The 72,089-nt window shown below is 34.2% G+C and overlaps 5 protein-coding genes and 3 pseudogenes across 6 annotated transcripts in view; 4 read left to right on the plus strand and 4 right to left on the minus strand.

Moving 5' to 3' along the window:
- The window catches only part of LOC145640583 (uncharacterized), an 8,797-nt gene extending 5,936 nt beyond the window's left edge, over positions 1 to 2,861 (plus strand). The window contains exons 2-3 of the mRNA XM_081691834.1: positions 1,693 to 1,751; positions 1,903 to 2,861. Coding sequence (XP_081547960.1) covers positions 1,693 to 1,751; positions 1,903 to 2,861 — 1,018 coding nt within the window. The remainder of the gene's footprint in view (positions 1 to 1,692; positions 1,752 to 1,902) is intronic.
- Positions 2,862 to 3,307: 446 nt separating this feature from the next.
- LOC145638231 (aspartyl protease AED3 pseudogene) lies at positions 3,308 to 4,928 on the minus strand (annotated as a pseudogene).
- Positions 4,929 to 7,308: 2,380 nt separating this feature from the next.
- LOC145638232 (pentatricopeptide repeat-containing protein At4g15720 pseudogene) lies at positions 7,309 to 9,212 on the plus strand (annotated as a pseudogene).
- Positions 9,213 to 9,375: 163 nt separating this feature from the next.
- On the minus strand, positions 9,376 to 13,362 carry LOC145639301 (uncharacterized). The gene is made up of 5 exons (XM_081690507.1): positions 12,962 to 13,362; positions 12,759 to 12,859; positions 10,819 to 10,937; positions 10,539 to 10,633; positions 9,376 to 9,720 (listed from the first exon to the last, which is right to left on the minus strand). Exons 1-5 carry the CDS (start codon positions 13,155 to 13,157, stop codon positions 9,704 to 9,706), a joined length of 528 nt encoding a protein of 175 aa, XP_081546633.1. The 5' UTR covers positions 13,158 to 13,362; the 3' UTR covers positions 9,376 to 9,703.
- Positions 13,363 to 18,453: 5,091 nt separating this feature from the next.
- On the plus strand, positions 18,454 to 19,248 carry LOC145640584 (putative mitochondrial protein AtMg00310). The gene has a single exon (XM_081691836.1). It carries the CDS (start codon positions 18,454 to 18,456, stop codon positions 19,246 to 19,248), a length of 795 nt encoding a protein of 264 aa, XP_081547962.1.
- Positions 19,249 to 35,643: 16,395 nt separating this feature from the next.
- On the plus strand, positions 35,644 to 45,110 carry LOC145639302 (ubiquitin carboxyl-terminal hydrolase 17-like). Its single transcript, XM_081690508.1, has 11 exons — positions 35,644 to 36,478; positions 38,242 to 39,535; positions 39,616 to 39,704; positions 41,195 to 41,280; positions 41,404 to 41,566; positions 41,655 to 41,775; positions 41,880 to 42,037; positions 42,501 to 42,585; positions 42,712 to 42,924; positions 43,329 to 43,390; positions 44,193 to 45,110. The coding sequence occupies exons 1-11, from the start codon at positions 36,186 to 36,188 to the stop codon at positions 44,920 to 44,922; spliced, it is 3,294 nt and encodes a 1,097-aa protein (XP_081546634.1). The 5' UTR covers positions 35,644 to 36,185; the 3' UTR covers positions 44,923 to 45,110.
- A 7,742-nt stretch (positions 45,111 to 52,852) lies between these two features.
- On the minus strand, positions 52,853 to 54,492 carry LOC145639303 (AT-hook motif nuclear-localized protein 17 pseudogene; annotated as a pseudogene).
- Positions 54,493 to 62,856: 8,364 nt separating this feature from the next.
- Positions 62,857 to 72,089, minus strand: part of LOC145638233 (AP-4 complex subunit mu-like) — a 12,286-nt gene continuing 3,053 nt past the window's right edge. Inside the window, exons 2-13 of one of the 2 annotated variants that reach the window (XM_081689196.1) lie at positions 70,215 to 70,309; positions 67,121 to 67,324; positions 66,727 to 66,843; positions 66,487 to 66,615; positions 65,869 to 65,995; positions 65,661 to 65,764; positions 65,409 to 65,513; positions 64,457 to 64,551; positions 64,144 to 64,231; positions 63,966 to 64,026; positions 63,773 to 63,846; positions 62,857 to 63,296 (exon numbers count right to left, since the gene is read on the minus strand). In XM_081689196.1, the coding sequence (XP_081545322.1) occupies positions 63,198 to 63,296; positions 63,773 to 63,846; positions 63,966 to 64,026; positions 64,144 to 64,231; positions 64,457 to 64,551; positions 65,409 to 65,513; positions 65,661 to 65,764; positions 65,869 to 65,995; positions 66,487 to 66,615; positions 66,727 to 66,843; positions 67,121 to 67,324; positions 70,215 to 70,309 (1,298 nt within the window). In that variant the 3' untranslated portion in view covers positions 62,857 to 63,197. Of the gene's footprint in view, positions 63,297 to 63,772; positions 63,847 to 63,965; positions 64,027 to 64,143; positions 64,232 to 64,456; positions 64,552 to 65,408; positions 65,514 to 65,660; positions 65,765 to 65,868; positions 65,996 to 66,486; positions 66,616 to 66,726; positions 66,844 to 67,120; positions 67,325 to 70,210; positions 70,310 to 72,089 lie in introns of both variants that reach the window. The other variant, XM_081689197.1, reaches the window with a different exon arrangement.

Below are 72,089 nucleotides of genomic sequence, written 5' to 3' on the forward strand. Positions count from 1 at the left end.
TTATCAATGCTAATTGAATTAGGAATGAAAAGAACCTTCTAGAAGATTCTAGAAGACTAAAACCATTCCTAATTGCATTAGGAATGATAAATCATATTAGGCCCTCCCCTAGATCATTGGGCCGTATATAAGGCTCAAAACGGGCCCAGTTTAGTAAATTGGCCATAACTTCCTCAATATTCATCGGAATTGGGCTTATAGTATATCGTTGGAAAGCTCTTGTCAAGCCCCATCCAACTACACTATTATTGGACCCATATCATGGACCAACTTAATTAATACAGAGAGAAGAGAAAAGAAATTAAAACTTTCCGCAACTCTAGACTTTTCACACTTTCACTTCATTCGATTATGATTCGACGTGAAAGATACTCATCACTGGGTTTGGTTTTGGGGAGACACAAATGGGTGTCTACAGTAACGGAGGTAGCAAGTACGTAACAATGAGTAACGGGCAGATGCGTCTTAAGTTTTAATTGCCAAACGCTCTATTTTTTTATTTTTTTTTTTTTTTTTTTTTGGAAAAAGTTTATAGATATTATGGTAGAATTTTTTTGACTATAGATATTATGGTAGAATAATTAAAAGAAAATTTGAAAAGGGGTGGAAACATATATATATATTTAAAAAAATTATAATTAGAAAAAAAAATAAAAATAGAGCGTTTGGCAATTAAAACTTAAGAATACAACGCACATCATGCATGTCCGAAATTATTGCTTTTGATAGATTTATCTCACCCCAAATTTCGTTTCCAACTATTTTGCCCAAATTTATCCTAAATTAGCCGTTTTACCTTCAAATCCTCTTCACCTAAATTTTGACACCCTAATATATCTCTTAAAACACTAAATCATTACAACAAAAAGAAGAAAAAAAAAAAAAAAGAAAAGAAAAGAATATCATGCATCATCTCAAAGGCTCTTTCTTCATCAATTGCTGACACAAAATCTTCCATTTTTTCATCATTTAATCAAAAACACTTAGAGGGTTGTCTTAGATCGAAAACTAAGAGTTCAATCCCTCAACATATATAATTTTTTTATGTGTAATTAGTCATGTCAATGTGATTTAGAGAAATCTGTCAAACTGGGTCGCCTAAAGAAAGGAGACGTATCAACAAGTTTTAATGGAGGTGGAAAGAATTTTACAATTGTTAATATTGAAACATAAAGGACATAATTCTTGTGCATCTCTCGTGGGTGGAAATCATACAGCAGCCAGGTTTTGTACTCGCTAGGTTTATTTCTCTCTTCTAATCTCTTTATTAAAAAAACATAACATAACATACATACCCTAATATTTTCTTTGCAATTTTAGCTATTTTTTCCCTACATTTTCATAAAAAAAAATAAGCCTTTTTATGCTTAGCTTATTTTATTCTTCATTATTATTCCCTTCTACATCTTAATTTTTGTCTTTTGTATTTGTCTCGTCAGCTATCTTTTTTTCATCGTTGATCAGCAAGCTCCAACTCCCGCCAACCCCCCACCATTATAGCACATTTGTGCTCGAAACAACCATACATACATACATACATACATATCGAAAACACACACAAAAAAAATTAAAAAACAATGCAACTCGAAAACATGAACATGGAGTTACCTTACACGTACAACAAACACAACAATGTACATGTCTTACATGGAGATCATTCGTCTAGATTATTTGTAATCATTCGACATTCAGAATCGAGGGTGCTCATGAAAATCCTAGCTCAAGCTTTGCTACTTGCCCTCCTAATCATGGTATTAGCCGGTGTATGTGGTGGAACCAATGCTAGAGAATATGATAATATTGTCTTACCAAGCAAAAATAATGTTAAGTTGATCACAAATAATATTAATAGTAACAATAATTATAATAATAATAATAATATTAACGCCTTGGTTTTTCAAGATCTTGCTAATGAAGGATTATGGAAATCAACAAAGGATAAATCCATCATTGTTAGTGACACCAAAGAACAAGTAGTGATCGAGGCAACGAATAAGGTTGAATTTAGCCTTATATTATCACCTTTAGACGCGAAATACAAGTCCATACACAATGATACATTCGATTTCTCCTACACCGATTGCTTTGGAAGAGCAATTGAAGGTTTCCTAGACCGAACCCTAAAGATAGGTGGTGTAATGGCGGTCCAACTTAGTCGAGATCCATCGATGTCATTCGAGGTGCCACCAAATTACAAAATTGTTTATTTTAGGAAGTGTAACAATTCAACATTTATCGCGATGAGGAAGGTGGCCTATGCTACTACAATAATGTCATCGAGATCAGCCTCTCAAAGGAAGTTGTTACAATTCTTGTCGGAGGAAAAAAAGGCGGTCCTAGGCAATCTCGAGGATGTTCTCCTAGAGCCACCGCGATCAGCCACAGGAAAGTCTAAGGCATACCTAAGAAAAACAAAGTTTCTTCCGGATCTATTGAATGACTCTTTGGAGGGTTACTCTAGGAGAGTGTACATTGATGTAGGGGGTGGTCATGGATCAACACGTTGGTTCGAGCAAAACTACCCTACTCGAAACAAGGACTTTGACATGTATAGGATCGAGACTGTCCCTGAGACGGAGGTGGAATCGGATGATGCATGGGAAGGACCACCTACACAAATGGGGATCTCGGATTGGTTGTGGAGGAATGTTAAGGCCGAGGAGTACGTGGTGATGAAGGCTGATGCCGAGGTGGTGGAGGAGATGCTAAAGAGTAAGGCTATCGCGCTTGTGGATGAGCTCTTCTTGGAGTGTAAGCCTATTGGAAAAGGCGGTAGTAGCAAAAGGGCTTATTGGGAATGCTTGGCTTTGTATGGAAGGTTAAGGGATTTTGGTGTTGCTGTGCACCAATGGTGGGGGTAAGGTTTAGACAAAGATTATGATTCATTCTTCTCAATGATCAAATCTATGTTATATGTATTGCTTTGTGTTCATTTGGTTTAAATCATATCAATGTAATTAATAATGTGTTTAATTCTTTCATTATATTTGCAAAATTTATAGTGCTAGTATGTAATCGATCAATTGTTCATGAAGGGCACAAGTGTACATCTCACAAGTCTACTCATATTAATCAGAAGTATGTGGTTATATATATGTATCTCGCATAATTAAATCTCATATTCATTTGTTATGTGTACAATAAAGATTATAATTACTTTGTGGATGATCAACTAGTTTAATTAATTAAAGTCTTGAGAAGTGAAACTCAAGACCTGAATCAAATCTCGTTTACATCACTTGTCATTATAGCTCTCTTTACACCGACCAAAAAATAGATTGATTGTTTATACAAAAAAAGAAAAAGGGAAACAAAGAAAAAGAAACTCTTTATTATCAATATCAAATAAAATACAAAAGATAGAATTCTTCCATCTTCAATGCACAACACTTGATTTTACCTAAAATGAAAAGAAAACAAAAAAAAAAAAATATGGAGATTCCTAATTTTACACCCTTTTTTGGGAGTAATATCGCTACATTAGTTGTAGTGTGGTACCACTTAACGTGGTGCAACAATCTTATAGTAGTATATTTGTTTTACTACGAGTAACTAATTGTAATTTTAGTTACAGAGTTCACGAGCAATTCCTAGGCGAGAATTGGCGGTATCATAGAGAATTCTAAGGTTTTGTTGTTGCCAACTTGCTATTATATTGATCACAGAATTCGCGCTATTTGCAGCCATTGCTAGGCAAGCTAGGTTGCCTGCACTACTATGGATCAATGTGTTCTCCATTGGTAATTTTAAGTCCATCCCTTCAAAATGTAGGGTTACGGTTGGGGCCACTTGCTCGTGGGTCACGGGGAAACATGTATCGAACGCCCCGAGTGAGCTATATGGTCCTTGGACTTGTTTTTTGTACTCATCCCGGATTGCATTGTAAGCGGGTGCTACGAACCGGGTTAGGAGGGTACCGGAGTCAATGATGGTCCCAACTCCCAACACCGGTGTTTGGGTCGAATGTGAAGTATTGTTTGGGGATGGGTACTTGGACCCGGCCCACACTGACCGCGATTAGGTTTACATAATAGAGTGAGGGACGGTGTGGGTTTTGGAGGAGTGGGGTGGTTTTGATTGTTCGAGGTTGGCCCGTTGGGCCGAGCTTGAGTGACCCGGAGAAATAGTAGGACTTGAAGCTTGGGAGGCAATAGGAGAATACTCCATTGTAAAGGGATTTTGATTGGGAAATTAGTGATAAGGGCCCACGGCCCAAGCCCAATAAGCCTTGTGGTGGGATTGAGTTGCCTGAGATAGCATTGATGCATCCAAAAGCATAGTTAGTGATGACATCTTTGTCTAGTGACAAAGAGTCATGTGAGAGGGTTGCTAAAAGTGATGAATCTCCACCATAGGATTGGTTAAATTGACATGCCCCGGACCCGGTTGAAGGGCATGAAATAGGCCCGCGGACTTGGCCACATTGAGCCGAAGCACAACCCATGGATTCGAAGGTGGAGGAAGAGTTGGGGGAGAATATATTAGAGGAGCACCCTACACAACCCGAGCAAGGGACCCATGCAGCATCCAAACTTGTGTCCAAGACCATGAACATGAGTTGGCCTGGAGTCCCAATCTTGGTTCGGACCAAGTAATTACCTATATTAAGGACTTGTTGGCCCGAAGCTATAGGGGCAGAAGTCTTTTGGGCTGCTAGACTATCTAAAAATGCAACCCTCTTAGGGTCTTTCGCGGCCATGTCAAGGACCGTGTTGGGCCATAAATTGGGTTTTTGGTCCTTAAAAGGCGAACAACCACCATAAATGTGGAAGATAGAGAGATCAGACGTATCGGGTTTAGAAGAAGAGCATAATGATGGTTTAACACCTTGAGTGTTAGTAATGAGAAAGGCCAAAAAGAGGAATGTAGTAGCCAAGTACTCCATGAGAGACTTGGCAATGGTTTCACTCTTTAGATTTCTTGTGTTTTGGATAAGATGTTTGATAAAGTGTGCATGGGAGAACAACTATATATATTGAGTTTTAGAAATGTGAAATTACTAACAAGCCCTTATTGTTATTATACGGAATTAGTTATAATACGTGGAATGATTGCTTGAGCATTTTTTGGAACACCCAAAGATAAATAAATAAATTGGATGGCCAATAGAAAGGCACAATTTTATGGCTGCAAAGATAGTAACAAAACTATAATTTGGAGGCAAGCATGTAACTAGTACAAGTAGAATAAATAGAGACAAATTGAAGTAATAGTTTACTACTTCAACCAGAACAAAACGCCGTGATCTTTCTATCACATGTGATTATGTGAAGTTTGCATATTAATGTATAAGTAATGTACTGTAACCTTAATTTGTATGAAAATCAGAATAATGTTGACTATGTACTGCTTTGTACTACAAGGGAGAAAATTTTGTCACTCAAAACAATTTACGGACTACTTGTTAATTATTTTCATTGGCTGGAGGAGCATATCTAAAGGGGCGTTTTCTAGGAAATAGAGATCACTTGACTTCTTGCTTGAACGAAACTCGAGTTTTTTTTTTTTTTTAATTTTTTTTTTCTAAAGCCTAAATGAATCATTTATGTTTACCTAATTCAAATAAGAACCCACCTAATTGAAACCAAGTAATTCAACAACGGATTTGATTATGTAACGAAGCGAAATCAATTTAAATGATAGATGTATTTGTCATCTTTACGTAACTATATGTAAATACTTTAGTTTCATGCACATCATACGCTCATCAATTTGTATGTCAGCCATATGTATGCTAAGTTCACACATATTATAGGTTTATCGTACAAAACTAAATATAAAGTAACTAGGATTTCATACGACGTTAATCTAGCTAGTCGCATATACCTAAATGTTTTTGTATTGAATCGTTTAAATTAAAAAACATACTTGGTATAAGGAATAAAATATCAACAAATCAATAATAGATCAATTATTAAAACACATACACCAAAAAGAGCAATTAATTCAAAGGGGGGACATAGATTGAACATAAAAATGAGTAAGGGCAACTCGTGAACAAAATGGACAAGTTGGAGTTTGGTTCGAAAGTGGAATAATGAAGCTGAAATTGTGTTTTGTCCTTAAAGAAGAACCACCCACCAGATTGAGGGGTCAGCTTTTTCACGGACTTGCAGTATTATTCTTGTGATCGATCCACTCATTTTATTTTTTTAATTAACTCCTTAATTTAACACTAAATTTGAACTTGTTTTTAGCCAATTAGTCAAACATAAATATCGCAGAGCATCTATTGAATATCTTGTTGCATAAGATCATATATTAAAAATATCTCTATATAATTGAAATAATACTACTGGTACTTCGTACTTTTATAATTGTCTATAAAAATATGTGAAAATGTAATTTTCGTTTGAAATTTTCTGAAGATAATAGGAGTGCTAATTGTTAAGTAGGGTATTGTCCAACTCAGGACATGTTCTTATTGACTGAACTGAACTGAATTGAAATGAATATTTTATAAGAGAAGAAAATTAGGAACGGAACTGAACTGAGCTGAACTGAACTGAACTGAACTGAACTGAATTTAAACGTATGAGAACAGACCTTTACTCGCATTAAAATGATTTCATATTTACACGAGCCAGCAAAATATTATTGCTTTCTTGATCCTAATTAAAAAAATTAGCAACACAAGAATTTATCCCTATATACTATGTATATGCTCTTTTTAAAGTACATTCAGGTGCATGTAAAAATCTCTTATAAGCACCTTTTAAATTTTAATACTCATGAAAAATCTTCTTGTTCTGATTTATTCACATTTCCAATCTTATTTCAACCTCGTTTTATCGTACATGAAATAATATTTACTGTCACTTCCGATAAAAACCAAGTGCTTGGTTGATTGTTTGGTATTAATAACTTAATGTCTATGATTTGGCATATGGCTCATGATCTGAGGATATTCACTTTTTTCTTTTAATTCAAAAAGTCACTCCAATTCGTTTACCTAAAAATTCATGTACACATGTACTTCATTATCAAACAAGAATACAAGATCATAATCTTATTCTTGTAGTCCATCTAATGATATAAAGTGATGTCTAAAAAAAGATCACTCTAATGCAAGGGCCTTACACCTAAATGCATTGATCTATCAAACACGTTAAAAATGTATCAAACAATTCAAAACTTCTTCTATTATTTGGTCTTCATCTGTTTTACTTTAAAAGAGACATCGTTCCAGCCAATAACTACTTAATTAATTGAAGTACACAATCAATCCAATTGTTTAGTCTTATCGTACCTTATACGAGTACATGTTTGCACGAATTTACCAATCCGAACTTTTTTCGCCTTGTAACAATCCTACACCAAGATAGATGTTGTTAGTGTAGGCTCGATACAAAGTGCATTGCGCAACATTGCGTTAAAAATACCATGAGGAGGCCTCCGAAACAAAACCTCTTCAATATCAACATTTCCCGCCATTTACATCGACAAAAGGTGTCATTTTTTCATACTGAACCCCAAAAAATCATCAAACAATTTCAATACTCTAAAGATTTGAATTTTGTGCAATCAACCCATTCTAAGCTTTTCAAATCTGGGTTCTTAAATCAAACTTTCTACACCAATCATCTCATCAATGCATATATTAGATGTAAGAATGTTAATAATGCACACCAACTGTTCGACGAAATGCTTGACCCAAACACCATTTCTTGGACATCGCTCATGGGGGGTTATACTGCAGCTAAACAGCCTAATATGGCTGTTTGGCTCTTTGCAAAAATGCCCAAAAACATTGTGTTTCCTAACGCCTTTACGCTTTCGACTGTTGTAAATGCTTGTTCTGTTCTTGCTGATGTAAAAGCAGGGAAACTGGTTCATGCTTTTGTTGAAGTTTATGGTTATCAGACAAATCTTATTGTTTGTGCTTCATTGGTTGACATGTATGGGAAATCAAATGATTTGGGTTCTGCTAGACGGGTTTTCGATTCGATGGTTGAGAGAAATGTTGTGCCTTGGACTTCAATCATAGTGGGTTATGCACAAAATGCTCAAGGGTATGAAGCACTAAAGCTTTTCAGGGAATTTAGCCGAGTTGCAGATGATCCACCGAATCAGTATATGCTGTCTAGTGTTGTTAATGCGTGTGCGAGCTTAGGAAGGCTGGTATATGGAAAGGTCACACATGCTGCAGTAGTTAAAAGAGGGCATGAATCAAATGAAGTTGTTGCTACTGCACTCGCCGATATGTATGCTAAATGTGGATGCTTTGAATCCTCTCTTAAGGTGTTTAGGAGAATGCTTAATTCTTGTCTTATATCATATACTTCTATGATCATGTCTGCTGCAAAGCACGGGCTTGGAGAGGTGTCGCTTGAGCTCTTCGAAGAAATGATCCTCAAAGGAATAAAGCCAACTGATGTCACATATCTTGGCATCTTGTATGCTTGCAGCCATTCAGGACTTGTAGACAGAGGCCTTGAGCTCTTGAACTCGATGCAAGCAGAACACGGTGTTGTCCCTGATGTGAAGCACTATACTTGTGTTGTTGACATGCTCGGAAGAAGAGGCCGTTTGGATGAGGCTTACCGATTGGCAAAGACCATAGAGTTAAGACACGATAGTGAAGGTGCTCTCTTGTGGGGCTCCCTTCTCTCGGCTAGTAAGGTTCATGGAAGATTGGATATTGCAGCTGAAGCTAGTAAGTGGTTAATAGAAGCTAAGCAACAAGTAGACACTGCTTATGTCTCAATGTCAAACATTCATGTTTTGACTGGAAACTGGGATGACTCCCAGAGTATTCGTTCAGAAATGAAACGCGTAGGAGTAAGAAAGGAGCCTGGTTGCAGCTGGGTCGAAATCAAAGATTCAGTCTATGTATTCTATGCTCGAGATGTCTCTTCATGTCCGAGAGGCATGGAGGTGTTGGAATTGTTGAAGGACTTGGAGAACAGGATGAAGGAACGAGGTTACGTTGGAGGAAGCAAAGGGTTGGTGTTTGTTGATGTAGAAGACGAATCGAAAGAGGAAATTGTGAACTTACATAGTGAAAGGCTTGCCTTAGGTTTTAGTTTATTAAGCATAACTAAAGGAGAAACTATAAGAATCATGAAAAATTTAAGGATGTGTGGAGATTGCCATGAAGCTTTTAAGCTCATTAGTAGCATAGTTGAGAGAGATTTTGTAGTGCGAGATGTAAATAGATTCCATCATTTTAAAAATGGATCTTGTAGTTGTAAAGATTATTGGTAACATAATGATACTCTTTACAATCTCAAATTTCGTTTCGAAATAAAAACTTCTCGTTTCCTTTTCTAGGTAAGATGAATCTTACTATACGAAAACTTTTTTCTTCGTGTTACTTAAAAGTGCGAAGTTAAAGACAGGACGCAATTGATATAGCAACAACAAATAGAATGATTATGAAGAAACTATTGCAACGGAGCCTCGATTTTATTTCCCACGAGATAACGCTGATGATACTATACAAAGTTACAATATTACAAACTTCATCATTTTCTACAATACAAACACCATTGAATAACAACATAGTATGGAACCTTAGTCCAGTGACAAAGAGCTTAGACCAGGCACGAACAATCAATTTAATCATCGCATTTAATGACAAACTTCACAATCAAAAACATCACTAAAGTCCAAGAGCAGCCATAGAAAGTACATAGTCCAGCAATTCCACCGACTCGTCAAGGGAAGAAGAAAACAAACCCAGTTAGACCATGCAAGTGTGTCATTTCTCACCATATGCTGCAGAAGAGATAAAACCATAAATAAGATAATATCACACAAATATCTGGCATGACCGCATGAGGGCATAGGGCAACCTATGTTACTCGAACTCTTCATTTTACCTGAAGGACCCATGTTGGATTACTCTGACATACTTGAGACCTCACTTCAGACACCAACATATGGAAAGTTTTTCAAGAATACCCAAGTCTTAACACTTACACATGACACTAGAAGGATAAAAACCAACTATAAAAGGTGCCACAAGTTTTTGTTTAGCTTGTTAGTATAACGAGATTTGACATCAAACGCAGAAACAATAATCTTGCCAGAAGGTTCACCAGAAACTTTAAAGCATGTACACAACTGATAGCAACATCAGTTCAACTATAAAACTATTGGTTTATCTTGCTTGTGTAATGCAAGTTGGGAGATTGCATATAACTGATAAACACCTAATCAGAGTACTTGTAAACTCAATGTATGTACTAATGAGACTATAAAAGCGATAATAGCTCAAGGCTGCTCAACTACAAAACCACTGAAAAGTAACAGACTAATAACTAGCCTTTTTCGAAAAAATTACTGCTAGGAGCTAGCTAATACATCTAATGATGCCAATGCATGAAATATACAAGCACCAAATCACAACAAACTAAATAATCAGGTGAAAATTGGCAAAACAAACAGATATGCATGCCCAAGTACATCTTGTTGAGCAGCGATAAGCTACAAGAATAAAAAGAGCTCAAGTACCACAAGAAAAAAAATGGTGTATATGTTAATTAGGGAAGTGCATATGATTTAAAGCCTCTTCTCACTGCCTTGGCAAATACCTGGTAAAGCTTCATCAACTTGGTTATTCTTTACAATGACAACAGGGCATGATGCGTGGTTGCTGCAATACTTACTCACACTTCCCAGAAACATTCTGCCATCATAAAAAGTTTTCAAGATTAGCTGCAGTTTGGATAAGTATAAGCCTAAATTGTCAAATCCCCATGACTTTTTGGGCGAACTTAAAAGTTTAAACAGAAAAAAGTACCCTTTTGAATGCTAACACCCTGATTAGGACCGAAAGCAAGTGAGGATATTATACAATTTTTAAAAAATTACCTTTTGATGGGACCGAAAGCACGGTTACCCATGACCAGCAAATCAGCATGCATTTCATCAACAACTTCACATATCTTTTCCTTTGGATCTCCAATAACTACATGGGTTTTGGCATTCACCTAAGAGAAAGTCGCCAACAAGAGAAAACTTTAGTCCTCGGTAAAAAAGAACGATATAAATTTGAACGGAGTTATTATAAGACATTAGCTAAACTGCAGTGAATTGGCATGAAAAGAGAATCAAACAAGCTGTGTTCAAGACAGGGACACACAGGTGAGCAAGATGAAGGGAATTAAAAGTGAATCAAGTGCGCATTACTCTGTAATGGACTCAAGCTTGCTGGACTCTCTCACACACATTCAACACAGAAAACAGAGAGAAAAGATCGAATCTTTGATTGAAAATAATGAAAACGGGGGTTGGTGAAAGCTAGCAACTTTAGGCGGCCAATCTCTGTATAATGGACTCAAACTTGCTGGACTCTCTCACACACAATTAACACAGAAAACACAGAGAAAAGATCGAATCTTTTATTGAAAATATTGAAAACGGGGGTTTGTACAAGCTCGCAGCTTTAGGCTACCAATCTACATTAGAGACTTTAGGTCACCACTCTCAAAATAGTGACTTGAAGTCGCAACTCTCATAAGAATTCACTCCAAAAATCTGCCTGTCTCTTCCTTTCCCCTATTTCTCTATATATAACAAAACAAAAGACTATCAACCTTATAACACTAGATTACCTATAATGCCCCTCCTTGGTCAGTTTATTACACACTCATATGGCTATCAACAACTTTGCCTTTATTTCTTTCCTTCTGGAGGGAGGAGTAAGAATAAGTTATTAGTAGCTTACCAACCTCAACTCTATACCAGCCAAGGTTCATCTCCACAAAGTAGCTTCACAACTTACTCTTTAATGACGAGAATTAATACCTTGTTATAACCTAGCATTTCCAATAATAAACCACTATAGTGATATCACATACATGGAGTATTGGGAAGTAATGAATTCATCAGGGATATTGGAGAAATTGGACAGAGCTGCACTGTGAATGGGTTGAAATGTCATACTTGAACCAATATCATCAAGACCTCAAAATTGGCGATCAAGTAATGCAAAAAAGCCATTTTGCTTGATCGATCAATTTCCTTACAAAACAAGCGGTGCCTACATTTAGACAAGTCACAGGACAGAATGTCACCAAAAGTCAGAGCAAAACTATGAAGCAAACTACTCCATATGATAATTGCTTCTGTAACTTGGTTATGGTATCTATTGCAATTTACTATTAGCAACTCCTGCAAATGTTGAAAAAAGCAACTCCCCTAATACAAATACAATTCCTAAAACCATAGCACCTCAATTGGTGAATGCAGCAGGATGGCTGCTGGGATTAGGATAGCCAAGCAAAAGCCAAACCACTTACAGCAAAATCGAATTTCAACACCCATTGATCAATCAGCAGTTCAGCACCCTTTCTCTCCAAATCTCCACTAAAGGAGCCTTATTCACTATATGATCAATCATAGCTAGCTCATCATACATAACATACACCCACAAACCTTAAACGAAATGACACTCTAGCATCAAAAATTGATTAAAATCGCAACGATTTCCAACTCGATTAAGTCCACCAAGTAACAGCAATAACTGAAAATCAGCTGCCTACTAAAGTATAAATTGTAGTTTCATAGCTCAAACTAAGTTTTCCAATCTATCAATCCTAACCATAAACCAAATAATCATTGACCCTAATCAAGGTTCGTTCTTTTTCCTCAAAACTCATCAAAATACACAAATTTCAACAATTCAACCTCAATTTTACATTCCACATTCAATTACTCCATCTTTCTCAGAAAATGATCATACTTTGAAGAACCCTAAACCCCAAATCAATTTATATTCCCAAAAAAAATTAAGAAAAAATAAAACTCACATTTTTCTCGGAAACAATTTCCAAAGCATGATTAATAATAGCTTCAGTAATCCGCTTCTGATGTGCTTCAACCGCCGCTGCAAAAGCCGGCACCTCCATACCTATTTCAACCCCAAAAAAATCAAAAATCAAAATCAAAAATTGAAAATCAAAATTCAACAAAAATCAAAAATTGAATTTGTGGGAAATATGAAGAACTTAACTGGGACCACCAAAAGGGATAGAACCAGGATTAATTCCGACAGCAATGGACGGTGGAGATTGAACATGAAGAACGACGAAAGATCCACCATCTTCCGGTGATAAAACGGTGACGTTTTCAAGGGCCCATTTCAGGGCGTTCATACTCTCTTCGCTACCATCTACTGGGACCACCACACATTTCAGAGTTCCAGTCATGGCTGGCGCAACTACACAAAATTGTCAGCAAAAACAAATAAAAATCCAATCTTTATTTTAAATTTTATTTTTTGATAAATTTTGATGAAAGGAAATAAAAAGTTGAATGTGATATTTTTTGAAAGTTTGTGTCTTTATTCTGAGTGGAAAGGTCAGTTGATAGATATGGTCATTCATGTCATCATATTTTAATGTTTTGAATGAGATTAAAAAGGTAAATGTCTTTTGAGTACGCCAACAGCTAGATCATTTATTTAATCAAAGTTTAGGAGATTGTTTTGTTTACTACTTTGTATTAATGGTTTGCCGCCTATTTGTCATCCACTCATGTGGTTTCTTCTTGTTTCAAGATACTACCAAGATCTATGACATCATCGTCTATTCGTCGAGGTGGTTATTGGATTGTTCGGTTTGCGGTCTGATTGGCTTGTATGTGAAGTGAACTCATTAATAATTGGTGCTCTATTTTAAGAAAGAAAGAGTTAAGTTAAACTAAGTCTTGAACTTTTAGGGCTTGTTCTTATTGACTGAACTGAACTGGGCTAAACTGAATTGAAATGAATATTTTATAAGAGAAGGAAATTAGGAGCTAAACTGAAATGAACTGAGCTGAACTGAACTGAGCTGGCTGAGCTTAACTTAACTGAACTGAAATGAATATTTTATAAGAAGGAAATTAGGAGCTGAACTAAACTGAATTTCAACGTAAGAGAACAGGCCCTTAATCTTCAAGATTTAAATTAAGTACCAATCATCGTGACTAATAAATGGGATTCACATCTACCTTATACATCATTACGATGCATTTTTATAATAAAATCTTAGACTTAGACTATGTTTAGTGTATCTTATTTTTACTTATATTTGATATAAACTTATTATTTATGGACGGCAGAACAGATCAAGTTATCTGATTTGACTAAATTTTAAAGTCTTGTTAATTCATAATAATAATATTTATTTTATTAATATTATAAACATAATCACAACTTAATTTTTATATTTTGATGTAATCTAAACTAAATTTTTTTCAAATTTGATCTGAAACTAGTAAAAATAAGGTGAATTATAAACATAATTGATACCGCTTTGGCACATTCATATGCATAATTGATTTATTTCCATTCATGTCGGCTTTTAAGTTTTAACCAAGTTTCTGTTTTGTAATTGTTGTGTTTGTATTCTTGTTAGGTTCATGTAAGGAAACCAAAGACGCCTGGACCTGGCCCACTCATTACAATTGTGATGGGAAATAAAGAAGACCTATTTAGCCCATTCATATGGGCTTAAAAACCACCAAGGAAAAGTGAGCCCAAAATAGACAGCCTCACAAACCCAGGAAAAAAAAAAGGTAGAAGAAAAAAGATGCAAGACAACACAACTTCAACAAGTTTTTGGATTGATTTTGTCAATTATAAATTTAGTAATTAAGTACATTTTATAATTTTAATTTTTTTTATTTTCATTAAAATTATGATATAGTATCTGTTAAACGTCGTCTAATTCATATATTAATGTAGGAGGTCATTTATTAGTGTGTCATTTAAAATTATTAGTGGTAATGTAAAAGCTTCCAATATTTAAATTTTAAAAATGTTTAAATATGATAGCTCTATAAAAAAAAATGACATCATCATTGCATTTAGGCGGGAAATTTTTAATTAAAAGAGCAACACGTGGACAATGGTGACGTCAACATCTTCTGTTTTAGTAATAATTAATACAGTAGATAATACTTCGTATAACATTTGGAGATATTTAAATGTATAGATTCGTATTTGGGACCAATTGAAATAATTATGTGTGGATTAATACAAATAGTCCAAAAATGATGGCATGGAGCATGTGAGATTGATTCCTTATAACATCCAAATTTTGAAGGAACATAATATTCGCAGCTAACCTACAAGGCAAATCCAAACAATCGAGTTATTTTTTCCTTGGCTTATTAGGTAAATAGTGGTGATATTACTATTTATATGTATGTACAGAATACCCATTGGTTTGTTATTTTATTTATTAACGTATTATTTATAAGCCCAAATTTTTAAATTTTTGACCATTTTTTGAAAATCTATGTATATAAGTTTCACATGTATCATTGCAATGTGTATTTTTATTCATCGCAATTTTGAATCATATGTAACTTAAGTCTGTTTTAATTTTTTTTTTGTAATGATGAACCAAAAATATTAACCAATATCAAATCTTATGAATTTAAGCATCTCTCTAATGTTATAAAGTTGATAATAAACAATCTCATAAATTAATAAACAAATTAAAGGCCTGCAGCAAGCAATTTGCAAAATGGATTATCATTGGCATGCATTTCTGTTTATGCTTTTGTGATCTGTAGTACGTACTACATATTATGGGCTTCCTTACATAACCTAATATTAAACTAATATACCAAATCTTATTACTAATAAGAGGTTCTTTTCTTGCCACCTTTTCATATTAATAAAATAAAAAAATATATATATATATATATATAAAAAAAAAAAAAAAAAAAAAAAAAAAAAAAAAAAAAAAACCTTACTTTATAAAATTTTGTTTTCTTTTCACTATTGAATCTATCAATTCAACTTCGAGCAGCTCTGATCTTATAGTGCACCTATTATATTATTACGTTTCTCATGTTCACAATATGATTGTCTATTCAAACCGCAACTGATTTAAATATACTAAGTGAAAAAAAAAAATGGTTTTTTCTTTACTCTTCATATAAGAATATGTCTCTCCCTCATGTCATGTTTCGTGCATAGTATTATATCTTTATACGACTAATATTATTGTGCTAGGGGCGGGATTAGAAAATTATTTAAAGCCTCGGAAAATTATTTTGAAACAGATAGGTAATTTAATAAGGTTAATCTATTTTTTAAAAAAATCATTGATGTATAGTCAATATTAGGGGGGAAATCAGTTGGTATATTATGAATTTATGATAGTACTGTACTATAGTACAGTAGTACTCTATAGTTTGTATATGCCGTTAATTTCACTCAAAAAAAATGCTGAAAGAAATGTCTTGCTCCACTATCTAATCTGTAATGAGATACTCATAATTTAGAAAATTATAATTAGAATTAGTTATTTTGTCAACCTAAATATAAATTGGTGGGAATACACTTTCCTTTTACAAATTCTCCAACAATTTTCCTATGGTCAAATGCTCTCATATGGGGTACTATTTACAAAGTATATCACTTAATGTTCTTAATCCGTGCTTTATTAATTGTACGTATTATTGAGACTTTTACGCTATCTGTATGCCCTTCCTTGACCAAAAAATTCTATTTTTCCACATAAGAAAAAAATATATACGGTATATAATCAGGTAATTAACTATGTAGGATTTTGATAGAATTATTTCGATATATACTTTTAAAATACGGAGTAGTATATTGTGTAGTAATACGGAGTACAGAATAATGCTATACGTAGCTTTTAGAGCTAAGAATAAACATTTATGGGGAAATATCTTTCTTAATTTGGTATTAATAACATAGGAATGCATGACAAAATCAAACGCAAATCATTGTAATTAATGTTAAATTTTATTTATTTTTATTTTTATTTTGAGCTCCTTATATGTAATCCTAAGCGAAATGTATAGAATTTCCTTAAATATACGTATTGATTTGTTTTTTTTTTTTTTTTTTTTTGGTGTTTAGAGAGCCACAAGGGCGGGGGTGAGAATCGATCCCAGGACCTCCTAGAATCGGGAGGGAAGCTCTGACCACTTGAGCTATCCCTCACTCTCATTGATTTGTAATATTGTGTGCATTGAAATTCCATCTAATACCGTATTAACAAAGAACAAAAAATAAAGTATTGTGTACGCAAATATTTTAATTTCTCGCTCTCACATAACATACTTATGTACTAAATGACAAAAAAGACGAAAAGACAAAAATCAAAGAGGTAGCTAGCGAACGAAGGGCCATTTAAACGAAGTTACGAAACTTTTTTTTTTTTTTTTTTTTTTTTAATAGACGAAGTTACGAAACTTGACAGATAAAAAAATACGAAACAATAAACAAGTCCTTCTTTACGACCAAAAATAGAAAGTTTTTCTTCAACAAACCATCATCTTTCCCAAATAGAAGTATAATTAGAAATAAATTAATTAAGTACAACAAATAAAGTGGCGTATTTAAGGGGTTAGGAAACGAATAAGCTTAACATGACAAGTAAAGTAGCCGTAGTCGTTTTCATTCTTTCTCCTAACTATACTATTATGCCTTTCCCACGGACAAAGCTTTTCATTTCCTCTCTTCCAAGAATTTGACAAATTTCTAAGAGGTTGTTCTATTTATATACTACTACTCATAGTATGTTTTATTAGTATTATTATTATTAATAATAATATTATTATTATAGTCATACTCATACAAATTTCTAAGAAGTTTTGTAATAATTTCCTAATATACGTGTGATGGTGTGGGTGGTCCTGCGAGCCAAGTATTTGCTTGCTTTGGTATAAAGCAACAAATTAATTCTATGGACTATTACATAAGTTTAATGAATTGAACTGAACTGATTGGACGTGATTCGGTTCTTTTAATTGGTTGTCCTGGCTCCTCAGCTATTGCGTTGCTAGCTATTATGTTCTCTTCGATCTTCTTGTAATGGTATTTATTAGTGTGTTTAGGTTGTTATGTGTTCTTATGTTTAGTTTGTGTTTAGGTTGTAATACTGTTTTTCTTTAATAGAATCTTTTGTCAAGACTATTATATAAGTTTAAACGATGAAGAGAATCACAATTTTATTGAGCCAAATTAGACAACTAGAGAAGGACAATTGTGCTTGTGATTAATTGTATATATTGACATATAGTCGAGCTGAGGGTTGTCTTAGCTTCTACTCCGTATTAGGATTCACATGTATAGTAAGTTCAAATTAGTTGAAAAGAATACACATTTAGTTTCCTAATTTGAATAGTGGTCCTAAAACTTGTGGTCCTAGTCAACATCTTACAATCATTTATGATATTTAAATAAATTTTATGAGAAATTTGTATTTAATCTAAAAATTGTTTTAGTATATAACAAAATGTTGTTAATCTCGACGGTTTCTTTTAAGACTCTCATTAATGGCCAGGTCTCGGAGATGTTTAAACCACAATGTGGTTTAAGGCAGGGTGACCCCCTTTCTCCATATCTTTTTTTGTTCTGCATGGATATTCTATCTCGGATGTTTACAATGGCAGAAGATATCAATCTGATCAAAGGACTTCGAGTAACGCGAAGATCGCCATCAATCTCACATTTGTTTTTTTGCAGAAGATGCAATGGTTTTCTTTCATGCGACCCAAGACTCGTGTAGGAATGTGGTGGATATCCTTGATAGATTCGGAGGTATCTCGGGACAGCAGCTAAATTTGAGTAAATCTTATGTTAAGTTTAGTAAGTTTGCTCAGGATGAAGAGGAGGAGGGGCTTAAGACAATTTTGAACATAGGTCGGGTCCAGGTGCTAGAAAGACACTTGGGGGCGCCAATTGACTTCACAACACGAAAATTGGATGCTTTTAAATACTTGGTGGATAAGGTTGCTGAAAGGATTCTATCTTGGGCAACTCTCGCTTTATCACAACCGGTGAAACTGATTTTGATTAACACTGTTCTAATTAGTATCTCGTCCCATGTAATGAAATGTTTCAAGCTGCCGTCCTCGATTACAAATAGGATTGACTCCTTGATTGCTAGGTTTTGGTGGGGATCAAAGGGAGAAAAAGGCATGCACTGGGTCAAGAGGGAGATCATCCAGAGACCAAAGGGGATGGGAGGACTAGGTATAAGGTCTATGGTATGTTTAAATGATGCTCTACTGTTTAAACAGGTGACTAGAATGCATTGTAATACCCAGCTTTTAGTGGGTCGTTCCCTCGATCCTGCTCATGAGTGCCCCCTTTGCCTAGGAAGTGCGAACTTTTGTCTTTGTGGTAATGCTTCTTGGGGTAGGCGGGGCTTATTCAATGTGGCGAACAAGATGGTCAAAGGTTATCATTGGAAGATTGGCGATGGCGAAAGAGTTAAGGTTGCAAATATGAGATGGGTACAGGGTGCTTTACCGGTTTTTAAATGAGGCCATCTTCTACGGGGGGTTGGTTCGGGGAGAGTCAAAGATTTGATCTCCGCGGATACAAGGTCTTGGAATGTTGCTATTATAAGGGACAGATTTGAGTGGAGTACTGCGCAAAATATTCTAGAAATGGAGTTGCCATTGAGCGAGGAGAAGGATGTTCTTTACTGGGGAGGGCATCCATCTGGAATCTATACCGTAAAGACGGGCTATGCTTTTCTCATGAGTAACTGCAATTTGCATCAGGAAGCTTTATCTGACAATGTTTTTTACAGGTTAACTAGTTGTTGGCCCGCGCGCTACGCGCGCGGTCCCCCAATGGTGATTTCGCTTCGGTGATTAGTGTGTAATTAGTTGTTGTTTATGTGTTCATGTAATTGGTACATATATATATATATATGTATATATATATATATATATATATATATATATATATACATATATTGTGAACAATTAGTATTGTTTGGAAACATGTTATTTTGGGGCGTGTTTATTAATTTGAATGAATTCAATTTCTTATTATGCAACAAATTTATTGATGTTTCAACTTACATGTTGCAGTTGCACTTCCAGTCAACATTTACTTAATACAATACCAACCTAGGTTAGTTAAGAGTCAATGAAATAGTCATTAAGAATATTAATGGTGATTGTAAGTCTGTGACTAAAACTGATTGATTAATGTTGAATGTTATAAATTGTTTATTTATATAGCAGGTTGAGCTATGTTGAGCATGACTTATTCATCTAAGCATTAGTGATTGATAATTCTGAGTTGCCATATGAAATATATTCAGGAGTCAAATATCTAAGACCTTTCAGCTTTAGGAATCAAATATCAAAAGGGTTTTATTCTTTTGTAACACTATACATACATTCTTCTCATAAATTTTAATTGGTTGTTATGATTAAGGAGATTAGAAGATTCGAAAACTGGATGTTATGATCATAGCGTTTGGAGGATTGGAAAACTGGGTGTGGTGCAATGATGGGGATGTGAGGATTGGCAAACTATGTGGTACAATCAAGGCAATTGGAGGATTTGTAAACTGAGTGTTGAGATCAGGGCCATTATAGGATTGACAAACTGGGTGGTGTAATCAAGGTGATTGGAGGATTGAAAAACTGGTGCGATCAGGGAGATTGGAGAATTAGCAAACTAAGTGGTGCGATCAAGGCAATTAGAGGAATGACTTTAAAAGTTGAGTAGTGCGATTAGGGAGATTGGAGGATTGTAAGTTGAGTGTTGCGATTAGGGAGATTAGAAGATTGGCAACATCCAATTTGCCAAATTAAAATTGAAATTTAATGATTGAAAAATAAACTTCAATTATCGATTAACCTTATAACTTTGAAAGTTTTACCAATTGTTTGTGTTGACTGAATTAAATGAATTCAATTTCTTATTGTGCAACAAATCTATTGGTGTTTCAATTTTCATGTAACAATTACACATTGAGTCAACATTCACTTAATACAATACCAACCTTGGTTAGTAAAGTGTCAATGAAATATATAGTCAATAGGAATATTAATGGAGACTATGAATAAAATTGATTGATTAACATTAAATGCTATAGATTGTTTATTTATATAGAAGGTTGAGCTATGCTGAGGCTTACATGACTTATTCATCTAAGCATTAGTGGTTGATAATTCCGAGTTGCTAAATGAAATATATTCAGGAGTCACGACATTCCAGCTTTAGGAGTCAAATATTACGGCTTATATTCTTTTGTAACACTATACATACATTCACCTCGTAAATTTAAACTGGGTATTGTGATCAGGGTGATTAGAAGATTGACAAATTGGGTGTTAAGATAAGAGCGTTTGGAGGATTGGAAAATTAGGTGGTGCGATAAAAAGGATGTGAGAATTGGCAAATTGGGTGGTACAATCAAGGCAATTGGAGAAATTTGGTAAACTGGGTGTTGAGATCAGGGCGATTGGAGGTTTTCCAAACTGGGTGGTACAATCAAGGTGATTGGAGTATTAACAAACTGGGTGGTGCAATTAGGGCGATTGGAGGATTGACAAGCTAAGTGGTGTGATCAAGGCAATTGGAGGAATGACAAATTGGGTGGTGCGATCAAGGCCATTGGAGGATTAGCGAACTGAGTAGTGCGATCGGGGCGATAAGAAGATTGCAGATCGGGTGTTTCGATTAGGGAGATTGGAAGATTGACAACATCCAATTTGCCAAATTAAAATTGAAATTCAATAATTAAAAAATAAACATCAATTATTGATTAAACTTATAACTTTTAAAGTTTTACCAATTGTTGTTACCTTATGTCACTTTTGTTGTAGTGTACACTTTCTCCCTTTTTTCCCTTTTCTCTCTATTTCCGTTTTTCTTTTGTTCTCTCAATCTCTTTCTCTCTCGGGCCTTCTCTCTATCTCCCTTTTTCTTTTGTTCTCTCAATCTCTTTCTCTCTCGGGCCTTCTCTCTTTCTACCGACCTATCTTTCTTTCTCAACCCTTATCTTCCTGTATTGCTTTAGTTCTTTCTCTTTTGATTTCTCATGGTCGTCACTCTCCTAGTCTCTTAATATTGCTCTCCTTTTCTCCCAACTCCTCAACTTTCTTTGTCTCTTTTTTGTAGCTTTTCACTTTGGGTCTTTTTTCTCACTCCTGATCTCTCTTATGTCCGCTCTCTCGTCTTTCTTGACTCCTCACTTCTCCCAACATGTCTTCTCCTTTCCTCTCCTCTCCTCTCCTGGCCTACCCTTTTTACGTTGGCCCTTTTCTTTTTCCTGACCCCTTTTTTTTCTCTCGGCCCCTCTCTCTTCCACATCCCTTCTCTAACTTGGATTCTTCTCCAACAACACATACCTCTATTCCTCCTCCTCTCTTGCTCTCTCGCATGTCCCTTAATGTTCTCTCCTTCTCCCTCATCACCCCCCCGCCCTCCGCCCCCCCCCCCCCCCCTCTATCTCTCTCCCCCCCTCTATCACAATTTTACATTAAGGTTGATTTTTTTTCCTAATTATAATATTATTGATCAATTTTCTTTCTATACAAAGTATCAAATATTGAGTTTGAGCACATAAAATTGGCAATTAAGTGACCACATCTCTCTTCCTCACTCCTTCCTTCCATTACTCCATCCTTCCGTACTTTATAATTTTACAAAATTCATAAAGTTAATCTTTACTTGCGTTCAATTCAAACCACTTCTCCAACCCTCACTTGTTCTCCTCTCCTTTTCCATATTCCTTAACATTTTTACACTTAACCTGTATGGTTTTTAAAATCTTAGAATCTTTTTAAAAAAGTAATTTTTATCACTTCTTTGATTACAATCTATAAAAATAGTCATTGAACCACCTCCTTGTTTTTCTTTTTTTCATTTTCACATTCCTAATTTCTCTCATTTATCTATCTCCTTTGTGACAGTTGTATCTTAATTTTAAATACTAAAAATGATCTCTTAAAGTGCTTTGTTCTCACCTACTCTTTCTATTGTCCCAAAGCTCTCCTCTCTTTTTTTGTTTCTCTTCCCCTGACCTTGTCTACTTACTCTTTCTTTGAAAATTATTGATATACACTTGCTTACCTCTCACAATTCCTTCCTTTATTTAACCAAACTCCCTCTTTTTTTACTAATTATTCTTCTCGTAGTTCCCTCTCTCCTTTTTTTTTTTATTTTAAAAATTGGATATAAAATAAAATTATAGGTAGTACTTGTTCACCCTTCTCTTGATCCCCCCCCCCCCCTTCACCCCCCAATCTAGCACAAAATCTTTGTTAAAAATGCTTATAATTCTTGTTGTTACGAGCTATTCAATAAGTGTATCATAATTATAAGTTTTAATTGTTGAACAATTATCTTAAAGGTCTTTATGTTATTATAACATAAATAGCTTGTTCTTGTGTTATTTTACGAAAGAGGTCTAAGTGCTGTAATATCAATAGAGTAAAAATCTTCCATTCATCTTACTTACTTACTTGTATCCTATTTATTTTCTCTAGTAATCTATTTCATTTAGGAATCTCTTTTTAAGTGGTTTATATTCCATCCTCTATTCTCTTTTTATTTGTTAACAATTTGGAGAGTTTATAGTTAAGTGCTACTTGCATATGTACTTTCTTCATTGGGTTTCACATTTATAAGAATATTTATCCATTTCAATCTTATTATTAGAGTTTGTACTTTCTTCCCCTCTATCTTCCTCTGTCTCTCTTCTAAAAAGCACATATGTATAAATCCAGCATAATTCTACTATAAACTCTCATTATTATTGGTGTCTTCTAACCCCACCTTACCTCATCGCTATCTTGTTTCTTTGCTTACCTTCTCCTTTAACTTCACCCCGTCTTCTAAGGTTTTACAACAAATACTCTTTTTCAATTTGTTTGTTTTTTTTTTTTTTTCATTCCCCATATTAAGTACTTAAGTACTTTCCTTACTTACTCGTCTCTTATGATTTTGCATATTTCATTGTTGATTTTCTATTTGCTTTGTTTTTCCATAAAATAAAGCATACACTAAACAGTAAACACTAATGATGTTCTTTTTTAAAAAAATGATCAATATACCCAAATTGGAGGTACCGGTCATTTTACCTCCAATTAAGTCATTAGCCACCAGCTATCATAATAGTTTTTTCATTTTACTTGCTAGAAAAATGGACATATGAATGAGTTTAATTAAGATTTAATGAAGATGGATGGGAGTCAAGTGGAAAATCAAGGTTAAATAAATAACCCAATACGAAGTATTTTACAAGAAAAAAATTTATTCTTAATCAGAAAATGAGTGGAATTCTGTTGTAATAGTGTAATAGCAAGTTACACTTAATATATTTATACGAAAAAACTTATTCTTAATCAGAAAATGAGTGGAACTCTGTTGTAATAGTGTAATAGCAAGTTACACTTATTATATTTAACATAACCAACATTAACCAAAAACAAATACATTAAGTTCCAAAATAATTAAAGCTACCTCTGCATGTTAAATACAAACAATTAAGCCCTAAGAAAGTAAAGAGCCACAAGCTGATATTTCACATTTTGAAGATCAAGTATGGGCTCCCTTGTGTGATCCTGCTTTTTTAAATCAACAATACCACATCAATGAGGGCTATAATCCAACAAAATCTAGATTCAATGGAGCTATAAACAATTCATATAAAGAGATAATCAAGAATTTAGCTGCTATTTTCCAAAAATTTAAGATATTAATGACAATATAACAACAATAATTATGAAATCAAATTATACCAAATTCCAATTAATTAAACAAAAATAAAAACAAAATAATCAATTTAATTGCAAAAAATAGAGAAAATCTCACCCATATCCATACCCATACGCCATGATCGCAAGATTTGATAAAGAATCAATACTTTTAAATCAGGTATTAACACTCCACCAATTATTTAACAATGCAGGGGTCGTGAGCACTATGGCTGCTCTTATGTGGGCTGCGTGGAGAGGGAGGAACCTAAAGCTCTTCCAAGGTGAGAACCTAAAGCTCTTCCAAGGTGAGAACCCAAATGCTGTAATGTTGGCTGCTGGCTATGTGCGATTCAGTACTCCACATTCTAATGTCAATATCAAATAACAAAATGTTCCACAATAACTTGATAATTCCTACCTCCCAGCTAGTATATAGGAAACTAATCACACTTTAATCGAAACAAAAGGTAAAGGCGAACTATGTCTATTGCCGCCTTTTTAACCATGAAATAGCAATCATACAAATGTGTGCCTAAGCCATAATATTTCCGAATATCTAATATTCAAACTTCATACTCCGTATAATCACTGATTATGTAGTTAGTCAGATCACTATCAAGAGTTAACATTTAAAGAATTTAGAATGCATTACCTGTGTCTAGCACCCCATTACAACTTCTACTACTATTGTCCTCCTGGAATAGAAACATACATCAATTCAAAGCATTTATTAATGACATCATGAAATCATACTAATAAAGGGTGTACCCTTACTCTTGCTGAACTGTCATAGCTTCTCTCACAAGAACCTTCAGTTCCACAATCCGTGCTATACACCAAACATGATAAAATGAGTATTATTTTCTCTTCAGTAGATAGGATTTATTGGAAGAATCATAAATGAGAAAGGTAATAACAGATTCAAACAGTAGATTGGTGCTTTATCACTCTCATCTCATACCTTAGCTTTATGACTTTTCTGTTATTAGACTAAGAAAAGTACAAAATGCAACCCCTCACCCTCCCTGCAATGCAAACACTTTGGAGTCCTTCCTACATCGCAAATAGCAGGTCTAGAAACATGATAATTTATGTCGAGATCATATGCAGTGATGCAAGATGTACACACAAACAGACCTAAACTATCTACCTGTGCATCAATCATAACGGATCAGGATATCAGCTCAGAACAGCCTGTTTATTTACTTATCCATTAAGTGAGTTAACTAAGCTATAAATCCATTTACAAGAGCTTGATATGATTTAATTTATTTTCATCAAATGAGAAGTAATTAAACATTTTAACAACATTTTGAAAAACCTTACACGTCCACAAATTCACATTAAAATTTAATGACATTTGCTTTTTTTTTTTTTTTTTTTTTTTTTATTATACAAGTCATACAACTACTTAAATTTAGACTTTTGCTTTTAAGAAATCTATTACCTTGGCTCATAACACTGCCTATATCTTGGAAATATTCTCTAGCCACCAGACTAAAGTTTTTGAAGAAATAGCCACTATAAATCAGCATTAAAAGAATGCAAATAGTGCTGGGAATGATAACATTAATCTAATCATTCAGCCCACATCAGTAGGCAGTAACCACTCCATACCATATGAGCATTCATTTGCAATTGGCAGAAACATTCTAAAATGCAAGTCCAAATCCTAGTCACGGATGGGTCAAGGTAAACTCAGATGCACATGTGCTAGGGGGAAGCAAGGTGGGGCTTGGTGTTGTCATTCGCAATGAGGAGGGCCAAATCCTAGCTGCTGCTGCCAGGGTATCACATTATACTTCCTCAGAGGTGGCTGAAGCTATAGCAATAAGGTATGCGCTGCAGGTGGCTAGAAGGTTTGGGTATGATCGAATTGAGGTAGAAAGTGATGCTCTGAATGCCATTCAAGCTGTGAAGTCTGCTGCTGGTGGGATGTCTCCTATTCACTTGGTCTATGAAGATATTAGAAAAGATAGCTTGCTGTTTGTTGGATGTAATTTTGCTCACATTAAAAGATCTTGTAATACGGTTGCTCACCTCGTTGCAAGGTGAGATACCGGCACTAACTCTGAGCTTCTTCGTTTAGGTCCGTTCCCTCAAAGTATTATCACTTTGGCGGAATTGGACCTCGGTTAATCTTTAATACATGGCTATCTTTTCTTTCAAAAAAAAAAAAAAAAAAAAAATTTAACAATGATAACAAAAATTTATCTGATATGCACTTCAAAAGTGAACAGTCAAAATCAAACAGCTAAACAGGGGAAAACCACATAAAGATTACTTTTTATTTAAGAACTCACCTCTCAATATATGTTGGCAATTGCACATCATTGTTTTTCTGAGCAACTTGAAAATAGAGAGTTAGTTGTCAGCCAGACCTATTGGTAATTTTACCACTCAACCCTTTCACACATTATTTAACTGGCTTGAGTTTATTTTACCCAATGACATTCTTTTCATAATCAGAACCAGTGAAGCGAAACCAAAAAAAATAAAATAAAAATCAAAACCGATGACTAATACTTCAAAGATCTCAATTTGATTGTACATTTCCAGTCCAAATTCTAAGGCATTGATTGAAAACCTAATTAACATCAACACATTTTCCCAGCATTAACAACACAAAGTCCAGTAAGTATGATTGCAGATAAAAGCTCAAAATCCCAAAAGTACTACCACCTCATTCCCCTTATAAAAGCTCAAGCTAAACCAACCCACATTCAAAAAGTAAAAAAAATCCATCAAATCACCCAACTAAAACAATAAACAACCACATTTCACAAAAACAACAAGCACCGAAAAACAAAAATCACACAAAATAACGAATTAATACAAAACCATTAATTAATACAAAGTATAAATACTGTATCTAAACAGTGTAGTCTCCAAAGCAAATTTCCTTTCCCACTGTAACCTCCAAAGCCAAATTTTTATTAACATACTTAATGAGGCTAAGTTAATCTCTAATTAATTTATAATAGAAATCTACAGGAAATTAATTTTTGTTCACAATTTTATTAGCTAAAGCTAAAACATAACATACTTAATTAGGCTAATGAACTAATTAACTAACTAAACTAAAACAACATAGCAATGAACTAATTAATTAATTAAATCAACCAAATCACATTACTCATCAAACTCAACAATAATTAAACTAAAATTCGCAAAAAAATGCGAAACAATAACTAACCACACCTCACACATAGCAATAACCAGATCCACAGCTGCGACCAAAGAAGCTCCATCAAACCACTCCATGAAATTAACAGCTGCCAAAACAAAAAAACACTATTATCTATTTACAATTAACAACAAGAAGCGGGAAAAAAATTGTTAAATTTTAAAACAAAGCCACATACCTTACAAAGAACGAAATGAAGAAGATAAAAGCTAAAAATGGTAATAATTCAAGGTCGATCGCCATTTTGGTACAACGGAAGAAGAAATTAACCCAATGCACCTCACATCCGCTACACCCAACACTTCACTGACTACAATACATACACAGCTTCAAGCTTCTTCTTTTTTTAAGTGGGGAATTCCAATTAAAATACGGCAAAAAACAACTAATTCTCAACCTTACTCAAGTAGACCCAACATTCATTAATATTATACTTCAGACAATACGGAGTACTTATATCGTTAAGCAAAACTACAAATCTACTCAAATCAGAGCACAAAATACTAAAATTCATTGAATTGAAAAAAATACAGTAAGACCCACAAAAATAAAGTAAAAACAGAGCAAACCCTGGTGAGCAAAAAAATCATAATTCATGCAAAAAAAAAAAAAAAAAAAAAAAAAAAAAAAAACAGGTAAATTAAGTAATTAAGATAAAACAGATATAATTAACAAATAAACCCACCTCATTTTCAAGCTTAGCAGTTCTTCCATCCAAATCTTCGAGATCGTCTCCATCCCTAACAGCAATCGCACCTCCATTTTCAGAAATTCGTGCGCTAGAATTAGTATTCGGCACTGGAGTTTTCTGATTCTCTCTCCTCGGCGACAAAGACCAATCCGTAAAAACCTTCTTATGGGGTGTAAACATTGCTTCAAACTACAATTCAATCGATTTACAGCAGAAGAAATGAACCCAGTAACTCAACTTCATCAAAAAAGATGAAGAATTTTGATTAAAGCAAATCAAGATTTGAGTATCTTGAAAACCAACCAAAAACCCTAACCCTAACCCTAACCCTAGAATTTCGAAATCAGGCGAAAAAAAACAAAGGATAAAACAATAAAACCTCCAGAAAACGCCGGACTTAAAAGTTGAAAATCCAATTCACCGGCAAAAAACTCAAAGTAGGCTTCAATGGATCAGAGAACTCAGAGTGCGCTTTAATGGAGAACTCAAAGTGCGCTTCAATGGAGGAGAGAAAGGGGGAAATTTGAGGATGCTTAGGAGAAGTGATGATGAGAGGAGCAAAAGCAAGAGAGAGAAATGGGCAACACGAAAAGACCAAGAGGATGAATGCCACGCGTCAGCTCATTCAGAACACTTGGAATGTCAAAGCAAAAAGACCAAACCACCCCTGGAAATTTGGTCAATCAAGGAAGGGTGCTAAGGGCAAGGGAGGGCAGAAACGTCAATTTCCTGTTCATAAGGAACAGTAAATTTGGAATAGTAAGGGGGGTTGGGGCTTTTATAAGGGTTATAGATTTGGAAGCTCAACATCCCACCAAAATGGAGCTTATTCCTGTGGAAGCTGGAATGAATGGGCTAGCTGTTAAGTCTAACCTTGTCAGTAGAGGGATAGATATTGAAGATTACTGTGACTCTTGTGGGAAGGATGGAGAGGACCTACAACATCTTTTTAGAATGTGTTCTTTTGCAAGGTATGCCTGGGGGAACAGTTCCTTGCATATCTTGTCTGAAATTGATGAATCTACTCCTTTGGGACAATGGGTTCAGAATTATATCCTGCTTTATCATAGCGAGGATGGAAAGGGGAGTGAACGAGTGGGAACTTTCATAGGGGTCCTGTGGAGTCTCTGGCTAACTAGAAATGGAAGGGTCTTTTGTAATCAGGGAGGATATCTTGCAGATTTGTTTAGAAATTTCAATACGGCAATGCAGGAACTATCAGTGTGGCGGAAGGTGGATGGGGGGGATGGTGTCAGAAATAAGGTAACAGGTACTGATAGTGCGCCGCCGGGTTTTGTCAGAGTAAACATTGGGTGTGAAAGGGAGGAGAATTACCACCCAACAGATACTAGACTGGAGGTGACTATAATGACGGATGGGTCTTGGCAAAAGCGGACGAGGATGGCAGGAATGGGATGGGCGTACTCTATAGACTAGATAACCTACATGGAAGGGGGAGACAACTATGGCAAAGCACACTCATCTCTACATACAGAAGTCATGGCTTGCGTAGCTGCTCTAAAGTGGGCGCAAGTAAAGGGTTACCAGAGAATACTTGTGTTCACTGATTCGCTGGCCCTAATCCATTTAATAGCGCATCCGCATAAGCGAGAGATCAGGCTGAAGTGGACTATCCAAGAGCTCCTTCGTGTAGGAAAGTGTTTTCGGACTTGCATCATATGGAAAGTGGGAAGGGAACAGGTGGCCAAAGCCCATGAAGTTGCGAATAGGTGTAGAGTCAATTTAGAGAGCTTTGTTGTTTAAGTTTTTATTATTTTTGAGTTTGTTGTTGTCAAAAAAAAAAAAAAAAAAACAAAAAAAACAAAAAAAAAAAACAAAATGTTGTTAAAATAAAATAATTGCATTGATATTGCAAAATAAACGTCGAAAATTTAGATGATGTATAACATTTTGTCTTGACATGCATGAACATACAACATTATGGATGGTGATATTAACAAATAAAATAAAATTTGACATCACATATACATTGTTGATTTGGATATATATACTCCCTTGACATTAATAATTTTTTTTTTTAAAAAAAAAAGAAAGAAAGAAAGAAAGAGTATATAACTAGTTATATATGTAAATCAATTTAATTTTGGATCAAAGTGAATGTGATCAATATATTTCTAGCCTTTTCATTTCAATTGTGAAAAATGGTCCATTAGTAGAGGAAGCTACTATGCCAAATTCAATTCCACCACCACTACCACCACCTTGCTCCTAACCCAAATTCATTGATGCAAAAATTCTCAACCATTTTAGATGTAAATCTAGTCATCAACTCACTAAAATAATAGGCACATGACTAGGACTAAGTTTTCCTCCAATTAATTATGGTTGTCATAGGTCTCAAATGTCTATCAATCTACATCTAACATAACAGCTACTCCACTATTTCTTCTAATAATGCTTTTTTTTTTCTTCTTCTTTGCTCTCAATTATAACCTTTCGAAACTATAAACGGATGCATACGGCATACCACGATATTGTCATTTTGTTTTATCAAATCCTAACAATTACCTAAATTTGCACGACCAAACCTTAAGGCAATGGCGTATACAAGAATTTAAAGTACAATAGTCGCGCTTATTAGGTATGATGGTGTATTTAAGATTTTCGGTTATAAGAAACAACTTATTAACATATTCGTAAGACAACTTTTCTATCTATTTACACTTTTAGCCAGTTCTGTATAATCTAAATTATACTTCAACAATACTTGGATCGATGGTGGATGTGTATGCACAATATTCACTGTGCATACGTTGAATATTAAATAAGTCTAACTTCGAATAATATGAAGACTAACTTCAATAAACATAACATCTTCTTACTTATAGTTTTTTCATTCATTCATTGATTTTAGTCTTCATTTTCTTTAAAGCTAGATTTGATGTTCAACGATTGTACGTATGCACAATGAGCATTATGCATATATGAATACGTTTCCACCATTATATTCGCCAGACCAAGACGCAAGGAGTACAAATAAAACATATATAAAAAATATCAATTTATGTGTGATTTCCTTATGCATTTTCTATTTGATGCTAATAATATGCAGGCCATAATTAAGGGTTGCATGAACATATTATAGCTAGTCATATATTTATCTAATGACTGCATTCTATTATTTTAATAATACCTTTTTTTTTTTAAGACGTTTTTAATAATACTTTAAAGTATCAAAATAGTGTATTATAAATTAGATTTTGATACAAGTAAAGAAAAAAAAAACTCCTTTAATTTTCAAACTTAAATTATATACTTTTCATTTAATAATTAATATACATCGTTGTCATCGTACATACTATTTATATATGAAAATAATACATGCATATAGTAAGTAGAAAGATTAAGAGGCGCTCGCTAAATAGAAATAACTAATTAACACCGTACCAATCAATACATGATGAGTATATCTGTATATATGTACCCTTAAGGTTTAACCAAGATTGATTGATGGAGTTAGTTAGTGGAGTTTTGACTTTGCCGAGGTCACAAGTTCGAGCCTTACTCACTACATTTAATTTACTTGAGAGTAGGGAGATTTCCTTACCTTTTCACAAAAAAAAACAGAACGGTACCCTTAAATTTGAAAAAAATATCCTTAGCAAACTTAAACATTGTCAACTACTAAACCAAATGTGAAATCCTTAGTCTAATATTACTCCTACTATATTAGCCACAGTACGTACACATGTCTTCCATTAAGCATTAACCAATGCCCTCTATATTTTACCCTTTACTTTACCTTACTTCGTGCCTCCCAATGAACTCATATCCATTTAGGGTTACATATATCAAAACCGAAACATTTGAGCATGAATGGCAATTATAATTTTAATTGAAATTAATGTTGGCTAGCTATATTTGCAAAATTATCTATTCTTAGGTATAGAGGAGTATTAAAAAAACATCTTTTTATTTTTCAAAGTCATAGTAAATGCACGAGTTTAAGAGTGCATTGCAATGAAGTTGCTACCTTATTTTCCTCATTAGAGGTGCAGAAGTCAACATGATGTTAACAATGGGCATGAAAAAGAGATTTAAGCTTGAAATTAAATTGTGACATTTAATTGCCACAAATCTTAAAACATTATCGTCACCCAATGAAATAGTAGTACTACCGTTGTACACAAAATACTCCATCCAAATTTGTTCCAAGACCCCGACCTCTAGTAATCAATAAGAATATTCTACGTGTAACAATCTTTTTTAGTGGTCGTCTGCTTGAAAAAAGTTAGCTTCATACACATATATTTCATTTTGAATTAACTTTAAATATATTTGGGAAACCTTTCATATACGACATCGATTACAAAAATTAAATAAAATAAAATAAAAATTGTAACTTGTAAGGTACGGAGTATAATTTAGTCCAACCACAAATTGAATTGAACTGAACCGCCGCGCCAAATATAACACAGTATTACTCAATTTCATGTACTCGAAATTACAACACATTTGAAGTTAAACTCAAGTTTGCCTCAAATTTAAAACCTCTAGTCGTTCAGTTGTTAAAGCTTGTTTTGATAAATAGTTGTTAAAGCTTGTTTTGATAAATATAATGGAGTTTGATGAGTCATAATAGTTGATGAGCTCGATCACCATGCCAAAACCACATATGTTCTAACAGTTATAACAAAATTACCTACTCACTTTCAATCAAGTTAAAAATTTAAAATCCAATAAAATAAATTTAAGTTCAGTATCTGAAATATTCAACTATGATTAAAAGTTTGAATTCCGGTCATTGACAAGCAAATCAACCCCAAGCATCGGTCGCTAATCTCCTTTTCTCATAGTGAGACATCTAAAACAAGCTAAGCCTTGTTATTACTCCTAAATTGCACCTAATCAATTAGCTTTTCACATATACCATCAATAATCACACTTTTACTGCCTACTCTTTTTACATACCTAATCGGATAGATATCATACAATCCTACACATATACAACGGTAGATGATGTTGAATTTGACTAAACTAAAGTTATCTAGATATATGCCACCAAATTAATTTACCAATACTCAACCTTACTTTACATTAATATCCATATCATATTACTGTTTATAACATGAAAATTTAATGGTCTAAATTTCTTTCTGAAAGGTGACAATTACCTCATTTTGGGATTATTTTCACATGGATCATCATAGTATAAGTAGGAGTATGAGAATGACTCTTCATCTTTCTTTTAATTTAATTGTTCCCAAAATTATATAAAATCTTGACCGTTCATTAATCACAATCTCTATCTCTTTTTGCAATTTGCAACTCTAAAGTCAGTTATTCTCACAACTACCATACAACAAAGTACATTTTTCATACATGCCGTAAAAATCAGTCAAACCGCGTGCAAGAAATTTACTGTTTTAAGAAATTAATGAACCGGGGTTTTCAGTCCGGTTCGACCCGGAAATTGTTTAAATTGGTATTTGGATTATAGGAGCAAATAAGAAATACTTGTCTATTTCTTAAAGATTGTCCCGATTTTCTTTAGATTTTCCCTTTACATGTACATGTGCCCCGTACTATGGATCTGTTCTGTTCAGCTTAATTTCAAATCAGCTTCAATTAGTTCAGTTCAGCTCTAATCAGTTCAGTTTAGTTCTTTTTTTTGCTAATCTAATTCAGTTTAGCCCCAATTAGTTCAGTTGTTTTCTAGTAAATCGGAACAGCCCCTACATATTTTTTAAGCATATGCACAGTTCCAACTATTAAGTGTAAAACGATATATATATGTAGTCGTAAGATTAGGGTTGCATTTAAAAAGGAAAGTTTAAAAATTATTAAGCTAATTAAGCATCTGTTTTTTTTAATAGAAGTTACAAAATCGAAGCATTTGTAACATTGATTGACACACTATTTTGTCATAAATTTATAAGGTTATGATTGATTATTTAATGATAAGATACATATATGCAAAAGTATAAACAAGCAACATATTTTGTAGGCCAGTTCAAAAAAAGTGGAGGAGAAAAATTGGGGCAATCGTTAGGAAACGAAGTAGCAATCAACTAGCTAGACACCGAAAATTTGTCTTTATTAGGTGCAATATACTACTCTTGTGTCTTGTATGTCAATTATCTAATAACAAAAAAATAAGAGTACTAGGTTGGCTTTGTGATGAAGAGTTAATAGTCCTTGCCCCTTGTATAAGATTTATGGACATCTTGTACTACATAGTCAATATGCAAAAGGTTCAAGCCTATTGTTGGATTGAATGCCTTGATTAGCTAAGCTACATATGAAGTAGACAGTAATTTAAAAATTATTAACAAGGACTAATTGTTTTTATGTGGATATTGATAATTGGGAAATATAGACTTCATTCAAAGTTACACTTTCATATAGCTATGGTATATATAGATGCGTTGATCTTATGCATAAGCATCATAGTTATATATTTATTAGAATTGTATACATAATGTCTAAAATTATACTCTCACAGAATAAAGTGTTTGACAAACAAAAGTTTTTAATTATAACAATACAAAAATGTTAATAGATTGTCACAAAAATGTGAGTTGCATAGTGCTCGTATAACTAGTGTCAGCTGACGTGTTGCATGGTCTCTTAATTTTTTTTCGTATTAGTGATTTGGATGATATGGTATTTAAAAGGACTTAAAATTATTTCGATAAATCTATCATGAAAAAATACAAATACTTTGTTTTAAATTAAACGTGTGATAGAAATAAAGACAATTAAATGAAATATTAAAATTTAAAAGTAATAAAAGGCAGAAGATATGTCATCCTTACTTTTTATTTCAACAGATTTTCAATTGCATGCCTAGCTCTAATACACACGATTGATGACTAGATTCTAAATTAATTTTGCATGGTAATTAAAAAAAAGAAAAAAAAAATTCAAATCAATATCTAAAAATTAATTAGGAATCAAAATAGGAGCTCATGAGCGCCTTTCAATCTAGACTTAAAAATTCCCATTATCTAAATCTTCTCCACCAATACGTGTTTTCAACACACTCAAATCTTAAATTGCACGTATATCGTATAAACACACGCCAAATAAAACTGTTTATCAGTTGACACATTGAAATTTCCTTCAAAGACGCCACACTAAGTACCATCATTGGAGAAACTATTTTACAATTAGTACTCCGTACCAACATCTCAATTCAAATCTCATCTGCATCAAACCCTCTTCTAACTTTTGTGGCTCTCTCTACCATATACACGGTATCGAAATTATATTTATATAGTATAACAAAAGATGAAGTTTCCTCTATGATTGGATTACATAACATGGCCAATAGCAAGACAAAATAAACCCTTCTCCAAGCCTCCAAATGATAAAATAAAACCGGTTCGAATATTTGATGAGGTCACATTTTCCAACACCTCTTCTCCTAAACCAAAAATTCCTTACCTCCTACAATTTCAAAAAAGCAAAAAAAAATTAAATAAAAAATAAAATTACTACTAAGACTTAGTACTAGAAAAAGAAAAAAAAAAGCCCTAAATTTCCGATCTCAAAAATTCAGCAAAAAAAAAAAAAAAAAAAAAAAAAAAAAAAACACCAAAAACAAACTAAACGAAGAAAGAATCATACAACAACATAAACACACGCTCTCTCTAACTTTCTCTCTAACTTTCTCTCTCTTCACTCCAAACGACATTCCATTTAGTCGTTTAATCTGCATGCAAGCTTCTCAAATACCTGCAATTTCATCTCCATTGTTGAAGATTATGGTGTTGAATATATCAATTAATTGGTGGTGAAGTAGTTTATGAATTTCGGAAATCGAGGAAGAAATTGGGGGAAAAATTTTAGGGTTTTTCGAAGCTATGTGATTGTGATGTCATTAATTTTATTAATTTTAGTGCATAAATGCTCTTTCCCGGGGATCTAGGGTTTCGCGTTGCTGTTTTCTTCATTTTTGGGGTTTTTCCGGTGGGTTTCTTCGTTCTCCGGCGAAAATGGCGGATTGCGGTGGCTAGACAGCAGGAGATCAATCGATTGCTTGTTTTGGCATCTGAAGAGGCTGCTCGAGCTGAGATTGAGGCTAATTTTGGCTATAATTATACTAGTTCTTCGGTTTCGATACCGGTTCAACGGCTTTGTGCTGTTTGTTTTACTCCTACACCTAATCGATGTGCTAGATGCAAGTCAGTCAATTACTGGTATGTTTGATTTTTGTTATTTTTTTGGTCAATTTTGTTGAATTTCTGTATTTTTGATTTTTATTTTGATGCTTGAATTTTGGGTCAATTTGAGAATATGGGACTTTATTGGTTGAAAATTGAAGAAATTTCTTTCTAAATGGATTAATTTGAAGAAATTTGTTGGAATTTGTCCAGAACAGCGATTGATGATTGAATTGGATGATTCACTGAATCTAATGGTGAGAATTAGTGGATTGGGGTGAGGGGTGGGGGTTAATGAGGGCATTTTAGTGTATCTGACTCCGGATTTTCGATGTGAGAAAGCGATTCGGATTTGAAGGATGTTAGAGATTTGGGTGTTATTAACATCAATTGGCTAGTGGACTGATTACTGGTTAACAATGAGTAATATTGAAGTTTATAGGGGAAAAAGGAAGGTTCATTTGACCGTGGAGTTTTTAGTTTTTGTCAAAAGTAAGTGATTCGGTCATTTGGATATGAAGGTATTGAGATTTCTGTGTTAGTTTGCATCAATTGGACATTGGACTTATTTCTGTTAGCAAAGAGTCATATTGAAGTTTAAAACTCGAATTGTTTTCATAGTCTGTCCAAAACTCTGTTGAAGATGAATTGGATGAATCTTTAGTAGACACAGAGCAGTCGGACTGTTGGAGATAGTCATTATGTTGCTAAATTAGCCATTTTCCCCCATCCGCCTGCAGGTTTTTACCAGGACGCAGTATTCTGGCTTTAGAGATGGTGACATTTATTTGTTAGATTAAATTCTATTCCTCTAAATCTTTTTTCTTTTTTGTTTTGTAAGGTGTTTTAACTTATAGGTCTGACTAGTCACTCTCACAGAAGGTAAGCTGAAGGGTGATAGAGATTATTGTTTGTGGAATTGTGTTGATGAAGTTTTAGCAATTTTTGGTGCTAGAGTCAATGAATGCAATAGTAGACTTTAGTGGTTTGAGGAATTGATGGAATATTAGCTGTTGGACAACAAGATATTATCGTGAGAAATTGTTGGGTTTTTTTAATATGATGAGATTTGGGTGTTGGGTCTTGGGTGACATCATTGGAAAATTTACTACTATCATGGTTGGGTATTGAACTTTGCAAATCCTCCTTTTTCCTATTCTAAGTGGTGAACAATGTTACCTAATTTGCCCCAGACCCCTCAACCCTCTTCCCCCCCCCCCCCCCCCCCCCCACCACCACCACTCCCCGGCAAATTATGAACATATAAAGGTGACTTATGTTAACGAATTGGTAAGTTTTGCCTTTTTTGGCCCAATCTAACTAATTAGGTAACAAAAAGGCAACATATTAGTTGATTTGACCCTATCTCGTAGTAATACAAAGCTGGTGAATCATGTTATGATTATTCTATTAGATTTTGGCTATTTTGCGGTATGTGCATATGGTTGATGTTATATATTAGGATTCTTAGCTTGACATGACTATGATGGGCTGGGATTTGGTTGGGAAGAGCTGAAGCGGCTAATTAATTAGTGTTGCTTTTTACTTAATTTAGTTCACTCGTTGGTATAAGCTGGTATCTTGTAAATATATATTTACTGATAATTTGGTATGTATGTATGTATGTTGATGCTGCAATTCATTTTGAAAAATCAAAGAAAAAGTAGACAATTCTTATTTTGAAAAATCTAACGTAGAAACTTCTCATTTTGAAAAATCAAAGAAAAAAGTAGAAAATTCTTGAAGTTCTTTAATAAACCCTACATTGCTGCATCCACTTATCAGTTTGATCATTTCAGCTCTGGCAAGTGTCAAATAGTTCACTGGAGACAAGGTCATAAGGATGAATGTCGTCCATCGGTGAACAATTCTGAGTTCAGTGATGAGGAAGTTAGTTTTGTGGGCGATAATCAACTTTATTCTGATGGTGATGTTCCAATTACTGTGAATGGTGGAATACAATATGAGGAACAAGTTCAAACTGCAAAAGAGAAACCTGGATTCACCCTCCCTGCATATTTTCCACCAGATTTGTCTGTGAAGGATGACAAGAATGCAGTTCACCATTCTTCGCTAGGAGATGAACTAGCGTCTCAAGTAGAGCTTCATGGCACCTCAGAAGTATCTCAGCTTCATGTATCTTCTTCTAGTGATGGCATGTGCATTAGTGATTCCATCTCAGATACTGATAGTATACATGATCTTAATTCCGATTCATGTGAATCTTGCTCCACGCTTGACAACCTTAAGACAGTGTCAAGTGAGAGGAAGTTGGAGCCAATTAAGACACTGGAGGAAGAATCTTATTCAAGAGTGTCATCCAATGGTAATGTGTATGCTTCCGGTGAACCTAAGGAAGAAGCATCAGGTAAATTAAGTGGTTCTTCAGGTTTAAGCATTAATCGCTCTGACAAGAACTTAGCTAAGCCTTCAGTAGCGACATCTGGTTTCTGGGATGGTTCTCTTGATTATTGCAGAACTAAGTACATGCCAAGCACTGATGCCAAACCAAGTTCTGGGGAATTAGGTGATTTCTCATCAGATATATGCTCGAAAGGGCCAAAAACATCAACTGATACCCATCCTGGAATTTCAAGCACTGGTAAGCTTGTTGCTGAGCCTGCTTTGGCAGAAAAGGGTTCCGGAGTTCCCTCAAAAAATCTGAGCTCTACATTCGTAGGCTCTAAGGAACCTGACGCTAGGGTTAAAACAATGAAGAATGATAAAGATTTGGTAAAGTCTGTAGAAGTTGGAACCGAAAATTTGAAAGGCAGTGCCCTGCCATTCTGTGTTTCAGAGAAGGCAAATGATCTGGACAGGAACTCAAAGGTGGTTCTGCAATCACCAATGTCAAAGAAAGCTGGATTGTCTCCAAAATCTATTATTGGTCCTCCATCCGGAATGAAGGAGCCTATTGCCCCAGTTATAAAGCCTGTTAAAGCTGCTGCAAATGTTGCCATGCCTTCTCAGGTAGCCAGACTTGCCCCGAGTGCTTCTGCTGGCTTGAAAACGTCAGTGCTTAAAGTTGTAGAACAATTTAGAGCTCCAAAGACGGTGAAGCAAAGTGATGATGTTGAAAGAAAGACTGAAAAGGTTGGTGTGCAGGTCTTGCCATTTTTTTTTGCCTAATGTGATTATATGATGTTTATTGGATGACCTTGTTGATTTTGCAGGCTGTTTTCCCATATGAGTCATTCGTTAAGCTTTATCATTGGAACAAAGTGGAGCTTCGTCCGTGTGGCCTAATAAATTGTGGGAACAGGTGATTACATGATCATTTTCATTCTTCTTTTCCTTCGTGTTGCATGGTTATGTGCAGATGTACCCAAGACTACAAACATGACACTACACAGGCTTAGAACACTTAAATATTGTTTGGCGAACTAGGTGAACAGATGTAGGATAAAAATGTAAGACTGAAAAATACTCACTATTGCTTATATAAATTGTTATAGAGATTAGGAAGTGTTTCAAACTTAGAATATTAACTGTAGTTGTTCATTTTAAGTTCTATTGAACCAACAACTAACAATTTGTGGTGGAGAGACAATTTTTTAGATATCGCACTTAGCTGAGTAGTCATTATTAACAATTAAAAATCGTGGAAAATTTTGTTGGTTTTGGATCATTGGATATCAATATGTCTCTCTTGACTCTTTGGTCACACTATGTAGCCATAAAAATTGATGCAGGAAGTTTCACATATGCTCATTGGTGTATCATTTATAGAAAGTTTGATAGAGTGTAAGAAGGGATAGAAAATCAAGGTGAATGTTAGTTTATAGGGAGATTTAGGTAAAAACAGGCATAAGATATGTTGTTAGTGACTGATTTCAAGACCTGTTTTGTGCGGGACAAAGTAGGGGTTATTAGCATGTTATATGATGAAAACCTATGGCAGAGAAGGTTTGGGATTTAAAATATCTAAATGAAATAGATTTATCTTTGCAAATCCATTTAGTATTAATTTTCTTAATGTATGGCCTTATTGGCAATCTGTTGTTGTCAGTTGCACCTCTGGCATTTGCTCCACCTCATTTAAACCCTAAGCATACTGTATACTCCTCTTCCTGTTCATGTGAACTTTGAAGAGTCTGAATTGTGTATAATGAATCGGTGGTGCTTGGATAACTGTTTTGAGTTTATCATACTCCACTTTATGGACTATGCTTCCTGGAATCTACGGTTAAAACTGCTTTGTGAGAGAAGGAACGAACTGTAGATGTATTATAAATGGATTCTAGATGGCGGAGTGATGTTTATGGGAGTTGAGTACATAGGAATTTGGTTCGTACATAGGAATTTGGTTATGGTAGCACCTTGTTAGCGCTGCTAGATCTGGATTGGTGGTGCAGTATCTAGATGTACGAATGCAATAAATGACCGATATGGAACTATGGATTCTTTGGAAGGAGACAATATGAGTAGAGATGACTATTTCTAAATGTATTCTGGTGCACTTGGTGTTGTAGACAAATGAAGTAGAGGAAATGAAGGGTGAAAGATATAGGTTGTGAGCCTGCACAATAGTTTCAGGATCTTGTTTGTTGTAATTTTCTGGTATAAGTTTAAGTCTATGTGAGGGGGGTTAAGGGCTGTCAATATTCTGCGCAGCATCACTTGTAAGAAGAGCTGCTTGCTTCAGGATAACGATGATAGCTGGCTTTATATTTTTTTATATATTGTTATTTTTTAAAAAATCTTTATGTGGAATTGATAATAGTTTTGATGTGATTTTTTCCCTCTGTATAGCTGTTATGCCAATGTAATTCTTCAATGCTTGGCATTTACCCCACCACTCACTGCTTATCTTCTTCAAGGGCTCCATTCTAAAACATGTAAGTTCCTGACACAACGCTTACTTGTTGGATTATTTTCATCAATACTTCCCATCTATATTGTATGTGTTGTTTTCTTTGAACTTAATTTCTTTTTATGATCTGATTTTCTTTACATGATAGGTGCAAAGAAACATTGGTGTTTCACATGCGAGTTTGAAAGGTTGATCTTAAAGGCAAAGGAAGGAGGTTCTCCACTTTCTCCTATAAGTATACTATCCCAAATCCAGAAGATAGGAAGCCATCTTTCCAATGGGAGGGAAGAAGATGCACATGAGTTTTTAAGGTTGGTTGTTTTTGAGATGTTTATGTTTATCTTGCCTTTCCAATGAATCTTTGCTATTGAATTTCTGACGTATTAATGGTATTGATAGGTATGCTATTGACACGATGCAATCTACATGCCTTCAAGAAGCTGGTGTGAATGCTGCTGGCTCGTTACATGAAGAAACAACTCTCTTGGGGCTTACTTTTGGCGGTTATCTTCGTTCGAAGGTAGGATATAACTTTCCAAGACAATTTTGTAGCAAATAATGACACAGTTGATAATTGCGTTCTAAAGCTGTTGCCTTTTTTTGTACCCGCCCCCACCCCTGCAGATAAAATGTACAAGGTGTCGCGGAAAATCCGAGAAACAGGATAGAATGATGGATCTTACTGTGGAGATTGGAGGAGATATAGAGACTTTGGAAGATGCCTTGCGACAATTTACTGGAACTGAGCCTCTTGATGGGGAAAATAAATACCACTGTGGCAGGTTGGTTCTTTTCTTTATGTTGGTACACTTTATATCTATGGAATCTGGCAATCTGTTTGTAGAGTATAGAATGGATGCTTCATGCTGTTTATATATGCCTTTCCTTGGTCTCTTTGACTATAAACATTTGGTAATTTCCTGATTGGCATTGTACACATTTGAATTATGGATGATAGGTTGGGAAGCCAAGTGTTTTTATATTCCATGTATCCATCATATGAATATTTTCTCCTCAGTTATAGAGCTATTATTGTAAAGTATTATCTTTGCTTAGACAAAACTCTATACATGTCTGAGTGAACTTTTTTTTTTTTTTTGGATAAAAAGTATAGAGTATTGTGTTATTTGGGTGTAATTTCCATGTTATTCCAGAATGGAAAATTGACTAATGAGACAGTAAAACTTCTTTCTTTGCTGTTTTATTGCAAAATAACTTTTTGATTACGTTCCTTTCTTTTGACAGATGCAAATCTTATGAGAAAGCTAAGAAGAAATTAAATATACTAGAGGCTCCTAATATCCTCACCATTGCATTGAAGAGGTTTCAGGTAATTTGGAATTATAGAATGAGAATTTTTATGTTTTTCTCTCACAAGGCTAATTTTTAAACTCCATTTTTTGTTGTTTTTTTTTTTTTTTTTTAAATATCTTATATTTTTTCTTTTTAAATTCAGTCTGGGAAGTTTGGCAAGCTCAATAAGACTATTCGATTCCCGGAGATTTTAAACCTAGCCCCATATATGAGGGGAGGAAGTGACAAATCGCCAATATACAGACTCTATGGGGTCGTCGTTCACTTGGACATTATGAATTCTTCCTTTTCGGGTCACTATGTATGTTATGTTCGAAACGCACAAAACAAGTGGTACAAGATCGATGATAGCACGGTATTGTTCATTAAATTTTATTTAAGTTGCATAATTATCATGCAAGTGTATTATACTGAAACATTGTTGCCTTGCGTCTGTTGGAGGGGAGTGAGAGCTGGAAAGTATGAATGTCATGAGTTATTTCTCTCTTTTCTTTGACCATGCACTTCAGCTTTTGGTTTGCTTGAACTACCAGTAATAACATATAAATTGGACCTTTGATTTGTTATGAGCCATAAGAATTCTCTGTTGTTAGCTTAGTACATCCAGAAAACTAACAAACTATTGCCAAGGTATTATTTAGTGTTAGCTTATTGTATGTTGACTTCACAGGCTATTTTAATTGGGGCATCTGTTATGATCTTTTAAGAATATCTTTTGAAACCTTGAAGCTTTTATTGACATTGAACTTGCTTGAACAGGTAAAGGCTGTGGAACTTGAGAGAGTGCTAAACAAGGGAGCATACATGCTCTTCTACTCAAGGTATTATTTATTATATCAGCTGTTAGAAACATTGGTTATTTGTGGACTGTGGTACTTGGAAGTTGGGGACTGGTCTACTTCTTGTAATGTATTTTAGCTATATACTTTGGGATCTCTTACTTTAAATTGTTGAAGGTGGCTGGACTGCATAGAATTTTGCTGAATCAGCTGCTTGATTATTTGAATTTGATTGATGTCTACTTTGCTGTTCTATTTAAGTGTTCTACTAAGAAATATAACATTCTAATTTATATGCCAAATTTTTTATTTTTTATTTTTTTGTTGTGGGGGTGGGGTGTTTTTTTTTTTTTTTTTTTTTTTTTGGCGGGGGGGCAGTACAGGGGTAAATGTAGTTTATTATGGAATGCATTTGTATCATGGTTCATGGGTTCGTCATGGAGAGAGGCAAAACTAGAATTAGACTGAATAAAAAATCAGCTACATACAACTTCCTTTTTGGTGGTCATAAGTGGCTATTCTTTCGACATTGTTTATCTTTTCAACTACATTTGATTTTTTAATTTTATTTGACGGAGCTATAGATGTACTTGAGTCATATTTTTGTTGTGTTATCCTTAATTCCTTTGCACAATGATGAATCAACATATCAAATGCGGTAAATGTGGTGTGTTTTATTATTATGGATGAAATTAAATGCTACTATGTATTATTATAGCCCTTGTAAAATTTGGATTTTAGTAAAGCGAAATGTTTGCTTATGTTTATATACCAGTTACAATGCTTTTTCAGTGATATCTCTGGTTTACTCTTCGTGATCTTAAGATTTTATACTGATTTGCAGAATCTCACCACGTGCTCCAAGATCTATTAGAAGTGCTATAGTCTCTCGTGATTTGCCAAGTAAGATTAAAATTCCAGATGCTTCTCAGATCAATGTGAAGAGTTCGGCTTCAAGACAGAGAGATCCACCCGCGCATGCCAATCGTAGTCCTGATATTGGTTACATATATCAAGATGGAACAAGCATCTCACCAGTGCGAAATATTCTTGATTTTGACTCTTCCAGTGATAATTCATCTCTGTTTAGTCACTCTGATGAAGTCTCAAGTAGCACCGACAGCAACAGGGAGTCTATCAGTGCCGATGACTTCTCTGAGTATCTTTTTGGTTACAATGCCTTTTTTAGGCACTCTTCAGATTCAGACACCTCTTCTTCCTCTTCCTCCTCATCTTCTCCTCAATACTCAAAGCATTCACCCCTTTCCAATTCAGAGAGGTATGCTTCTGCACTTCCCGGTGACAATGCTCATTCAGTTTCATTGGAGGACCATTCTTGGGCAAAAGCGCCTCATGAGGCTTCTAGAGCTGAGGATTCAGGTTTAGTGGGTGGAGTTCCATTTTTGCATTCTAACAGTAGTATTAGTATTAGTAGTAGTGGCCAGCAAGTTAGAAAGCTAGTAAATATTAGTAGTAGAGAGGCTGATGCCGAGAAATTAGGACGGGCTAACCCTTTGGATAATGGAAAATCTGGTGTATATCTGAGACGATCTTGGAGGAATAGAACAGATTAAGTATTCCATCCTATAATGTTAAGAGTTGGGAATAAGTGATTAATGGTAGTATTCCTTTTCCCCATCATTTTTTTCTTGATCTCTTGCGGGGAAGGGGGTCGGAAATATTGTATGTATGTAAGTTGTTACATTGTATTTAATGAGAAGGTATAAAGAAAAATGGAAATTTAAATTTCACTCGTTCCAAATCTTACCTTTGTATAGCCCAGATTGTCTCAGATTCTTGCAACTTTACATTGAAATACTTTAAACTAACTTTTTTTTTTTTGCTAACCGCGACTAGTAAATCGTTAAATGTCTATGTTATATCCGTATTTATATTCTGTATTACATAGTTTGGCCCTTTGGTGGTTTATTCAAGTTGACTAGTCTCATTACTCAAGCATATTGAGTATGCTTCATTCTCAGCACTGATCAATGCTTGGGAATTGGCTTTGCTCGTGCCGTGTTGTACCAGGCCAGCCACTCCCAAAACTAAAGTCAAGGCACAAGATGTGTCCTGGTTGTGCTTAGTAACAAAAATGAAGCAGGCAATAAACGTCACACTGTCACAGCCCATCATAAACTTGCGGACGGTGCTTCTTTGGACGGACCATTAGGCGAGCCCAGCCCTCTGCTGAACCTGTAGGGAAGGCAAAGGTCCCATTCCATTCCCCTTGCATTTGATCAAGTCACATAAGTGACATAACTACAAATTTGCCTAGATTCATATTGTTGATGTAAAAGTGAATACAATATGTATTTGACAAGATTATATCCATTTTTTCTAGTATAAAGCGAGTTGTACTTGGCTACTTTTCGTGTTACCTTTGTCTATGGTAAACAATGATTCTATGATGAAACCTTATGCAAAGTATACACACATTTTGCGCTGTACAAGTAGGTGATCTAAGAGCTAAGCGAAGCTAAAGCCGCTTTGTGATCGAATATAAGACAAACCTTGGATTTTTTATGAGCAAACACCAACATTATGAGGCATTACTCGTAAATTCTTGAGTCATGTACTTAGTAAGGACTAGTGTGAAAGAAAGTTAGAAAACTGAATTTACCCTTTTAAACTCTACAGAGTATAAAAAATCAAAACGTTTCATTTATTTAAACGCGAAAGTAGTCTGGTGAAAGGTCAGTTCAAAAAACGTTGGCGAAAACAACCCTGCAAATACGGCCGACGAAAGAAAAGGTATGGTAAGAGGTCCCCATTCAGCCACTTGGATAACTGGGACAAATTGTCAAAACTCAAAACCATTGAATTGAATCCATTAATAAAAGGTCAGCTCCTCCACGACAACTATCCCAATTTTTGTGGGGTACCTCTTAAATTGTAGGGTATCCCTTATTCATTTGTGGATAAGAAGTCCTTCTTTATACTTGTAGTTTTTATTTAAGTTATGATTGCTTCTAATGTAAGCCCATACCTCCTCTTTCATGTTTGGACCCGCAAAAACAAACTTGATTGTACAGATTGTGTGCACACCATGTACTTCTTCTATATGTTGTTGGTTGTGGGCCTTTTTAAATAAAATTATGTTCACTGCCATGTTCCCTAAGGACCCCAACCCAACTTTGTATTTGGTTCTTCAAGAAATGCACTTTGTTCGGATTTAGTTGTCACAAAAAAGCTCGGATTACACCACTAATTTAGTTATTAATTTTATGCAGAAGAGGAAGTATTTATAATGTCTTGATTTAGATTGGATTTGGTAATATGCTAAGGTGGTTGTTCGATTGATAGAAAATGATGATATAGTTGCTCGCTTTGGTAGGTTATGTTCTCCTCGCTTTTTTATTATTCTTTTTTATTTATTTATTTTTTAATAAAATTTTTTTAATGTTTAAACGGTTGCTTATCTTTGCTAAATTTTTTTCTTACTTCAACCTATATTTGCTAAACTTTGATGAACATAATCTAAAGTAACTTATGGCTGCTATAACATAACTTATTTTTACTTGAGTAATAAAGCTCACTCAATAATTGTTAGTATTTCGCTTAAGTAATAAAGCTCAAAAAATAAAGTAACAAGAAAAGAACTTGTAGGTGAACAAACAATAAACAACAAAAACAAAACATCACTCTGTATTACCAATTTTTATGTTCCCTACATTCCTCAAATCCTCAACGATTGCACAGGTATAATTTTTTAAAAAAATAATTATGTGTGGTGCCCGTCACTCGGTAAGTTTACTATTATCTCCTCTGTCCCACAATTTATACAAAAATTACTTAAAAATATAAGTGATCACTACTTTACTCTCACATACACTATTGAAGTATTGATGATTGAAGAGATTATATTTTGTACATTCGAAGGTTTTTGGAAGCAATTAGATGACTTGACACTTGACCACATAATAAACTACATTTGGCGTTTCGAAAATAGATTGATTTACAGAGCTTATTAAAGTTCAATAAATTGTTTTGAAAAAGTTGCTCAACCTAGCTCTTTAAAAGAGCTATTATAGCGCGCGCGCACACAAAAAAAAAAAAAAAAAAATTGAAGACAAATGTTATAGCAATTTTTACAATAAACTATTTTGATGCTGATCTAGATGATTTACATAATTAAACAAATTATCTAATGCAACTAGCTATTCAAACCAGTCAGTACATTCAGTTATATTAAATAGCTAAACTTGTTAATTAGCAAACCAAGCCTAATAAATCTCTTCCACTAACTTCACCCAATCAAAAGTTGAAAATGCAACGATTCTACTATGGAACAAATCTAAGCGTCACATCGTTTAATTTGATTATACACTAATACGAGTACATACGAAGTAGCTAGTAACAATCACATAACATCAAGCTAATAAAAGGTGATCTGGAATTATAATCTGAATAACGATGCATGAATTGACTTTTGGGTACACGAGATTAAGCCAGGTTCGTTGTACTTTGAGTCATTTCAACTTAGTTTGACGGATATGTGTTCAACTACCATTATTATTAGCCATCTACCGTTGAAGCAACATTACACATCTTATTTTTCAAAGCCTTGTTGGAACTTTATGGAGACTAATTTGTACCAATATTTACTGTTAAGATTGTGAATATCATCTACAACTTGTTTATTTCTTCCTCCATCCTTTATATATTACAACATTGCGAGTAGTGCATACGTTTAAGAAAGAGAAAATACAAGTTTAAATATGGGTCCCACTGTTGATATATTTACGAAAATGTCACAATGACTAGACATTTATGTTGTTTTATTTACTATTTTGTCATTTGATAAATAAATTTTGTTTATAAAATTGATTAACGGGGACTTCTTCAGAAAGAAACCTGATGAAAATCAAGATGAGACCATAAAAACGACTTACCCGTGAATCTAAAGTAGCTAGATAAGGCACTTAGAAAAGTTTCATAATAGAGAATTAAATGTATTTGAGTGCGTATGCAATGCAATATATGTGTATTTGCAACGTGAACGGAGATGTTCAATTTCCTCGAATGAGTATGGTGTAATATATGAACAACTTTGTTACATTATAAACGTTGTGATTATAAAGAAGGTAAAATGAAAACAACAAATCTAAAATCAAATTATAAATTCTATGTAAGAAAGAAATAAAGTATGCATTAATCATTTTAAATCATAATCATTTGGGATCAAAGCTTCACAAGAAAATTACGTATGCAATAACACAGCCGCATAACACAAGTCCTTTATTTGTCGAAGTTGTAGTAAAAAGCACCAACACTTTGTTGGAGGGTCCAAAATCCAAATATGTACCATATTCAACATGAATGAATATACAAATGTGCATGCTTATAAAGTTTTAATTTGTAAAAAAAGAAAGTTAAAATATGAAATATGAAATTTTCTTAAAAATGTTTTAGAGCCCACTTTTCGGCTATGTATGAGTGTATGACTAATGAGAAAGCAGAAATCATCTTGAATACAAATTTTAAGTCTTTAGGGATTGCACCAAATCCCCATCATTTTCAGTTACACACTATATCAATCTCTACTAATTATTGCGTTTCTTTTGTCAATTTGTTTTTAGTCAATTTTGTTGTGTTCCTTTGGTGATACTCGACCGCGATAGAGCTACTATTTTTAATCTATATTTAATTGACATTTTAAGTTATACTTCCTCTGTATATTTTTAAGTAAAATATGTATTGAGTAACTACATTTTAATCCAATTTATTTTGACTGATGTTAGTGATTTACACATAAAAAGATATAATATTGTGAATATTTGTTAAAATCGTCTTAATGAATAGTTTATTAATATTCAACTGTGATAATTTATACTTATTGGTAATTAAAAATAATATGGTTAATATTTGCATTGACAATTTGACATACATGTTCAAGAGTAAAAGTTTGAGTTAAAGAGAAAAGTTTTATTTTTCAATTGAACAATATTTATACATCAATAATGAAATGATTAAAGATGTATTGAACAGAGGTAATTTTAATTAATTTCACCTACATGTTTCTAATAGTATACATGTATTAGTATAGCCGTATAGGGAAAATTTGTGTATGTTCCTAATCAAATGGTGAAACCTAGTTAATCTAGCTTTGCCCTAATTTAACCTAATTGTCCAAACCTATATACTAACCTCAAATATACACACTGTCCTTCCACCCTGCCTCATTCCCCACCCTCTTCACACCAGGCCACCACAGCCCCTCTCCACACCATCACAACTCCGCAACTATAGGTGGCAGTAGAATGCGTTTATGTGACATGCTGTTGGGAATGAGGCGTGGTTGCGGAGGCAAGAGGGAAAGAAGGGGATCGAGATAGAGACTAGGAAGAGGGAAGTTGATGTACTACCTCCGTTAATGATTATCTACAACTTTGGAATATTTTATATCTCACAAATAATACTCCAAAGTTGCAGATAATCATTAATGGAGGTAGTAAATATAGCAGATTTCTACCACAAATTAAGCCATAATTGATCTTAATCTGTTTAACCATCTAGCATAATTAGCCAAAGGGATTCAAATACAATAACAAGCACAATTATTAGTACATCTTAATTACTTATAATTAATCCTCATCAAACTAATACATAAAGTAAGCACATAAACACACGGTTTAATAAAAATGTCATTCATAATGATCATATATTAAGGTTTTTTATCTTTTTAACATACATTTTAATCCAACCAATCTCCCTAAACAAAAGACAAACTTCTTACTACTAGTAATAATCATATATTGAAAAAGTAAATTTACCAAAACAAGTAAAAATTAAACTCATGAAAATTGTAGAATTATAAAGAAAATTCCCCATAAAAGAAAGAATGTACTAAAAGAAATTATCCACAAAGAAAGGTAAATTTAGAGACAAAAACAGATGCTTCTCGAGATATTCAAGAAAACAACAAAATTGATGCAAAGATGAGATGGGATGGGATAGGGAATGGGGTCATCTTCAAAGTTGGGAGCATTCGGTGCACCATTTCCATCATTTATGTCACGTCCCAAATTCCCCATTCACTACTCCCCATCCATACAATAGTCCCATGACCTTTCCAGAACCATCACTATAGCTTATGGACAATATTCCGCATCGTGTCTATCATGTTCTCGGGTACACCGGTTTATTACCTTATGCTAGATAAGTTACTTTGGAATTCTCTTATGAGTTATTAATTCCAACCACCACCAAGACTTTACCAACTATTTTAGCTTACATACATAACATAACACGTAATGAATATACTTCAATTATTCGCCATACACTTATATAGACTATAAACAAGATCGACACATCAAACAGGTCAATTGAGGTATAATATCAATGAAACTAATGAGGCGATATCTTATATCTATGAGACGGGTAATGACATTTTTTATATCCGATCCCAACATACAGACATATTAGGGTAATTCTTATTTATTAGTAGTATCATGATAATGACTCTATTCCAGGCAACACATAAACTAGGTTTAATGAGCTAAACACACTACGAGTGTTCTGGAAGTAAACAAGGCACAATGCGTAGTACATTAGTACTATATGTGACTTGTTGATTTAAAAGATAATTAAAATAGAATGAGTACAACTGGTAATAATTATCCATCTTAATGTACCTTATTACTATTAAAGGTTAGTATTGGTACAATTTAATCGAACTTATAGCTAACTTAGAAGTGAAAGAGAGTAATATTCAAGCTAAGGGATGGACCTCAAATAGTCTTTTACCCAATTTAAGAAAAGGAGTAATGAATGAAAAAGACAAAGCAAAGTACAAATTAAACCAGAATAGGCTATTAAAGAAGAAAAAGAAAGGAGAACAACTGAACAAGAAAATGGAGTTAAATGAAGCATTCTCCAATAGAAATTCTGAGAGATTTAAGACACATCAAAATATCAAATCAATATCCCACCATTTCCAAAGAAAAATCATGCACCTTAACTCAAGGCTCCACTCTCGGACAACTTGGTTATTCGTGTTTATATATGTCCAAGTGATAAACTCGACTACTTCATACTCCGTCACAAATTTTCATCTCTAGTTACTACAATACTACGTATGTTTTAAGATGTATGTGTAACAATCGTACTTTTACCAAGAGTGTCAAATATCCGACACGGGTACTTAAGACTAAATTAAGAGTCCGAAAAACGTACTCTAAAATAGAGAGAGATCGGGCTGGCAAGCAACAACAAGAGGAAAAAAAAAGGAAGCCCTAGCTCTAGTCACGTTCTAAGACTGCAAAAATTAAAACTAGTTCCTAGTTCCTACACTTTAATTTGTACAAACAAAAAATTACATGAAACATGATGCTATACAATTCACACAAGGGTAAAGCAAGAGAGCTAAAGATAGTCTCTGAAATATGTAAGGTCTGCAAATGCATGCTTAAATTCACATCAGAAAGTCAGATTTATCACACCATCACTTTTCTTTTCTTTTACCACTCTATTTCTCTTAACTCTTTCTTCAAAGCACTGCCATCTTCTTCACTCTTAACACTTATTTTTCTCTCTCTTCTTTCACTTTTTTTTTCCCTCAGACTTTATTGCATATCTGAAATGCTACATACTATCCTTAAACCAATGAAATAAAGCAATTACTTCCCCATTGTATTTAATACTCTTCTTCTGTCTCTAAGAATCTGTTCTCTTCAAATTATTTTCAGTTCAGTTCCAATAAGTTGAGTTCAGTTTTTAATTTCTATTTCTCATAAAATATTCAGTTAAGTTATGTTAAGTCAGTTTAGCTCAATTCAATCAATCAAAACAGATCCTAAATGTTGTTCATTCTTGTTTTGTCAATAATTATTATCTCGCCAAAAAAAAGTAAAGTAGGAACAATATTTAGAGACGGAGACAGTGTAATGTTTTATTTGCATTATTTGATGCATGATCATTGATCTAGTTATACAAGTACAATTATAATTTAAAATAATTGAGTTGAAAAGTGGGATTAAAGAGATGGTTAAGTTGATTAATTATGAAGGAAAAGGGATTAAGATAATAAAACTAAAAATACATTCCAAAGATGAAAACATAGGATTACTTTTAAGAGTTTTTATGTCATGTCAAACAGTTTTTAAAGCAAAAGGAGGAAAAAATATCACAAGGCAGAATCCCGTACAAACCAACATACTTTTGAGCTATGTTTGAATAAACGTAAACAGCAAAATGTGATAAAAGAAGAATTCAACTAGCAAAATTATGCAAAGTATAGTATTTCATTAGCATAATCCCACATTTTCAAAGTTTAAATTAATAGTAGTAATAAAATTATACTTCGTAATGTAATCACTGTTAAGCGTTGTATAAGCATACAACAAGTTTAAAAGGCTAAAACCACATAACACTGAAGAAGATGCGATTTAAGGTGACTAAACATGTTGTGCACCATACACCCGTTGCTTACGGATTATTGCCTCGAGTTGAAGATGAATACTAGCAAGCAAGATTACAAATTCATTAACAAATTCCTAAATATGATAATTTTGTTTTCATTTTCATTACAAAATTCAACAATAAAAAACATGCACTCCTAAATACATACTCCCCTACTAACAATCTAATAAACCTCCACTCCTATCTAAATAAGATGAGAATCAAGAAAATCACAATAACATAACCTACCAAATAAAGTGGGTTTTCAAGTTTTCAAATTTCAACCATCATTTTAAACACAACAAATTCCTAAAAATTACAATAAAAAAAACTCTCATAATTTTTTTCATATCATTTCACTAAATAAAAAAACCCACAAAATAAAACAAAAACTAACCTATTACATGAAACCATGAAGATGAAGAAGTTGTAGTAGTAGTAGTAACAATAATAATCAACATAAAATATACCAAACATTTAATTAATTTCTCACATTAGTAACCTGGTCTAGCAGTAGTAGTAGTAGGAGTAGCCCAAATAACATCACCTGCAGCCGTGGCCGAAGTCGTCGGAGTATTCCCCAAATGATTCCCACTATACAAGCTCATCGTCCCACCACCATCTCCGCCACCCGATATAGCCGAATTCTCCTCATCATTGCCTTGTCCATGGCATAGACTATTCGGCTGCGTCTCTTGCTCGTCAAGAGGCAGCCGACAGTATGTGGGGTTAGTGAACGACGCTGCTATGACGTAGACGGTTCCAGAACAAGCTAGTGTGCCCACTACCTTGCCACCCACAATCTGCCCTTGTGGGCCTGCCAATGATATCGTGAACCCTCCACCACCACCCTGAAACGGCACCGTATTGACAACAACAACAGCAGAAAGAGACAAAATATCGAATCTCCCGTGAAAAGTGACGGTCCCACCTGGGGTGGTTGTGGAGGGCTGTTTAAGCGTAACATTTGCTACCGCCCCAGAAGCGGTTAACACGCAAAGGCCGACGCCACGGCGGCGCGTGAAGCGCGTGAGTGAGTCGATGACGTCAGCGCCACTAGGAAGCTCAAGAATGTAAGGTGACATGGCAGGGTCGGGTTCACGGGTTATGACAACTGGGGGTTTGGGTTTGTTCTTTGAGCCGGGTGGTCTGCCACGTGGACGGCGGGAAACCTCGATGGTCCCACCATCTTCATTGCTGGTTGTAGTGGTGGTAGTTTGAGCAATAATCTTAGGTTTTTTGGTGATAGATTCGTGAAGATTTTGATTGTGATGAGTTGGGGTTGTAGTAGTTGTTGCGGAGTCGGATTCTTCGGAGAATGGGTGGTGAGAGTGGTGGAGATGTGGTGGTGGAAAGTGGTGTTGGTGGTGGTGGTGAGGAGGAGGAGGAGGGGGTTGGAATTTGGAGTGGTGAGAGAATTTTGCAAACATATTGTGTGCATTATTTTGAGTATTGTTGTTGTTGATATCATTTTCTTCTTCTACATATTCTCCTTTCATTTTTTTATGATTTTTTTTAAATTTGTTTGTTTGATGGAGATGGGTATTCAATATTTTTTTTATTTTTGTGAAATTAATGGATAATATAAAAAAATTAGGATTTGGGGGTTTTTTTATTTTTAAATTGGGAAATGGGGTTTTAAGAGGGTTGAAGAAAGAATGATTTTTTTTTTTTTAATATTTTTTTGTGGGTGAATAATGGAAATGAAGAAGGTTAAAATAAGGGAGGAAATGAAGAGGAGAGAGAAAGAAGGAGGTGGGTGAGCTTTGAAACAAAGTAAAGGGGGCGCCGCTGGTTAGAAATGGGGAAGGGGGGGTGATGTGGTGGGGTCCAGAAGAGAGCATAGATACAGACAGGGAAGGTGACAGAAAGAGAGGTGTGTTGTGTGGGCGTCACTCTGGTGTGTGTTTCAATTCCAGTGCAAGGCTTTGCCTAATTTAAGGACTTACATTACTTTGGCTAATGGTATCGTTGGTTTACTTGGCTTGTTTCATTAGTCACATATTTAGCTTGTATACTCGTATGACTTTAGACTTCTAGTTATTGTTTAAATGTATAAGTGGGTCGATACTTGATAGCCTAATAGGGTGTACCACTAACTTTGATGTTGGACATGTATGGATGTATGATAGTATAGGTATTAATGTTGGATGCGTTAAATGACATGACACTATTAATTTTATAAAATCCTCACTTCTCTATTAACTTTTATAATCTTCCTATGTCCTCTCCTTTACCTAATCCCCGGACTCTTGTTTTGACATCCTTAAGCACTTCATTTAAATTTTATTAGAATTCGACGAAATTTATTATGTCATGAAGGTGTACCAAGTATTGTAGAAATTGGTAAACTTAGTTTGGAATATGGATAGGGAAGCACACTTGTGCTTACAATTAGCACACATGAGCAACTAATTCAATTGTGCATGGGAAGCACAATTAACTTATGCTTATGCTTCTCGTCAAAAAAAAAATTGCTTATGATTAGTTGAGTACCAAGTTCAATTGAGGTCAGGGAGATCAGATCTTGCTCGATTTTCAATTAGGTTGTTGCAATTTGACTTGGCATATTAATGTGGATCTAATTCTCGAACAAGTTAACGTATGTAATTTAATTTCAGCTATAATATGTATGACATTCACACTTCAAAAACATTTATGACATTTGAGAAAAATAATTAATATGTTCAAGTTATCAGTTCTTATAAGATAAAAACGCTAAAACACAAGAATTCCAATTGTATGAGTATGTCATTTCTTGAGAGCTTTGTAATCACTCATACATGATCATTATTACCATATGGCTAGTATTAGGCCCTATACTTTTGAGCTGTTGTGATCAGTTCTGCAAAATTAAAATTTGTTCTGTTCTGCTCTGCTCTACTAAGCTCAGAAACTCAAACGAAAAGGGCTTAACTATGCTATATGTGTTGTATTTACTTACATTTGTAGTTTTCTTTGCTTGCTCATCCTTCCTAGGTAGTTATTTATTACTCCATACCATGCATTTACCATAACTAAATTGGGTATACATGTAGTATTAGTAAAACAATTATACAATTATTTATTTACAAAGAATGTTTTTTAGCAATTACCAAGAATCAATCAGTCATATACTAAAAGTCTAAAACAATTACACAATTATTTATATGAGAGTCAATGATGACATTAAATACGATGAACCTTAAATATTAATGACAATTTTGTCAGTGTCTATTTGTCGGCTAATTTCATCTCCCATTTCTCGCAACTTTTTTTTTAAAATCTTCCTGAAAATATGTCAAGCCGAGGCGGTGAATGGTACGGAGTAGAATAAAGTGATTTTTAATTACCAAGTCAAACACCATTTCAAAGCTTAACACCCCTCTTTCGAATACATGAGTTTTACTTTTTATTTAGGATCACAACAATAAGACTTGGAATTATTTTTAGAAAGTCAATGCATAAATTGATAGAAAAGTTAATTAATGTAATGTAACATAACCTAGCATAGTAAATTGCTAAATTAGTGACATTCAAGTACATTATTTAAAATAAATAAGATGTACGTATATTTAATTAAGTTGTAAAATTACAAAAAAAAATCTAATGGAGTTAATCAACGCTTGCAAAGTTGCAATGCATCGACACTTCAAATTTTAAGTAGGAAAAAGGAATCTCATCTTTAAAGGCACCTGTTAGAGAGTAGAACTCATTGCCACAAAATCACAAGCTTAAGCTTTCATGAAATCTACTAGATCAAAATTAGTACACCACTTTATTTTTAAATGTTGAGAATCACAAAGTATAGTGATAATTAATTAACCAAGTGCATAATAATGCAAAGTACATTTCATAATAATCACAATATTAATATTAGACCAACGAGACCTTAATCTATTGATTAGGACTGAGGGCTTGTGCACAATATTGATGACACACCACGAGTTAGGCACAAGGCATATGCATAAGGGGTTGCCCGGGAGGGCATAAGGGATAAGACATACATAAAACCACATAAGAGATAAGACAACATAAATGAAAGCAGAGCAAGGCCAAACCATGGTTACAAGGTCACGACAAGGCAAAATAAACAAGGCAACTTAAGACATGATAAATAACAGTGAGTCAATGTATGAATGAGATGGTTTTGGGCACAAAATGAGTTTCTCATAGTCCTTTGGAAGTCCATAGAGTACTTAAATGCATAATCTTGTCGGCTACAAAAAAGTGCATCGGCGGTTAAGGGCCTGTTTTCTTCCGTTGAAATTCTATTCAGTTCAGTTCAGTTCAGTTCAGCTCAATTCAGTTCAGTTCAGCTCAGTTCAGTTCGGTTCAGCTCTTAATTTACGTCTAATGATATTGCTAATGATATAAAGCCAAATTTCATTCTTTTAAGCTCTTATTACAACGACAACAACAACTAACAACAACAACAACAACAACAACAACAATAACAATAATAATAATAATAATAATAATAATAATAATAATAATAATAATAATAATAATAATAATAATAATAATAATAATAATAATAATAATAATTGAATAATAATAATAATCAATAAATAATAATAATAATCATCAATACATAATAATAATAATCATCAATACATAATAATAATAATAACAATAATAATAATAATAATAATAATAATAATAATAATAATAATAATAATAATAATAATAATAATAATAATAATAATAATAATCAATAAATAATAATAATAATAATAATAATAATAATAATAATAATAATAATAATAATAATAATAATATGTACATTTGTATATATACATATGTATAGTAATAAATAATCAAAGATCACTAATCCGTAGTTAAAAATCACTAATTAATAAGTTCAGTTCAGTTCAGTCAATCGGAACAGGCCCTAAGTTTAATGGCCCATAATACACAAAATTGGACCATTTTATGAATGATATGTGTAACGTTGATTGAAACCATAAATGACCACTAATTGGTCACATAAAAGGTTTGTTGTGAATTTGATTTCATGAATGAAGACATGTACGTAAATGGTAAAACCGATCAGTTTAATGGCAAAATGAACAACCCTGACTAGCTACTCAAATAGCCTCCCACAATGTCGTGCATTTTATGAGAAGCACATCGTTCACTTTCGTTTTGGAGTCCAAAAAAGTAATAAATTGTCTAAAATGAAAGTTATAACCCCGCTTTGGACCAAATTTGGAAAATTTTCTCAAGATTGAAGTGAATGTGAAGGATATCTCCCGAGATCGATTATAAAAGCTAAGTTAATTTAGATCCATTATAAGCCTACCAACAAGTCTATATAAGTCTTGAGATTGAGTTAGGTTTAACTATGTGATTATTTCGAAATTATGTTACATTGTTAACTAGTCAAGATTTACAAGAGATGATACTTGGTAAACTCGTTATTAGGTTCTACTAATTTAAGGTGTTGAGTACATTTGATTGGATTATCAAAGTGCAAGTATTTAACACCCTACTTTATATATTAAAACTTAAAAGATACAAAAATACCCTTACTTATAATTAAGTTTGCTATATAGCTAATTAGTCCACAAGAGACAAGATCTTAATATACACCAAATCAACCTTGAAATTTTAAGAAGATCCACCAAACCCTTGTGTTGCCGTTTACCTATGTTTGAAGAAACCCAAAATGGGAGTTGAATGACTTTGACAATAAGAATAGGCATGTGCTAAGAAGGTGGTGGTTCAATTCCATGCTTTGCTTACGTGCATCACATGTTTTTTTGGGCTAAATTATCTCCAAAAGTCAGAAAGTTTAATCATTTCTTACTTTAGAATGTTTTTCATTTACAATGTGCAAACATTATGTTAATTAACTATTAGCTCCATATTAACCATCATTATATCTAATATTTGACCCGCTACTTGTTCAATTCGTTACTCCTCCGAATTTAATACCAAGAAGTATAACAATTTTTGATGTGGAGGTTTTACTTGAAGTTAGATCACCTCCAATGAATCCAACCTAATACAAATTAAATGAAGCTTCTAGAATTATGAGATAGGATGTACGAGTAGTATTTAATTTTTCCATAGTTATTCAATAAAGGCCTAACGACAATGTACATTATTGAACATACTAGTATATATTCCCCAATATGCACGCACACACTGATCGAGGATGAGTTGATTAACCTTAAAGTATTCTTATATGGTATCAAGAGCCTAATAAAAGCCGTTTCAACTTTTAAAGCAATTATTCGGCTTTTTTCACAACAATATGTACAAACGAGGGGAATGTATGGCTGCGGTTTTTAAGACCCTAAAAATTGACACATGGTTTTATATGTCTTAAGCAAAGTTTATATGTACTCTTTAAATTTAGTTACCTAAAGAGGTTGCGATATAAAAAATACGAGATATGTTAAGACACTGTTGTTGCGTTTGAGGCCATTAATCTAGCAAGAAGCTTAGTTTAGTTGCTCTCATATAATTGGCTCATGCTATTAATCGTTTTAGCAAAGATCATGATTAGTAAGTTACTTGGAATAACTTCCAAGTATCTTCTAGTGAGTGGTGGGCAAACGTATGATAATCTCATTAGGTGATCGATGCATGAGATTAGTACGTCTTTGTCAAGGATTTCGGCAAAGTGTCCCATTTTATAATCTTAGACAAAGTATAGTAATTTTGTTATACAAGATATAACATATTAATTGGCAATTGAACAATTTTAGACAAGTCTTAATTTGCGAACTTGATTTAGACAAAAGGATAAGCTAGGATCCTCTCTGCTATGAAAGTAATAATGAGTCAAACTAAGACTTCAACCTATCTGAATTATGAAGATAAAGAACTTATTGTCCGAACAGATTTTCATTAGTATAATCACTTTGAATTAATAAATAAGCAATCAATTTATATAAGATTAAAACACTAAAGAATAATAAAATAGTTTTAAAGAGTTAAAATTAGCATTTGTTATATAATTCAGTTTAACTAATAAACTTGTTTCAAGGTCTTTTGTAATAATTTAACCAGATGAATTTGACAAGGCACAACTAATAAACCGCCAATGATCCTTAAATCCTAACTTATCTGAATTTTTGTTAACTTGTTCAAACTTATAAGATTTAACTCATGTTAGTTGGAAATTGAAATTATCATCACACAATCCTTATTATACCTTCTTTTTTTTTTTTTTTTTTTTTTTTTTTTTTTTTTTTTGAAATATATAATATGAAACCCATTCAGATAAGGCCAGGTGGGCTTAATAGTCGTGTTAGGTGACAAACTAAAAACTATAATTGATTATATTAACTGATTTGACTAATTGATTATATTAGTTGATTGTATAAAAGTGTTTTGGTAAATATCTAATTGATTAAAACTATTTGAGTATGTAAAATGACCAATATGCTAATTATAGAGGTACGTAGTTGAGATATGGTTTTAGACCAATTTTATAAGTGTAATAATTTCACCTAGAAATGTTGAATTAGCCAATGAGAAAGCTCTCTAAGAAGCTTATTTAAAAAAGAGCTTAATTTAGTAGAATAAACTCTTCACCAAACACTCTAAATTAGCTTATTTACTAATCTATCCGTCAAATAAGCTAATTTTGCCCCTATAAACTCTTTACCATACATCTTTAATGTGGGAATTTTTATGTTACATAAAATCAAAACAGTGGAAATTATAACATAAAAAAGTGGCTATTGACATGCATGCTTTCTTTCAACACTATATGAATATATCATTAATAACAGCAACACTTTAATCACAAGAGAAGCTCTTTATGCAATGAACATACATGCCATATTTGGCAGGGAAAGGTGTATTATGTTGACTAAAATGGTAAAAAAGTTTCATCTAGCTTATGGTGAAAGTAAAGAATTGGTGGAAATGAAGATTGGAAAAAAAAAAAAAAAAAGGAATAATCTTTATTGACAATATTTGACATAATGACATGTGTTTTACTTCAGAAGAGATACCAACTTTGAGCAAGTTGTAGTAGTGGTCACTACCAATCTACCATTAATTCAATTTTCACCTAATTAGTAAAAGTTAATACAGGGTAAATGGTAACTTTATGATTTGTTTGCTTTATATCAATCATTAATTGTTGAATGATTCACCATTATTAATCAAATCACCTTCTAATTGGGCAATATTGCTTTAATTAGACTATGAATTGAAATTTTTATGATGAGATATGTTTTGTCTTTCTTTTATTCTTTGTCTAAATTGGATTGGACTACTATGTGAATATTTTGTCATATAGGGATAGTGGTTATTGGTTGATCCAATTGCTAGTGTTTCAAGAATTTTGTACCTATAGCTTTCACAGGTTATTAATGACTTAATTGTAAATTACTAAGATTTAGTTCTTAATGATTCAGTGGCAAAGAAATTTGGAAAGTTTTGTGATATTTTATTTAGGAAATTTTGACAATTACCACCTTCTGTTTAGTCCATTTTAGCAATTACCACCTTGTATTTTTTTTTTTTTGAAAATTACCACCTTCTATTTTCAAAAACATCAAAAGTTACCACCTTCTTGCCTCCCAACTACCACATAACGTCATTTTGGTCTCATTCTTTCCCTTTCCTCCCTATTTCCCTCACATTTCTCATTCCTAACTCGATTTTCATCCCCCCTTTCACTTTTTTCCCCCAAACAATCAAAAACACTTCAATTCACTCCTCCAAATCAAAATTGACGAACAATTATTGGTGGTTTGGGGGAAAAAAAGTGAAAGGGGAGATGAGAATCCAAATAAGAATGAGAAATGTGAGGGAAATAGGGAGAGAAGGGAAAGAATGAGCCCAAAATGACGTCATGTGGTAGTTGGGGGGCAAGAAGGTGGTAACTTATGATGTTTTTGAAAGTAGAAGGTGGTAATTTTCAAAAAAAAAAAAAAATACAAGGTGGTAATTGCTAAAATGAACATAACAGAAGGTGGTAATTGTCAAAATTTCCTTTTATTTATTTAATTTTTTTTTCCTTTTTGACGAATTTGTGATATTTTATTATTTGATGTAATCTTATCGTTCTTGAATATTAGAAATGAAGACTTTAAGGGGAAAAGGGGAAATAATTCACGGACTTTGGTGGCCACAAAATTTTCTACATACCACTTAAGAGTAAAGTTTTCCATTAAATTGTAGCACGGCAACACAATTAGGCAAAAAATTTGCAATAGTTAGATTAACTTTTATTTGATCATTGATTTATAATTGTCAAAAAAATTAGTCAAATTGAATTTTTTTTGTAATGATTGAATTAAGATCTTAGTCTAAACCCAAGTGTAAAAAGGGCATTTTGAAGCCAAATTGTTCACGTTAATGTGGTATACTTCCGAAGTATACCGTATACTTCGTTTAGGTGGAGATATCATAAATATCATAAATAAAACAACTTTAAATCCCTATAAGATTGACACACAAAATGGTTGCATTAATACTGATAGCAAATTAACGTTTAGGGTAAATATAAAAATTGACAACCTAAAGCGAGAGTTACCAACAAAAATGTAAGTTTTGAAAAAATGATTGATTTATTTTAGGATATTGCATGATTTGCATCAACTTAAAAATTAGGTTTATGCTCGGAGATTAATGGATCTCCAAGGGTGAGCACGAAAATCCACTCTTCTAGCCCTAATAAATCTCATAGGGTTACAATGGTGGAACAAAATTCGCCCTCAAAGATATGCTTATCAACCTCCAATTGATTTAATTAAACCGATGCCAATTTATACAGATTCAAAACCCAATAGTCAAACAATATCCCTATCTACAGCAAATGGCAATTAAGTATAACCATCCCTCAATATATCTTGTTACTTGTAGATTTCTTGTAGCCCAAACACAAGGTACTGTTAGCTGGTAGTTTACAGAAGCAGTTTTTACAAGCTGCACAGTTAAAAGTGCAAGTGCCAAAACCATCCTTTATTTCAAAAGAATGCTAGGAAGCAGAAACTTATATGGATAGCGACATGCGATAGACGAACAAGGGAAGAAGATATGTATTGGGAAGATTCATGAATACTTGACTGCTAACCCACATATTGATATTGAAACAAGGAACCAGGTCAAATGGTGGTGATGCATTGATCAGCCGACCGATTTAACATTTCAACTCTCGGAAAAATTCCAATATTATTTTGAGTTACTTTGAAAAATTCCAAGAGCAATATCATATCAAAGTATCCCATGAAGATGCAGACATTTTGAATTGAAATGAAAAACAATAATTTCATGAGCTTTCAACCCACTTCAACTGCACACACAAAAACATGTACAATGTCTTACAAAGAAACAACTTTTCTAAAAGCAACGTACTTGATGTAAGTTTTCTAAGCTAGCTCAGCTCTTTTTCTTGACTTTAAAGGCAAGCAACAGAGGCATCGGGTGCAAGTGGATGAGCCTTCAGAATGGAAGATTCTGCGCAGTTGGCTTTCAAACATTGAACACCTATTGATCACATACGAGCCACGTAGGAATTGGCCTGGGTAACATATCTTACCCAGCGGTAAGGATTGTAGGTTTTTGATTTCTTTGCAATCTGCAGGTATTTTACCTGAATAACAAACAATTGAGGGAAACAATTAGAACAGAGAAACAAAAAATTTAGTGCCATTCAAACCATAAAAAAAATTGCACGAGTATCAGAAGGCCCTTCAACTTGGCCCATTATTCGACCTAAAAGATGAGATGGTCTTTTTTAGTTGTTCCCTTGTGACTTATATGCAGTATTCACATACCCCAATTTCACCAGTTATTTTACAGGTGTTATTATGTATCGAGCTTGTCTCAATGTATAATTTCAAATCATCAACATTATATAGAAGTATATATTCAAGGATATTGGCAAACGTGAAAATCAATGTGGAGCAATTAAAAAAAAGGAAAAATCTTTGCCACCCCAAAAGCAGCATCAGTCACATATGTTAGAAACCAACAGCACGGCCAAGCAACAATTAAAAGCATAGCAGAAAAGGCCTATGATTAATGTTCCGAGGAAAGAACTTGCAAACACATGAGCAAAAGTGTTACCTGTAGTCTAGAAGCATTGTACATTGGAATTGTGAAATTCATACTGACAGGTCCAGCCTCCTTTGTTAGGTTCCCTGAAATAAAAAAATGGCACAACTTATCATATTTGCATATATACAAAGCAAAATCTTTAAAAAAAAAAAAAGAGACCATTCAAACACAGAGAAAGCAACTAAAAAGGAAAATTTTCTACCATGCGATTCCTGTGAAAATGTCAGCTTTGCACGTAATGTATGCTCAGCTCCACCAACAATCTGTTGACATTATTTGATTAGCAACTGCAAAGGTTTAGATAAATGTTCTGTACATTGCAACATTCAATTGCTGCACTCCACAACTATGTGGACAAGGAATTAAGAAAATAGCTTCACCTTCTTTAGACTCCATTCCAATCTCTTGTTAGCTTCCTTGAAATCAGCCATCTGTCCTATAGCACCAGGTTCCACATCAAAGCTAACTCTGAAAAGTAGTCAAACCACCAAACACTCAGGCAGAGTCTTTGAAATCATACAAGGTCTAATTTGGTCATCGCATGGCATGCCCAACAGTTTCGTAGTTATGTAAAAGCTTATAAAGTAAGCAGTAACTGGGCTTCAGAAATTAGGTTGCTTAATCAGAAAAGAATAATACTATCTGAAATAATACATTGTTCTGTGCAAGTAAGGATGAAAGCAACATTGATACCTTGAGGTATAACTTGGCAGAGGCATTTGAACTAGAATAGTGTTTGCAGTGGCACTAGAAGGAAACTCAGCGCGTATTTTGATAATTACTTCAGCCTAATCAAGAAATGAAGAAGGCAAACATCAGACAATACAATTAATATAGAACTTATTATGCAAGGCAGTGAAGGCACCCTTGTTACATGACAACACAAATATGAAGCAGATGATAACCACATAACATATGTAAAGACAATCCTCCATCCATTCAAGTCAGAGGAAACCAGACTAAAAAATAGAGAATAAGAATGATATAGACTATGAACAAGAACTTTCACCACTTCACAAATCTACCAACAAATACAACAGAACCACATGTCAAGAATTCTGTCTTTACTGTATGCGCAGGACATTAAAAAAAATGAAAAATATATCCATACGCAAGCATCAGCAATCAGACATTCAAGAAAAAAAGAAGGAAAAAAAAAACCTAGTACAAAACATGATAAATTCAATAAAGTGGATGGATATTCAGCATCTCCACCACACAAAAATAGTGGCGCAAAACTAAATCTAATGTCATAAGAAATACTCTGAAGAAACAAGACAGCCAAACAATCAACATCACGAGGAATGAAACTAGAATGTCATTTCTTGGAAAAAAATGCACAGCTGCTGACCCACTCACAGCACTATACAGGCACATATGCAGAATAACAATTTTTGTAAACCTTTTCATACAAAAATTCATTTCAGAGAAACATAAATAACATGCACAGAACCATGCTATCTCAAGATCAGCCATTGGTGGTTCACCTGCAGTTCTCTACTCCGAGATTCAAAACTTAGAGATGCAATCACAACCATGATCATTTAAACATTCAAATCACAGCCAAAAAGGAGACTGAGTTATCATCTCAGAGAACTAATATTATAGATATTTCACTCAGAAACGAAAGAATAGTATACTCCACCTTGAGGGCTCCAGCTTCTTCAATCAAAGCATTGACACGAAAGGGAGGTTTGAACTCCTGCGTCATACGATAATTCATAACTGAGAATTCACCATCTGAAGGTACCTACAAATATCAGTGTATGAGGTGTCAAAAAAAAAAAAAAAAAAATAAAATAAATAATAAAATTGTATAATTATAATACCCCTGGTAGAATGAGATTCAAAACAAAACTAGAAACAAAGCTGCACAAATCCTTCAAATTTCACTAACCAGACTTAAAGTTCTGTCTAAATCGAAATTATCAAGATGCACAGATTCATGGAAGTTGCAATCATCAAGTATCACTGTACCAGAACCAAGAGAATTACCATATCCTGTAAAACAATGAAAAAAGGAGGGCTTTTAGCATATTAACTTATTAAGTGAGATACATTTGCCACAACTTCACAAATTAAAATTCAAAGAAACTCATAATTACCATATGCTGAATTTCCACCTCTTCCAATTGACACATCCTCATTTAAAGCTAATTTAATTTCTGGATTACCCGTAAGGTAACTTTTCATCTGAATTGTCCCGTCAATTTCTGAAGTTAATATATATCCCTGCAAAGGCAACATTGCAGTTTAAACTTAGAAACATGTAAGCCAAAAAAAAAAAAAAAAAAAAAAAAAAAGAGAGAGAGCAGTTAAAAGCTTTCAACAAATGTAGTATGTGTATCAATTATGATGGCTTAGTATAATGCCAACTTTACAATGACAAAAAGACTATGTCTATAAATCTAGAAGCCCTTCCTTGTACCCTAACCCCTCCCCCTCCCTTTTTTCCAATAGAAAAATACGGAAAACAAGGTAGCAACATTCCAGAACATATTTGAGCCTATTGTTAGCACTTCACATTTCTATATTGGGAATTAAGCACACCCCATATTTGTGCTGATCTGCATGCAAGCTAGCAGCCCTCAAGTATTGTTTTAAACTTCTTTATTATTTCATGGAACTCAAAAAATTATGAAATTTTAGAAGCTTAAAGGCACACATTTCTATATATATATATATATAAAAAAAAATTAGATCAAATAGGGTTAAGTGCTTACACTGGAACTGAAGGTTACACTTATCTTCTCAATGATATCAACAAAAATTTCTTCTCTCTTCCTACCTCCAGGCTCATTTGCAACCACAGACTTCGTCACAGCAGTGCCAGGCATTCTTTTGTTCCCTTGCTATAAACATTCAAACTTATAATAAGCAACAAATAGTGGAGTAGCAAATAGTTTGCAAAGGAAAGAAAAATTTCATTTTTAAAAGACATGATACTATGATTAACCCCATACCATGAAAATGGAAGCAGGACCGAGTGCAGGAACCCGTGCAGCATCAACCACAATTGGTTCATTGAATATATAGGACTTCAATACTTCTGTGGATGTTGTTTGCACATAGCCAAAATCCTGTACAGCGAGTTAATGATTCAGATGCATAGAAGCACATGGTTGTTGACAGCTTTTCATGAAATTAACATCATATCTTTATAAACAAGGTATCATGGCTATTGCACTTACAGTACACGCCAAAAAGATCAAAATCTCGATATACCCAAAGGAAAATAGGAAAAGATGTGAACTTTTTGTATATTCATTCACAGAAACTTCGCAAAAGACTATTTAGCATGTCATGAGGTTGTGTCGAGGTAAAAAAAAAGGGGGAAAAAGTGTAAGGAATACTTACTATGACTTCATCAAGCAACTCATAAACCAGCACAAAATTTCTTCTTAGAGATTCTTCACTTAGAATCCCAAGGTAATCCTTAGTCACACGGGCAATACGCTGAAGGAGCTCCATTATAAGAGAAGGTGATACATTAGCTCTGGTGGTTGCCACAAATAGTAGTCCAACAATCTTCACATGGAAGTAATTCACTCCATCTACATTCTGTTGACAGTATCATGGGATGAGTTGAGATAAGATTTCCTTAATATAATTAAGTTAATTCAATGCCAATCTCAAAACAAATAATAGCAGTGAGACACGAAAGGCAGGAAAACAAAGAGGGGTGGGATTGAGGGATTTTGCACATGATCATATAGCAATGCACTAAAAAATAATTTTCACTGTGGAATTGGATCTCAACTAAACAAAGGGGCTTATAAACCATTAAATACTATAGGGTCCATGTAATTTTAAGAGGGTCATAAGCAATAATAAACATGGTCATTGATGTCAATGGATATGACACACTGGAGTGATAAAACAATATCAATGTATGAAACGGCCTTGTAATAATGCTTAATAATCACCTCAGCTCTCATATTTATGCCACTCACATTGTTCATTCAGTTCAACACCAATGTATGATACTCAAAACCAATGTATGATACTCAAAACCCTAACATCGGTAGATACCGACATACAATTAACATTTCAATTTGGACCAAATCATGTAGTCTTTGCACCTAAACATGTAACCGTGTCCAACAATATGTAACCATGCAACAATAAATCCAAGTCTGAGTAAAATAGTTCTCCATGTGCAGTTTAAAGGCAAACAAGCCTTTGACTTTCAAATGTCCACTGAAAAAATTTTCGACTGAAACTTACTAATCAATAAAAGTAGATATTATAAAAATTTCTAATTGCCATAACCACCACCGCCATAACTCAGATACTTTCATATTGATTAACATGGGCAAGAATTAAGGAATGTATCACACGGGATCACCTCTCAAATATTTGAACAAGATAACTGATAAAGCACCCAAACATATAACATAAAAATGGTAGCATAAAGGTTTCCAAAAGACACTTTAAGCAAAGCACACTATCCTGAGTTAATGGAAAACTAATTCAAGCATGTATAATACTGTAAATATTTCACGGTATGAAAGTGTATCTGGAAATCAGAAACAAAATTTTCCAGATATTCAGAGACATACGCATATTGAGACCCTAGAGCATCAGGTCAAGTCACCCCAAGGTTTGACTTAAGGAATATGCCTGAGCAAGAGGTAGCTAACGGCGCTTTTAAAAAGTCCAGGGGATGACATTTAATTGATAGCAAGTTTCCATAAAAAGGAATAGGACTAAATCAAATAGCCTCCATATTGAAAGACGGGAACCCAATTGTTCAATTGAGGAAGGAAAGCTTGAAAAAGAGACTGAAGAGTAGCTTGCTGAACTAATATCTTTGTGGCTGGTGACAATCCTACTAGGCTAATACTGATCAACTCGATCATTTGAGGCTAATACTGATCAACTCGATCATTTGAGGCTAATACTGATCAACTCGATCATTTGATTTATTGCATGTGGAAGTTTGTTGTGGAACCCTTTTTTTTAGCAATTAAAGTGCTTTTAAACTGTGAAGTTCAAAAAAAAAATGAATAAATAATTGAAGACAGAAATAGTATTCTTCATTTTGAATCGCATTTAATGAATAATTGGCCTATTATGCTGAAGCTACTACAGCTGATTATCAAAGGGGATCCATGTCCATGGTAAGCTCTCCATTGTGGGTATGCTCTCCACGATTGCCATTAAACTGTTGGGTGTGGATAACTTAAACAAATGAAGATTTGGATGAATGCACTACTGAACAGCAGAATTTGTTGGTGTAGGGAATCAAATGGTAGAGCTTTTACGAAAAAGGGAATCTTAATTGGATACTACATTTCTTTAGGTATCGTCAAGCACTGGGCATGACTGCAAAGCATGGGAACCCTTGTAAGGGCTTCTAAACCTAATAGAATGAAGAATACAATTGTGTGGGCAAAAAAAACAGAAGGCAAAAAACCCCAAGGCACTATAACTAAGAGTAGGGTTTGGGTCATATAACAACAACATGAATAATCCCTGATTCCCAGTCATTGGGGAGCGACTAGCAGTTCTCCCAAACCCTACTCTTAGTTATAGTGGATGACTTCTACGAGGGTGATTGAAAGCCTTACTACCTAGTGGTTATTATGTGAACTTTTGTTAAACTTTGGTTTCCAATTGAGGTTATTCTGCCTCAACAGTTGTTATGAGTACTCTAAGCCTTTGGATATAAATAAATCCCTATATCCTGTTTTGGTTGTTTAGTGGACTAGCTTCAATCTATTTTATCGCGTTAAATTGAGTTTTAAAGTATTTTATTTAAGTAACATTATTTTCGTCTTGACCGCTATGTCTCTAGTTCTAAATGGACAGGGTGTTACAATTTGTTTAAAACAAGAGCTAAATTACAGCTTCATGCATGCTCAAACAAGCATAGGAAAGAACAACCTACTTGTAACAAAATGGTTAGGATTATTGGGAAGAGATGTGATTGGAGTAAAGAGGTATATGGAGACCAAGAGAGACGAAGAATGATACATTAATCCTTTTAAATATGATCTGTGCCTATCTTGAGTTAATTGTATAATGTATAAACAGACATGAGCAAGGTAATATTGTGCCACAATTTATAAGTAGATATATAAGGTGCTGACTGGTAATAAGTAAAAATTATTGGAAGCTGATTGATAGGGGGCCCTATCAGCCTGGAAGAATGATACAATATGCACGTATATACGTATATGACACTCATATTCACATGAGTCGAAGATTTACTAGTCTTGCTTTGCAATTATAATGGACTAGCTCAATTTGGCTCATTATACTGTACTACTTGTACAGCTATACTACTTATACAGCTATGCGTGCGTGTCTGTGTGTGTGTAGAGCACAAAAAAAATGTCCCAACCAAAACTAGACACCCTCTATTTGATGCACCATATGACCATAATTTTTCACAAAATCAAATTATTATTGGGGGAGGGGAGAGAAGGAGAAAAAGAATACCTACAAAGACAGGAGGTGCCTCCTCTTCGCCATCTTCCTTCCAAAATTTAACTTTACGGAAGAAGATCTCAGTACTTCCCTTTGGCACATCCCCACGATCTGTGTAAACATACATATGAAAGCACAACATCAATATATATCTACATGAATTGACAAACAAAGGTTCTTTTGCATGCCATAATCACAGCACAGTTACAGTATCAGTTACAACTAGGCAGACTTAATTTTATTTAGAAGAAAAATATACTCCGTATCTCCTGTCCCAAAGGAATCCTCCTGTCAATAATTTTTGGTCAGCAGTCTACCCTACATAATCTCTTGCTACTTTAATAGATATAAAAAATAATTTTGGGAGGACCTAGACGAGGTGGTGCAGGGTGTCCACCACTCAGAGAAGTTATATATTGGAGGGGATCTAAATGGGCACGTTGGGGCGAGCCGAGATGGCTATGAGAGTGTCCATGGAGGCTTTGGGTATGGGCAGAGGGACGCCGGTGGTGAAGCTATTATGGATTTTGCCCAATCATATGATTTAATTTTGGCTAATACTTGGTTTAAGAAGAGGGATTCACACTTGATAACTTTTCGGAATGGAGCAAATGCAACTCAAATAGACTTCCTGCTCACAAGGAGCATAGATAGACAAAGTTGCATAAACTGTAAGGTTATCCCAGGGGAGAGTGTGGTCACCCAACACCGGCTATTGGTAATGACTATTCGTCTGAAAGAGAAGGCGAAGAAAAAAGTTAGACAAGAAGAACCAAGGATAAGATGGTGGACCCTAAGGGATGCAAAAACTAAGGTTTTTACAGAAAAGGTAATTGAAGAAGCGGATTGGGATGGAGAGGTGGATCCGGACATGACTTGGTTACGAATGAAGAACTGTTTCCTAAGAGTGGCCAAAGAGGTCTTAGGGGAAGTAAGGGGAAGAACTTCGGTACAGAGAGATACTTCGTGGTGGAATGAAGAGGTGAAAGCAGTAATTAAGCAAAAAAGGGAATGCTATCAAGCCTTAGGAAAATGTAGGAGTGATGAAACCTTTGCAGCGTATAAGGAGGCTAAGAGCAAGGCAAAGGCAGCTGTTCGCCAAGCAAAAGAAAAGGCATATCAGGAGGTTTATGAAAAGCTTGATTCCAAGGAGGGAGAAAGGATCATTTATAAGATGGCAAAGAGAAGACAAGAGGCAAGGAAGGATATTGGCATGGTGAAGTGTGTCAAAGATAAGAACCAAATGGTCCTAGTGCAAGAGGAGGGCATCAAGGACAGGTGGAAGGGGTACTTCGATGAATTATTTAATGGAAGTAATGGAGTTGTGATAGGAGATACCTCTATGAGTGATGAAGAAATCAACATGGAGTATGTGCGAAGGATTAGGAGAGTAGAGGTGGAGATTGCACTGAGGAAGATGAAACCTAAGAAGGCGGTTGGCCCTGATGGGGTACCGATAGAGGTGTGGAGGTGTTTGGGTAAGATTGGTATTGATTGGTTAACAAACCTTTTCAACAAGATATGGACGGCTACAAGGATCCCACAAGATTGGAGGAAGAGCACCTTGGTCCCGGTTTATAAAAACAAAGGAGACGCTCAAGATTGTTCTAACTATCGAGGAATTAAGCTTATGAGCCATACTATGAAGTTGTGGGAAAGGGTGATTGAACAAAGGTTGAGGGCATGCACAAGCATTTCAGATAACCAATTTGGTTTTATGCCTGGGAGATCTACTATGGAGGCAATCCATTTGATAAGACAAATGATGGAGTTTTATAGGGTAAAGAAGAAAGATCTTCATATGGTCTTTATTGATTTAGAGAAAGCATATGACAAGGTGCCAAGAGAGATACTTTGGTGGGCAATGTTGAAGAAAGGTATCCCACGAAGG

The sequence above is a fragment of the Chenopodium album genome, chromosome 7 (genome assembly GCF_948465745.1).
Source record: "Chenopodium album chromosome 7, dcCheAlbu1.1, whole genome shotgun sequence".
NCBI classification, from domain to species: Eukaryota; Viridiplantae; Streptophyta; class Magnoliopsida; order Caryophyllales; family Amaranthaceae; genus Chenopodium; species Chenopodium album.

Bases quoted from the DNA above. Each gene is read 5' to 3' on its own strand.
- LOC145639302 (XM_081690508.1), top strand. From the start codon at position 36,186: ATGCTCTTTCCCGGGGATCTAGGGTTTCGCGTTGCTGTTTTCTTCATT. The intron at 39,536-39,615 runs GTTGGTGTGCAG...TTGATTTTGCAG, and splicing joins TTGAAAGAAAGACTGAAAAG to GCTGTTTTCCCATATGAGTC. The intron at 39,705-41,194 runs GTGATTACATGA...CCCTCTGTATAG, and splicing joins CTAATAAATTGTGGGAACAG to CTGTTATGCCAATGTAATTC.
- LOC145640584 (XM_081691836.1), top strand. From the start codon at position 18,454: ATGGTTTTCTTTCATGCGACCCAAGACTCGTGTAGGAATGTGGTGGAT.
- LOC145639301 (XM_081690507.1), bottom strand. From the start codon at position 13,157: ATGACTGGAACTCTGAAATGTGTGGTGGTCCCAGTAGATGGTAGCGAA. The intron at 10,938-12,758 runs GTGAGTTTTATT...ACTTTCTCTTAG, and splicing joins AAATTGTTTCCGAGAAAAAT to GTGAATGCCAAAACCCATGT. The intron at 10,634-10,818 runs GTAATTTTTTAA...TTATGATGGCAG, and splicing joins GCTTTCGGTCCCATCAAAAG to AATGTTTCTGGGAAGTGTGA.